At 43.4% G+C, this 70596-nt stretch overlaps 4 protein-coding genes across 10 annotated transcripts in view; 2 read left to right on the top strand and 2 right to left on the bottom strand.

Moving 5' to 3' along the window:
- Positions 1–7675, top strand: part of YES1 (YES proto-oncogene 1, Src family tyrosine kinase) — a 76442-nt gene extending 68767 nt beyond the window's left edge. For all 4 annotated transcript variants that reach the window (XM_034996140.1, XM_034996138.1, XM_034996139.1 and 1 more), the window contains exons 10-12: positions 7–160; positions 3506–3637; positions 4507–7675. In XM_034996140.1, coding sequence (XP_034852031.1) covers positions 7–160; positions 3506–3637; positions 4507–4715 — 495 coding nt within the window. In that variant the 3' untranslated portion in view covers positions 4716–7675. The remainder of the gene's footprint in view (positions 1–6; positions 161–3505; positions 3638–4506) is intronic.
- A 9398-nt stretch (positions 7676–17073) lies between these two features.
- On the top strand, positions 17074–45413 carry ENOSF1 (enolase superfamily member 1). Of its 4 annotated transcripts, none has more exons than XM_034996256.1 (16): positions 17075–17313; positions 23251–23359; positions 27412–27527; positions 29323–29409; positions 29796–29822; positions 31945–32017; positions 32134–32172; positions 32549–32628; positions 33418–33452; positions 36032–36119; positions 37828–37962; positions 40321–40362; positions 41128–41257; positions 41485–41584; positions 44342–44423; positions 45023–45413. In XM_034996256.1, exons 1-16 carry the CDS (start codon positions 17230–17232, stop codon positions 45122–45124), a joined length of 1329 nt encoding a protein of 442 aa, XP_034852147.1. In that variant the 5' UTR covers positions 17075–17229; the 3' UTR covers positions 45125–45413. The 4 variants fall into 4 exon arrangements, with proteins under 4 accessions (XP_034852148.1, XP_034852147.1, XP_034852146.1 ...); XM_034996255.1 differs by having other exon boundaries at positions 17076–17313; positions 32546–32628; XM_034996257.1 differs by lacking the exon at positions 41485–41584 and having other exon boundaries at positions 17074–17313; positions 32546–32628.
- A 516-nt stretch (positions 45414–45929) lies between these two features.
- Positions 45930–55998, bottom strand: TYMS (thymidylate synthetase). The gene is made up of 7 exons (XM_034996260.1): positions 55689–55998; positions 53841–53914; positions 50812–50986; positions 49251–49352; positions 48284–48459; positions 47822–47893; positions 45930–46530 (listed from the first exon to the last, which is right to left on the bottom strand). Exons 1-7 carry the CDS (start codon positions 55906–55908, stop codon positions 46393–46395), a joined length of 957 nt encoding a protein of 318 aa, XP_034852151.1. The 5' UTR covers positions 55909–55998; the 3' UTR covers positions 45930–46392.
- Positions 55999–62878: 6880 nt separating this feature from the next.
- The window catches only part of CLUL1 (clusterin like 1), a 21406-nt gene continuing 13688 nt past the window's right edge, over positions 62879–70596 (bottom strand). Inside the window, exons 5-6 of the mRNA XM_034996286.1 lie at positions 70536–70596; positions 62879–63144 (exon numbers count right to left, since the gene is read on the bottom strand). The exon at positions 70536–70596 is cut by the window's right edge and continues 77 nt beyond it. Coding sequence (XP_034852177.1) covers positions 62879–63144; positions 70536–70596 — 327 coding nt within the window. The remainder of the gene's footprint in view (positions 63145–70535) is intronic.

Below are 70596 nucleotides of genomic sequence, written 5' to 3'. Positions count from 1 at the left end.
TTCAAGATTGCTGATGGTATGGCATATATTGAAAGAATGAATTATATTCACCGAGATCTTCGGGCTGCTAATATTCTTGTAGGAGAAAATCTTGTGTGCAAAATAGCAGATTTTGGTTTAGCAAGGTTAATTGAAGACAATGAATATACAGCAAGACAAGGTAAAATTACTTTTAGTAAATGCAAGCGTAACCTAATGCTCAATGGATTTTCTTACCATTCTTTTGAGTATTCAGGGTTTTGCAGAATAAGAATCGCTCTAGGTCTGTTCAGAAGAGTCACAGAAACATCTTATTCATCATGTATATACATGATGCCATGACTTTATGATACTTATTTCCCTCAAGGAGGAACTTGACTTTGTGTTTTTTTTGTGTTATAAATATAGCAAGCAGTACACTCCTCTTTTTTTTTTTTACTATTTTTGTCATGCCAACAAATAAGCATTTTTAAATTCCTTTTGTTACAAACTTCAGAACCATCCAGATTTTACTACACTAAGGATCAGAAAAGGTATTTTTGAAGTTAATAAATTGAGTAATGGCATACAATTTTATAAAGGACTTGAAAACCATCTTTACACCAGATTTATAATTCTTCAAATTTATAATTGTGATAAATAAAGATGTTTGGAAGATTGACACTATACAGAGGGAAGGGAACTTGTGGAAATTAATATAAGGTTGATTCTTCTGTTTGATGTCTGTTTTTGCAAACTTTAATTCAGTACATACTTACTGAACATACATATATACAATATATGCATATGGAAAGAGTATGAGTTTTTGAATCCCATTTCCATCTTATTACCCAGAGACCTCAACCAAGTTATCTAAATTTTTTGACTGTGCCTCAGTCTCCTTACTTACAAAGACTAGATGGTAATATCTCCTCTTAAAGATTGTTGTGAAACTTCAGTGAAATAAAATATTGTGCCTGACATTACCTAACATAATAGATAGTAAATATTGAGCTTATATTTTAATAGGTGAAATATATGTATATGTATGTATATAACTATAAAGCAAATTATTGTGTAATTGATGTCAAAAGAGTATATGAAAAGTACTGTGGGAAAGAGGAAAGAACAGGAAGGACTTCACAGAGGGGATGGCTCAGAGAGCAGGGCTTTGGAGAAGAGTAACTTTTTTTTTTTTTTTTTTTTAAGATTTATCTGAGAGAGCGAGCACGCAGGGGGAAGGGGCAGAGGGAGAGGGGGAGAGAGAATCCGAAGCAGACTGTTGTGGGCCCCCCCCCCCCCAGCTGAGCACAGAGCCCCACGCAGGGCTCAATCTCAGGGCCCTGAGATCATGACCCAAGCAAAATCAAGTGTCAGATCTTAACCGACAGCCACCCAGGCACCCTGAAAGAGAGTAACTTTGATAGGCAGAGATTGAGTAGGTTCCAAAACAAATCATGACATAGGTTGTCGATCCTGCTTGAAAATCTTCACTTTCCACACCTACGAAGAAAGAGGCCTTTAAAGAAAAAAAAAAAAAGATGCCTTGGCATGCCCGTCCCCTACTCTCTAGTGCTGGCTTACCTTTAACAAATGTTTGTGCTAGGCATGAGGGCACGGCTAGGAGAGCTTGGTTTCTGCTGTCGAGGAGCTCATTGACTAATGTCTAAGACTGAATTGTAAACAAACTATTTCAATACAGTCTAGTAAGCCCAGCATAAAGATTAGTAAAGATTTAGTTAGTAGGCCAAAAAAATTTTTTTCTCAGCTATCAACTGTTATCATCATTTCATAAAAGAAAGCATTTTAATACTATCCAAGTAGGAAGGACATAATCTCAGGATAAAGGATATACCTATAAATTAATAAGAAATATAAATTAATAATACCTATAAATTAATAAAAATTGTGAATTGATATGTGATCCTTTTTCTCTCTCTCTCTTTTTTTTTTCCGTAGCAGACTGTGACTTTTTGTCAGTGACCACATTAGTACACAAACCACTGGGAACTGTTGCCTTAAACTAGGTTCTCAACCAGGGGTGATGTTGTTCCCTCAGGGGACATTTGGCAATGTTTGGAGACAGTTTTGGTTGTTACAGCTGGGACAGCTACTGACATCTAGTGGGTAGAGGCCAGGTATACTGGTAAACATCCTATGATGTACAAACTGGCCCCCCACCAAAGAATTATCCAGCCCCAAATGCCAGTCATGCCAGGTTAAGAAACCCCCTTTAACACAAGGCTTTCTTTTCAGCCTCTGTACTTTTGTATAGTTCCCTCCAGCTGAATATCTTCCTGTTCTTCTATAATCCTTAACTTTAAAAATTCTAACCATTCTTGAAAGTTTAACTTAGCTGCTACATTTTATTTTGTTTGATTTATTTTATTTGAGAGGGAGAGAGGGCGAGAAGGAGCAGAGGGAGAAGGAGAGAGAATCTTAAGCAGGCCCCACAGTGGGCCTGGAGCCTGAGATCATGACCTGAGCCAAAATCAAGAGTCGAACTTTTAACTGACTGAGCCACCTGGGTGCCTCTAGCTGCTGCTTTTTTTTTTTAAGATTTTATTTATTTATTTGACAGAGAGAGACACAGTGAGAGAAGAGCACAGGCAGGGGGAGTGGAGGGGGGAGAGGCAGGCTTCCCACCGAGCGGGGAGCCCGATGCAGGGCTCGATCCCAGAACGCTGGGATCATGACCTTAGCCGAAGGCAGGCGCTTAACGACTGAGGCACCCAGGCGCCCCTAGCTGCTGCTTTTTAAATGAAAGTTTTTGTGACTGCTTGTGAAAATTGATCTGCTTTTCTGAATATCTAAAGAACTATTTTATAACATTGTATATATACATAAGTATATAAGACACCTATAATCTTATTTTCACTCTAAATGTCTAAGCTTCACAAAGGCTGTGTTTTTATGTCTCCCATAATGATTAGCAAACGTCTTGTGCATAGGAAGCATACACTAAATATTTGAGTAAATAGAGGCTTTTAAAATTCGAATCCAACAGAATGGGCCCTCATCAACCAACAGTTAGCTATAGCTGCTAGGTGTTAGACTTCCTTAAACGTTATAGAGCCTATAATCATGTTTTTAGTTGCTTATTAGAGTTTCTACCTCTGGTTTTTTTTGTTTGTTTGGTTGTGTTTTTTTGTTGTTTCTGTTTTTTAAGTAGGCTTCACGCCCAGTGTGGAGCACAGTATGGGGCCTAAACTGATGACCCCAAGATCAAGACCTCAGCTGAGATCAAGAGTTGGATGCTCAACCGACTGAGCCACCCAGGCGCCCCTCTACCTCTATTCTTGAATAGTTTTCTGTCCCCACCAACATTTCTTTTTCTTATGTCATTGATTTATGAGGAAGAAATGTGATTTATTTTAATATAAATTTTAAATTTTAAAGAATTTTTCCCATGTATCTTGTACTTTTGAAGAATCTGACATTGATGACACAATAAAGGTATTGACAAAAGATTAGCCCTGCTTACAGCATATTTACAAAAATAGATTTTTAAAAACAATTTACTTAAGCAGGATTATCATTGTTTTAGGTGCAAAGTTTCCAATCAAATGGACAGCTCCCGAGGCTGCACTATATGGTCGATTTACGATAAAGTCTGATGTATGGTCATTTGGAATTCTGCAGACAGAGCTGGTAACAAAGGGCAGAGTGCCATATCCAGGTAAGCTGGCATTTCATTTTAGCTCTTGGTTATTCCAAGAGCCTTAACTAGAGTTTAGTAAGAGCAAAAAATGCGAGGGGGAGAAAGGCTTTTATTCTTCTCTTTTCTCCCTTCCGTCCGCTTTTCTCCCTCTCATTATTTTGGCATTTGAGAATCATGGTTCTTGAGATGGGGCAAACACATGAGGTGTGACCCAATTCACCTCAGCTTTCTCAGTTAGGACATTTTCCAAATGGGCCTTTAATCTCTATTATTCTCTGAGGTAATAAACATATCTTAAATATCCTGGATCATCTCCCCAACAACCCCCCCCCCCATAATTGAAGGTATGCTTAGCCTAGCGTAACACAGGGTGAGCTACTAATGAAAGCAGGAGTACAAAGGAATACAAGAAAGGAATTGTATTTAATAACTTGAAGAAAGGCAAACAGGAAGCTGTTTCAGGGAAGTGCATCGATATAGTTACCAGGACCAAAACTTTCTTCTGAACTTGTTTGGAAGTTCTTTCAGACATTATCTTGCCACTGTCCCTCATTAACCCAAATTTGGTCCTTGTTAATATCAGAAAGTATCAGTCCTTCAAAGTAGTACTCTACATTCTCATTAATCAAATGGGGTTGGTTTTTGAAGGCATTAGTGTTAAAAGTAAGGTTTTAGGTGGAATGAAAAAAAATTAGACCTGTTGAAACAGATGAGCATTTTCTAAGCTCTTGATATACTTGACATTTAAAATTTATTTTTTTGTTGAAAGAATCCTTTCACTAAATAAACTTACTATACCTTGAATCATTTAGTGGCTAGGGGGTTTGTTCTGTTTTGCTAGTGATGTTTGGGATCACTCTTCCTAATATTTGGATCTTGTATGTTAGGTATGGTAAACCGTGAAGTGCTAGAACAGGTGGAACGAGGATACAGGATGCCTTGCCCTCAGGGCTGCCCAGAATCCCTACATGAATTGATGAATCTTTGTTGGAAGAAGGACCCTGATGAAAGACCAACATTTGAATATATTCAGTCCTTCTTGGAAGACTACTTCACTGCTACAGAGCCACAGTACCAGCCAGGAGAAAATTTATAATCCAAGTAGCCTTTTATATGCACAAATCTGCCAAAATGTAAAGAACTTGTGTAGACTTCCTTATTTTACATACAGGAATCAAAAGAAGAAAGTCTTCTTCACTCTGCATGTTTTTAATGGTAAACTGGAATTCCAGATATGGTTGCACAAACCACTTTTTTTTTTTTCCAAGTGTTAAACTCTAAAATACCAATGATGAATTTTCCAACTTATTTCAGGGTCCAAAGAAAGTATAGTTATGATATTGATTACAGTGTGAGTGATAGCATGACAATGAAAAGCAACAAGGCTACTTCGTTATAAATCACTTCCTTTCTTTTATTCCCCAAACTCAAGAGTTGTTAAGAGAAAATTGTGTATCATTATAGACAAAACTTGGGAGATAAAAAGTTACACCATAATAAAATCTAAAGTTAAGGAACTTTATGGGACCAAACAATTCCATTCCAGTTTTTAAAGATTTTTTCCATTCATTGTTCTCTCAAGTTTTTTTCTAAGTTGAACAGTTAATATGCAATCTTATTAATATCTACCTTCTTTTGCATGGAAATGCACCAGGTTTTTAGAAGCAAAAAGGAATATAAACAGCATCTAAAACCTGATTAAATGTTAGATGACAGTAGTGACATTTGAAAGTATAATGCACTATGTTAATACTCATACTCATGGAACTGGAAAGTAGACGAAATTTTTCACTTTGATCATTTTCTGAATAGCTCAGTTTAGAATAATGAAGGTAACTAGAAAGTGAGGTAATCTTTTATAAGGCATTGATTTTTTTTTTTTAAGGCACTATATAATTGAAGTTGTACTGTCCAATCCAAGGGAAAAATCTTTTAATCTTCAGATAGCATGAAAAAATAAGACCCAGTATTTAAACAGTCCTTTTTAAAAAATAGACTGGTACTGTGAGATATTTCTAGTATGTACTTACGGTGATGGGTGCCACAAATATAAAATATCACTAGATCAGGGACTCGAATGCACTTTTGCTCTTCCTGAATATAGACTGACAGAGAGGAAAATATTTAAAGGAAATAATGAGAAAAGAAAATGTGAAAATTTTATAGGTAGAGGGATGGAATGTTTTGCTTAATGTTCATGTTAAGGAGTGACAAAATGGCTTTGCTGGCACTCACAGCTCCTCACTTAACTGTTTTCTGAGATTTTAAGAGTTACAAGGTATGACTAAAACTAATCTTAATATAAACACTAAATGAGCGTTACAGCCTCAAACAGCTGAGTTAAGGCTTCCCACTAATTCCAGTGATAACAGCTTTTATGCAAAACATTTTTAGAACTCCAGTTTTCAAATCTGTGTTGAAATCTGCATTAACTTTTTAAATATACTTAATGGTAATCATTTTTTCCCTTTTTAGAATTTAGTTGACTTGGGGAGGAAAATTTAGTGAGAATAACAGCAGCACTGGAAGGGGTGGGGGGGACAGGTTTTTTGCCCAAAGTGTAGAAGTGAAACTCAAAAGTTTTATGTCCGACTCAAAAAGAAATTCCAAAATATGAATTTAAATAGTTGGTTTAAGTGTAGCAAAGGAACTGAATCTGACAAATGTCTGGTATTTATGTCTTAAAATATTCTCCTTTATAATAAGTCACACTTTTAAAGCAATACATTACGTTCCCATATTTTTCCTGATCAACATTTATTCAAGAAAAGTGGTTGAATCTAAGTAAGATCAGTGAGCTTTGTTGTGTACTTGCCCTGTTCACAACCCCTAACCCCAAGTTCCACTGTAACCTTGAAAACCAACAGCCCCTGTAATTATAATTTTTAACTACCATCACTTATCTGATTTCATCATTAAGTTTAAAAATCTGTGCCATAGTAACTATGTTGAAATTCAGACAATTTAAAAATGTGACAAATGAGCTTCATGTAAGTTGGTAATAGTTCTGGTACTAAAAGTTGTTGAGGTTTCTAATGTTTACCAAACCTGTTTAGTATTGAATCTCTCTTCCAAGAGGGTCTTCCTAAGACTGCTGTCATCATTTACCCTGAACATCTACAACCTGGGACATCAGATTTTTAAAGGGCTTTATGTGAACTATGATATTATAATTTTTCTAAGCATTTTAAAAAGGATAACAAAATTATGTACTAATTGTGTTCAGAAAAATAAGTCAGGAAAAGTTGATGGTATTCATTAGGTTTTAACTAAATGGAGCAGTTCCTTATATCAATTGTATAGTAAGGAAATAAAACACTAATTTAATGTGTATTCAGTTTAAATGATTATGTATTTTTAAATTGCCAAGAGAAATAACTTTGTACATTTGAAGATTTTTTTCCCAGCAGCTTTTCATCTTCAGTGTCTTAATGTGGAATTTAACCCTCACCAGAAAAGGAAGTTGGCAAAAACAACCTTTCTAGCACAAACACTTTTTTTTTAATGAATAATGGTAGCCTAAAACTTAATATTTTTATAAGGTATCATAATATTGTTTTGTGGATAATTGAAATAAAAATTCTCATTGAATGCACCCATTTATCTTTTCAGCCACTATTCATATTTTCTCATCAATTTTTTTAAAAATTGGTATTGATAGCATATTCTGAATTTGTTCTTCCATTAGGAAAGAAGTGTTCAGTTACGACTCTTGAGCAGAGTTAAATCAATTCTTTATTAAATTCAGATCATTATTGAACTCATTCTATGTGTTTAATGTCCCATGTCAGGTGAGTGACATTTTTACAAGTTGTCTTTTTTTTTTTTTTTTTAATTATACCAGCAACTGCAGTTAATGTATTGTACAACAAAACCTAGGTAATTTGAGTGAAGCTATTCACAGTGAATATGTGTGAAGGATATAAAATGACCACTTTTGACCATAAGGGACTTAATTTTCTAAAAATGAAAAATATGTGAACCTTACTTCTGTGTGTATTTTACTCTTCTATTATAGGTATAATGAAAATAAAATTTTACTAAATTATGAATGGCCAATCTAAAGCATTTATTTTTAATAAGGTAATATCATTATCTTTTACTATTATCTAAAATAATTAGCTTTGTTTTTCCCTAATGATTTCAGAGCAGTACATTTAACCAACAAAAACATCATTTAGTAAACATTTGTTTAATATTTTTATATAGTGTAGTAATAGTTCCTCAGTTTAAGAATGTTTTTCTAGTTTGCGGTTTGCCTTTTAATTTTGCATGTAATTTTTTCTCATTTAAGTTGTACATTTATATGTTGTAAAACCTCCTTTATTATACTTAAAAAGTCTTTTGCATACCAAGATTAAATGTTCATCTTCTCTATTATATTTTATGCTTTCCTTTTTTATATTTCTCTTTAAGTTATCTTTTAAGTTATCTAGGTACAAAATGTGACTTAAGGGTCTAGCATAATTTTGTCCCGTATAGTTAATTTTCCCAGCACCATTTATTGGTTAATCCATTCCCATCCCATTAGTTTGGGTTCTTTATTATGCACATACCTACATATCTGCTTTGTTCAATTAACTTGCCATTCTTCCATCAGAATAACACTTTTAATTGCTAATCACTTGATAATGCAATTTTTTAAAAGATTTATTTATTTATTTATTTGACAGAGAGAGAGAGATAGCGAGAGCAGGAACACAAGCAGGGGGAGTGGGAGAGGGAGAAGCAGGCTTCCTGCCAAGCAGGGAGCCCAATGTGGGGCTTGATCCCAGGACCCTGGGATCATGACCTGAGCGGAAGGCTGACGCTTAACGACTGAGCCACCAGGCGCCCCTTGATAATGCATTTTAATAATTGAACAAGTTATCTTTGCTGTTCCTTTTTTGGGCAAATTCTTGATGAAGTTTAGACTTTATTTTTCATATTCCCCAAAAATTCAAGTGACATTTAGGATTACATTATGCTTATAATTTGATAAGAATTAACATCTTTCAAATTAGTCTTCCTAGCCTGTTTATGCAAATCTTCATTTACATCTCTTAGTAAAGTTCTTCTCTAAGACTTTTTTCTCTGTGGAGTTGGAAGCTGAGTCTCATCTCATCTCATTATACTGCTCTAAAGATGCCACCCAAGTCACTTCTGGAGACCAGGTCCCCACTTTGTTACAAAGAAACCAACTTGTAGAGATGAGGAAGATTGTGCCCCAGGAGCATTTGTTTCCCTAAAATCAGTTTTTCTCTACCCCTTCCTCCAGTTTTTCCTTTTTTTGTTTAAATGACATCACATTGAGTTTCTGTCACCAGCAACTGCAGTCCTGATTAATTAACATTCAAATTGTCAATACAGAAAGGAATACTTATTAAAATAAGCAACACATGCTTCGCATCATCTGTTGGCCCCTCCACATCCACTCTGCTGAAGGCCAGCCTGTACTCATCACTGGGTTCCCTTACTTTGGATTCCTGTTGGGGTAAGCCAGTGAGGAGCTCTAGGAGAAGATGGGAGGAAACCTCAAAGGTCAAGGTATTTATTTCCCTATTTCCTCCTTTTGAGGTTGGGTTGCCTGTGTCCTTCAACCAAAGTTTCCTTTCAATACACCTTTTTTCTCTTTGGGGAGTGATAACAGCTCTCATCCCTTATCTTTTCTGTTTTAGGAGTAGGGGCTTCTAATTTTGGTTACTGCATTAATCCTGTGATTCTCCTATCCTGCCTGCCCTTTTGTAAATATCTTTGATTCATCTTAATTTGAGTGTACTGTTTCCAGCTGGGACCCTAACTGATGTTCCTCATACTACTAATAACTGTATCAGTAGAAAATACCAAACTTAAATTATTACATCAAAGTGACAGTTGATACAAAATAGTAACATTTTTGGTAACAGTAGCAACATACAATATTAAGTGTAAAATTACTGTAAGACTTTATTAACTGGAAAGAACATACTAAATTTTTAAATTGAGGTACAATTAACATACAACATGTTTCAGATGTACACTATAATGATTTAGTATTTGTATATATTTTGAAATGATCACAATAAGTCTAGTAATGTCTGTCACCATATGTAGTTACAGAATTTTTTTTTCTTCTGATCAGAACTTTGAAGATCTCTCTTAGCAACTCTCAAATATGCAACATGGTATTTTTAACTATAGTTGCCAAGCTGTACATTACATCCTGATGACTTACTTATTTTATAACTGGAAGTTTGTATCTTTTGACTCTCTTCACCTATTTCCAACCCCATCTCTGTCAGCCACCAGTCTGTTCTCTGTATCTGTGAGCTTGGTTTATTTATTTGCTTTTTGGGTTCCACATATAAGTGAGATCACACAGTCTTTCTCTTTCTCTGACTTATTTCACTTAGCATAATGCCCTCAAGGCCCATTCAGGTAGCCTCAACTGGAAAAATTTCTTTCATTCCTTTTTATGAGAGAATAGCATTCCATTTTATATACACATTTTATCCATTCATCCATCAGTGGACACTTACGTTGTTCACATTTTGGTTATTCTAAATGCTGCAATGGAGATGCATAGACTTTTTTGTGTTAATGCTTTTATTTTCTTCAGATAAATACCCAGAAGTGTAATTGCTGGGTCATATGGTAGTTCTGTTTTTAATTTTTTGAGGAACCTCCATACTGTTTTCCATAGTGGCTGCAGCAATGTACATTCCCACCAATAGTGTATAAGGTTTCCCTTTTCTCCACATCCTTGCCAACACTTGTTACTTCTTGTCTTGTTGATAATAGCTATTTTATCAGGTGTGAAGTGATGTCTCATTGTGCTTTCATTTGCCATTTCCCTGATGATTAGTGATGCTGGGCATCTTTTCATGTGCTTTTCTTTGGAGAAAATGACTGTTCAGATCTACCCCTTTTTAAATGGATTATTTGTGGGGTTTTTGTTTTGTTATTAAGTTGTAGGATTTCTTTATATGTTTTGGATATTAATCCCTTATCAGATATATGACTTGCAAATATTTTCCATTCAGTAGGTTGCCTTTTCATTTTGTTGATCATTCCTTCTTGAATGAGCTTTGGTGTTTGTTCATAATCTTCCCTTATTATCTTTTTAATGTTTATTGGATCCGTATGGATACTTCCAGTTTTATTCCTGATCTTGGTAATTTGTGTCTTCCTCTTTTTTCTCATTAGTCTAGCCTGTGGTTTATCAGTTGTAGTGATTTTTCTTAAAGAATCAGCATATTCATTGATTTGTTCTACTTTGTGTGCATGCACATGAGTGTGTTCTATTTCATTGATTTCTGATCTTTACTAATCCATCCTTCTGTTTTATTTGCTTTGTTATTTTTGTGGTGTAGTTCCTGTTCTTTTTCTAGTTTTTTGTTTTGTTTTGTTTAAGATTTTATTTATTTATTTGACAGAGAGATAGACAGCACAAGTAGGCAGAGTGGCAGGCAGAAGGAGAGGGAGAAGGGATCATGACCTGAGCCGAAGGCAGCCGCTTAGCTGACTGAGCCACCCAGGCGCCCCCTTTTTCTAGTTTTTTTAAGATGGAAGCTTAGGTCATTGATTTCACATATTTCATCTTTTCTGATCTGAGCATTTAATGCAGTAAATTTTCCTTTAAATACTGCCTTAACTGCATCCCACATATTTTGATATGTTGTGTTTTTATCCATAATTCAGTTCAAGATATTTCCTAATTTTCCCTTCTGAGTTCTTTTTTGACCCATGTGGTATTTATGCTGTTTAATTGTTAAGTATTTGGGGATTTTCCAGATTTTTTTTTTCCTCTCTTTTTTCCCCAAGATTTTATTTATTTATTTGACAGAGCGAGGTATCGAGAGAGAGCACAAGCAGGGGTAGGGGGAGGGAGAAGCAGGCTCCCCGCTGAGCAAGGAGCCTGATGCAGTGCTCGATCCCAGAAACCTGGGATCATGACCTGAGCCAAAGACAGATGCTTAAACCAACTGAGCCACCCAGGTGCCCCCAGATATTTTTCTTCTTTATGTTTATTTGTATAATTTCAACCTTCTTAAATGTATTAACTATATTAAAATTCTGTTTTGTGGCCCAGAATATTCTACCTTGATGAATGTTCTATGAGTACTTGAAAGTATTATGCATCTTGCTTTTGTTAGCTGTAGTTTTCAGCAAGTGTCAGTTTGGTCAAGTTGATTGTGTAGCTTAATCTTCTATATTTATATTGCTTTTCTGCCTATTTTCTATCAGTTACTGAGAGGAATGTTAGAATCCTCAACTATAATGGTAGATTTTTCCGTTTTTCCTTTTAATTCGGTCTTTTTATGTATTATGTAGCTCTTATTAGGTGCATATACATTAGGATTGTTGTGCTTCATGATAAATTGACCATTTTATCATCATTAAATGTCTCCATTAACCCTAGGAATATTCCTTTGGCTAAAACCAAATTTCCATCTGGTATCATTTCCCTTCTCAAGAGCTTCTTTTAATATTTCTAGGGGCACAGATCTGATAGCACTGCATTTAAAAGTTTTTGTTTGACTTCCTTTTTGAAATATGTTTTAGCTCAGTTAAGAATTCTTGGTTGACGATTTTCTGTAGTACTTTACAGAAGTCTCTTCACTCTCTTCTAACTTGCATTATTTCTGACAAAAAGTCTGTTGTCCTCAACTTTATTCTTCTATATGTAAAGGGTCTTTTCTCCCCCTCTGTATTTTAAAAATATAGGCTCTTTATTCTTGGTTTTTAGCAATTTATTTATGATACGTCTTTGCACAACTTTCTTAAAGATTATTCTACTTGGGGTTCTTTGAGATTCTTGATTCAGTGGGTTTACAGTTTTATCAAAGTTGGAAAATTTGAGGCTGTTATTTTTCAACTTGTTTTTCTTCTGGGACTTCAGTTACATGTATGTCAGGCCATTTAATATTGTATCACAGGTCATGGATGCTTTGTCCTTTTCTTTTTTCTGTTTAATCTTTGTGCTTCATTTTGGATAGTTTCTTTTGCTTTGTCTTCATATTCACTAATCTTTTCTTTGGAGTGTCTATTCTGCTTTCAATCCCATACGGTGTATGTTTTTTATCTCAGAAATTCTAGCTTTCATTTTTTTTCTCATTCATACCTCTCTTCATTATGCTTACATTTTCCTCTACCATCTTGAAGGTTTTTATCTGGATATTAGGACTATTGGGTCTGTTTCTATTGAACTTTCTCCTGTATGTGACTATATGTTTCTACTTTTATATATGCCCAGTAATTTTGGTTGGGTGCTAAACAATGTAAATTACAGTTTTGGGTTGCTGAAATTTTTAAAAAATTCTTTTAAATAACGAATTTTGATTTCATGCACATTTTCTTTTTTTTTTTTTTTAAGATTTTTTATTTATTTATCTGAGAGAGAGAATGGGAGACAGAGAGCATGAGAGGGGGAGGATCAGAGGGAGAAGCAGACTCCCTGCTGAGCAGGGAGTCCGATGTGGGACTCGATCCCGGGACTCCAGGATCATGACCTGAGCCGAAGGCAGTTGCTTAACCAACTGAGCCACCCAGGCGCCCTCATGCATATTTTCTACTCTGGCTGGTGGGGACAACCTCTAGGGATTGTTTTGTCTGTTCTTTACTTGGATTCAGTTGAATCCTTTCAAGGTATACATTAAAGCTCTGTTAGGTCCAAAGCAATCTTTAATCTTAGAAGATTTGATCTCTACCCTGCTGAGGATTCTACCTAATATTCCATGTATTATTACCAAATCTTTACTATCAGGGACAGGTACTATTCCTAACCCTGTGCAACTGCCAGTAATTTTTTTTTTAAAGATTTTATTTATTTGAGAGAGAGAGCAAGTGCATGTGTGCGCAAGAGAGAGCAAGCATGAGTGGGGGAGGGCAAAAGGAGAGGGAGAGGCAGACTCCCTGCTGAGCACAGAGCCTGATGCAATTCGGGGCTTGATCCCAGGACCCTGAGATCATGACCTGAGCCAAAGGCAGACACTTAACCGACTGAGCCACCCACACACCCCACCCCCACTGCCAATAATTTTCTTGCCTGTTCTTTCTAGTGGCTCTTAAATTTGAGTAGTTTTCTCTCATTCATGTGCCTATCAGTATTCAACCAAAGTTTAGAAGGGGTCCTTCTGTTCTCTCCCTCTCAGACTATAGCCACATTGGCCTCCACTAATATAAATAAACACTGATTTTTGTCTCCTCAACTCAGTAACACTACAGGCTCTGTTTGTCCCTCCCACCCCCTTTGTGCTGTAGCCTGTAGACAGTGAGTTGGGACAATTGCAGGGTTTTTTGTTTCCTTCTCTCCGGTTAGTCTTGTTCTCCCTATGGTCCATTGTCTGAAGTCCTTTCAAATATTTGAGCTGGTTTTCTGGCTAAGATGGTAGTATAAATCCTGTCCTTTTTACTTTATTTTTCCTAGAAATAACAGAGCTATTAATTATAGTGATTTTTTTTTTTTAGGGTCATTAATTAGAGGGCAACATTTGGAATGTCTGGGTAGGCCTGTCCTGGTATAATAAGCTGATAACAATACTAACAGTTTTCCATAGTTCACAGTTTGCCTTGGGAGAGTCCTAGATGGAATCTGGGGGCTGGTGAGAAAAGCAAGCAGATCCTAAAGTAAACCCTGATCACCACAAGGGCAACAGAAAATGGAGTAGTTTATTCTGAAATTTACCCCTGGGATCCAACTCTGAAAACTCAGAAGGGACACAGGCCTCCTCACCTAGAAGAAAACCTGCTGACATACCTGTGCTGCCACGTGTCCCCCTCTTCCACAACCACCAGACACAGGTCTTCAAGGCCTAGCTTCACAGAAAGGCAAAATGTGATTCTCAATAAATGTTAACGGACATATGAGAAAAAAATAATGGGCATATGAAGACTAATGTGAAGAAAACCACCGTAAAGGAAAAGAAATCAACAACCAAAACTAACACCTAAAGAACCAAACTTAATGGAGGCAACTAATGAAAACTGTTTTGAGAAGGTGTGGCATCCATTTTTTTCCAACAGGGGTGAAGGTACACTAGTCTCCTCATCTGTTGTTTTGCTTTCCCTGATTTTAGTCACCTGTGGCTAGCCTGCTGCCCAGCAGCAGATGATCTTCCTGATGAATCCTCAGAAGGTCAGTAGCCTAACACACTGCGAAAATGCCTAGTGTTCACCTCATGTCATCATGTAGACATTTTATCTCAGAGCATCACAGGAAGGGTGAGTACAGTACAAAAAGATTTTTTTGAGAGACCACATTCACTTTTCTTTGTATACTGATATAATTCTATTTTATTATTGTTAATCTTACTGTGCCTAACTTATAAATTAAATTTTATCATATGTATGTATGTATAAAAAAACATAGTATATCTAAGGTTTGGTACTAAGTGTGGTTTCAGTCATCCACTGAGTGGGGGGAAGTCTTGGAATGTGTCCCCTGCTGATAAGAGGGGACAACCGTACTATGAAAAGAAAATTTGGAAATTCAAAACAGATGGAAAAAAATCCAACACCAAAGGAAAAAGAATTGGAGTAAAAGAAGAAACACAGTTGGAGATCAAATCTGAGTTTGATTATTAAGCCAAAGAACATATCCAGGATTCAGTACAAAAGAACAGAGTCAAAAAGTTTTTTTTTTTCCAGGGGTGGATAATAGATTCAGAAGATCAGTTATCAACCCAATTAAGCTCCAGATGAAGAAAACAGAAGAATGAAGAGGAAGAACTAATGAAAGAAATACAGATGGGGGCGCCTGGGTGGCTCAGTTGGTTAAGCGACTGCCTTCGGCTCAGGTCACGATCCTGGAGTCCCGGGATCGAGTCCCGCATCGGGCTCCCTGCTCAGCGGGGAGTCTGCTTCTCCCTCTGACCCTCCTCCCTCTCATGCTCTCTCTTTCATTCTCTCTCTCTCAAATAAATAAATAAAATCTTAAAAAAAAAAAAATACAGAAAGATTTTCCAGAGGAATATATTGCTTCTGGTTGAAAGGATCCCTCAGTTGTAGAACAGAATTAATTTTTAAATTAATCCTAAACACAAATAGTGACATTTTAAAGCCATTAGGAGAAAATCCAAACTTTTTCTTGAGGGTATTAAAACCCCACCCAGCTTATTCTTTAAAGAACGGGATATTAGGGACACCTGGGTGGTTCGGCTGAGCATCCAACTCGATTTCAGCTCAGGTCATGATCTGAGGGCTGTGATATGGAGCCCCATGTCCAGCTCCACGCCCAAGGTGTAGCTTGCTTAAGATTCTCCCTCCCCCTGCCCTTCCGGCACTCCTCTTCCTCTCAAAAAAAAAAAAAGAATGGGACTTAACACTATATTAATTTGAACTAAGACTTTTATATAATAAAACCAGCATTCAAATCCAAAAGAAAAGGGCATCTTCAGAATACAAAGTACGCAGAATTTATTAACCAGGCCACAGATCCATTCTGAAAAAGTGAATTGAGCATATATTCCAGCCACACACAAAAGTGGGTAGAGCAGGGCAAGGAAAAAGGCTATTTCACATTAACATTTGAATTTCAGACTTCTCTTGGAAAATGAGAACATAAAGCAATCCAGGGCTCTAGTTCCCACTGGACCACTATAAGCTGCAGCTAACTGGCTGCTTTCAAAGAGTAAAGGCCCTTAACTGCAGTCCCAGTGGCCTATTGCTTCGCTTAAACGTTAAGCCTAAGGAGTTCATCCAGCAGGGTTATATGCATCCTTAAGGAGCAGAGGTGTCCTGGGCATCCCTGAAAATATCCCTGCCAGACCCACATAAACACAAATCGATAGAATAACGTCTGTAGCAGTGCTTCCCAAACATTTATTCTTCAAAGCATGCCCCAAAAGTAGGAACTAAAATGGTGTGTGCTGTACTTTAAAGCAAAGGATCAATGTGCCTTCTAATCCATAGCTTTCACCAAGTTCCCTCTTAAACAGTCCCTGCAGTCCAGAGGACAGAGCCCAGGATTTGCAGCCGGAACACTCTGCCACTTACCTAACTAGCTGTGTAGCCTCGAGCCAGTCACTTAATCTCTCTCAATCTCATTTCTACACCACCTTGCAGAGCTGGACGGATAAGAGGTAATGTATTTAAACCACGCCGCCTCAGAAGGGGTGTAATAAAGGGTGACTTGATTCTTAATTTATCGGGTAACAAACGGGCTGAGGTCACTTAGACACCTAGGATTTTCTAACGTCTCCCCAGGCTGCGCCGGCATTAACTTGGGTCAAGAGTGGAGCCCGTAGCCCAACTGTGCTATTGGGCGACCGAACTTTGTTCAGACCCCGCTCCTTCCTCTTGGACGCCGCGCCGGGGAAAGTCCCTTCTCGAGTTTCCCGTCCGGGCGGGGCACGGTCTTGCCAAAACGCTGACGCAGCGCGGGACACCCCTCCCCCCCCAGTCCCGGGTCCTCCGCGACCCGCAGCGAATCCGCGTGAGGGCCGTGCGGGCCAGCACGGGGTTGCAGACGCGGCGGGAAGCGCCAGAGCGTCCAGGGGAGCCGGGATCCTGGCCTGCCACTCGGTCCGGTCAAGTTCTGGTGCGCGGCCGCGCGGCCAATCAGCGCCTGCGGGGCCGGGCTCCGCCCCTTCCGCGGCGCACAGTGTCCGTAGCCGAATTGGCGGCTCGGGAAGCTCCGGGTGCGCGGCGACATGGTGCGCGGCAGGATCTGCAGACTCTTGGTGCGCGACGTGCGCTTCCCCACATCGCTGGGGGGCCACGGCTCCGACGCCATGGTAAGCGCTGAGCGACAGCCGGGTGCCTCTCCCCGCGGACGTCCAGGCCCATGTATGCGCAGGGAGCCCAGCGGGTCGCGGAGGTTCCCCACTTTGGCACCGTTGCTTTTGCAAAGGGGGAGGCCGGGAGGGGAAAGGGAATAAAAGTAACCCGAAACTCTCCACAACTCCTGGGCTTTTTTTTTCTTTCCTTATTTTTTATTTGTTGACGTTTTATACTTCTGTTGTTACATTTATGATTCGCATTTTGCTGGAAATGGTAGAATGCGTAATAAGCAACAACAGCGTAATGCTCTTGTTGGATCCCCACCCACGAAACCCTAGAACACATACTTCTTCTGCACTGAAACCTTGGTGGGGTTCGTGGTGGTGGGCCTGGGTGTTTTGGGTTATGATCCTGCCTCCTCCACAGCTTGCTGTGTGACCTAGAGAAGACGCCAACCTCTCTGGGCATCTTGGGCCCATCTATGAAATGGAGTCACACTCTGGCTGGGAAAGCAGACAAACAAGCTCGTAGTAATTCTGGGGCATGTGCGGGGGGCTGTCATGAAATTACCTGAAAACACTGTTAGAAGGGATTTACACTGTTGAGAGTTATGCAAATACCAGTCTTTGGAGATGTTGTAAAGGCACAGCCTTCTACTTAAATACTGAAGGGCGTGTTTGCTTATTGATAGTGTTTGGAGGGACACTCTCCATCCCTACCATGGTCTAGTGCAGTGGTTCCCAAATATAGGAAGGAGTTCTATACTGGGTCTCCCCGAGGGCTGACACCTACTGGATTCTCATTGCCCTCAGTCCACAGAGGAGAAAAATAAAATTGCCTGGGTCTGTAGGAATGCAGGGAAGTGAGAAACATCCATGTTAGGATGATGGTTACCTGTTATCTGTGTGGAGGGAGGGGAATGAGTACCAGAGGACTCTAATTCGCCCTCTAATGTTGTGCTTCCTAAGTGGGTGGAGGGCACGCTGATACCATTACATTACCTATGCTGTTTGTGAACTTGAAATATTTTTTTAGAAATAGGTCTCTCGTAAAAAAAAAAAAAAAAAAAAAAAAATGCTAACTAGGGCGCCTGAGTGGCTCAGTCGTTAAGCATCTGCCTTCGGCTCAGGTCATGATCCCAGGGTCCTGGGATCGAGCCCCGCATCGGGCTCCCTGCTCAGCGGGAAGCCTGCTTCTCCCTCTCCCACTCCCCCTGCTTGTGTTCCCTCTCTCGCTGTCTCTCTCTCTCTCAAAAAAAATGAAATACATAAATCTTTAAAAAAAAATGCTGACTAAACAAAGTTATTACGTTTAAATGTCCTTTATTCTGAGATTGTTACTCCCGCTTTTTAAAATCTTTGTGTTCCTTCTTATATTATGTTAAATGACTTAAAAAAAAAAAAAACCACCCAGTTGGCAATCCTTTGTGGATCTCCAAAGAAGTGTTTGAAATTTCATTGGCTTGTAAAATTCAAACACTTGAACTAATGCAACCACTTTGCCCCTCTGATGTGTAGCAGCTGTGGGTTAAACCGCTCACTCTCTTAAGCTTTGGTTTTCCTTTTTTTTTCCATTTTTAAATTTTAAATTCAGTTAATTAACATATAATGTATTATTGGTTTCAGAGGTCAAGGTCAGTGACTCATCAGTTGCATATAGCACCCAGTGTTCATTACATGTGCCCTCCTTAATGTCCATCAGCCAGTTACCACTTCCCCCACCCCCTGCCCTTCAGCAACCCTCAGTTTATTTCCTGTGATTAAGAGTCTTATGGTGGGGCACCTGGGTGGCTCAGTCGTTAAGTGTCTGCCTTTGGCTCATGTCATGATTGGTCCTGGGATGGAGCCCCGCATCCGGCTCCTTGATCTGCGGGAAGCCTGCTTCTCCCTCTCCCATTCCCCCTGCTTGTGTTCCCTCTCTTGCTGTGTCTCTGTCAAATAAATAAATAAAATCTTAAAAAAAAAAAAGTCTCTTATGGTTTGTCTCCCTCTCTGGTTTCATATGTTTTATTTTTTTCCTCTCTGCCCCTATGATCCTATGTTTTGTTTCTTAAATTACACACATCAGTGAGATCATATGCTAATTCTTTCCCTGATTGACTTATTTCGCTTAGCATAATAGCCTCTAGTTCTATCTACTTTATCCATTCATCTGTCGATGGACATCACGGCTCTTTCCAAGGTCTCAGTTTTCTTATCGGTGACATAGGTATAATAATATCTGCTTCATGTAATAAATGAGATGCCCATCAGGTGCCTAAATACAGAGAAAGCCATCAAAAAGTATTGTCTAATTACTATTTACATATGAGGAAACTGAAGTAGAAGGGCCTCTGGCCTAGATTTTTCTCTGCTTTGAATTTGTTAAGTGTTAAAGTAGCCCGGTTTTAAGTAGAATAATTTTAAGAAATGGAATTTGTCTCTGGGCCTAAGTTGTTTATGACCTCAGGGTCAAGAGAAGTTCTCTGATACCTGTATTGCAAACTCATAAATACTTAAGTATTTATCTTCCAGAGATATGGGGTGTGTTGTGTGCTGATTCTCATGTGCCTTCTTAATAGAATGTGCTACTTTGCAGTTCTGGGAGGTATTGCTTCCCAAACCCTCATGACATGCTGAACTCAGCAATTCAGCTCTGTTCAGCACTTAGAAGCAGAGGAGGCTTCCTGATCAGAAGCAGGATATTTTCATGAAGGAGCCCTGAGACTGCCCCCAAATCTGTTAAAAGTAAAGGATTCAGCTGTGATTTTTTTATCGGCCTTTTAGGAAACATGGAGCACTCAGACCTGTACTTATAAATTGCTTGCTTGTTGAGGCACTCATCAAGGTTCCAGAGAGCTCCAGGGCTGTCGGCTCTTAGCCCAGCTCCAGCTGACACCCTCCCCTTACCACCACCACTTCCCAGCCAGTCATACTTTCCCTCTCCTTTCCCCATTGTCTGCTGAGCTCCCAGGAGTGGCTGTGCTCCCAGACCACTCTCTCCTCTGGCTCCCATTCCCGCACCCCCAGCAGTTAGAAAACTGCCCACTGCATCACGGAGAAGACTGAAGACAAATGCACCGTGGGCCCCATCTCCACCCATCAGCCTCCAAACTAACCCTCTCATCTTTCCCTTTATTCTGTGAGTCCTATCCTCCCAGACAAATCTGTGTCCCCATCCCCACCCTTCTTGACTGACGAGGCCCCCATTCTCATCCCCTCCATCTCCAGTATTTTCTTCCTCAGTCTCTTTTCCCAGTGGTTCCTTTTCTATCCCATAGAGACAGGGATTCCCACTTTGGAATCACCTTTCCTTGACCCTAACATCTCTCTTCTTCCTTCTGTGTCTGCTCCTTCCCCACCAAAGACTAAATTACTGGTTCATCCCTGTTGCCTCCAACCTTTACGCTTACTTCCTCCTTCATCTGAAATCTTCTGTCTCCTTCCTTCTCTTGGGATTGACTGTTTTTTCTGCTTCCAGGGTCCTTTCTCCGGGGCTGCGGGTCATGTTGTCAGCTGCCTCCTGCCATCACTTCTACACCCTGACTTCGGCTGCTTCCTTACTGGCCTCCTTCTTCCCTCTGCAGGGCTCAGGCCCCAAGGGCCCTCCTGTCTCACGGTTTGCTCCCAGTAAGACCCCGTCTGTGTGTACAGCTTCAGTCCTCACTGGAAAGCTCCCCATCCTCAACCAACCAGCTCAGATTCTATTTTCATCATAAAGTCTCCTCCAGCTTCAAATGCATCCCACTCATAGTGCTCTCTGCCTGGCTTCCATAGTTTGTATCTCTCCCAGAGACTTACCATGTCCTGCCTCTTGCTATTAGAGTTTCTATAACCATGGCTTCTAAACTATAACTTTCTCTCTTTTTTTTAAAGATTTTATTTATTTATTTGAGAGAGAGAGCATGAGAGAGGGGGGAGGTCAGAGGGAGAAGCAGGCTTCCTGCTCAGGGACTCGATCCTGGGACTCCAGGATCATGGCCTGAGCCGAAGGCAGTCACTTAACCAGCTGAGCCACCCAGGCTCCCATAACTTTCTCTTTATTTATTTATTTATTTATTTATTTATTTATTTATTTATTTATTAATATTTTATTTATTTGACAGAGACACCGAGAGGGAACACAAGCAGGGGGAGCGGGAGAGGGAGAAGCAGGCTTCCTGCTGAGCAGAGAGCCCGATACGGAGCTTGATCCCAAGACCCTGGGATCATGACCTGAGCCAAAGGCAGACGCTTAACTACTGAGCCACCCCGGTGCCCCACTTTCTCTTTTTTTAAAGATTTTATTTATTTGAGAGAAAGAGAGCATGAGCAGGAGGAACAGCAGAGAGAGAAGGACAAGCTCCCCACTGAGCAGGGAGCCCGATGCAGGGCCTGATTTCAGGACCCGGGATCATGACCTGAGCTAAAGGCAGATGCCCAACCGACTGAGCCACCCAGGCTCCCCTAAACTCTAACTTTCTTAAGGGCAGACGTGTCTGTGCCCCCTCAGCAACCTGCACAACCTCTGATATGCAGCTGGTGCCCAGCAACCCTTCACACCGAATGCTCTCCACTAGGCTTTGATACCAGACAAAGGCCTTCTGTGTGCCTCCTCCCCTTCCCTGAGCACAGGGATTTAAATTCTGCTTTAAACTCGGTTTCCGGGGCGCCTGGGTGCCTCAGTCGGTTGAGGATCTGCCTTCGGCTCAGGTCATGATCCTGGGGTTCTGGGATAGAACCTCACATGGGGCTCCCTGCTCAGCGGAGAGTCTGCTTCTCTCCCTCTGCCCCTCCCCACCCCCAGCTCATGCTGTCTCTCTCTCACCTGCTCTCTCTCAAATAAATATAATCTTTAAAAAAATAAACTCGGTTTCCTATCTGTCAGATAGGGATAATAGCACCTACTTTATAATATTGTTGTAAGGATTAAATTAAATCAAGTAGCTTTTAAAATAGTTTTTCAGAGCAACAAATACTGTGTAGTAATAATAGTAACAATAAAAACATCAATTGTCACTGCCCTATGCAAAAAGACATCAATAGTTGCATCCTACATTCCTTATTGATGCATTCAGATCTTCTGCCTGGCTTTTGGGGGTCTCCATTATCTGCCCCCACACCACCTATCCAGTCTTGTCTTCATTCACTTGCCACCCTGGTGGCCCAGGGGCCTTTCACTTCTGTCTCACAAGGCTCGGGGTTTCCTATGGCTCTCCCTTGCCCCTGCCTTCACTTGTCTCCTTGCCCATCCTAGTGTCTCGGTCCCCTGCTTCCTCTTTCCTTGCTCCCTTGCTCTTCCTGGGGACTTCTCACACAGTAGTTCTCACCTGCTTCTCCCTACTGAGGGGAAATTTCTGGAGACAGACTGGTTTTTTCACTTCTGCATCCCTCATCCCCCATATCAGCAGGTAGTGTTGAGTTTCATCATAGTCGGTCAGTAAACACTTACCAAAATACCATTTGATAGTAGCAAGTTTTAAAAAAGAACAAAACAAAAAGCGGGCTAATTTGTCCTTAAGTTTTAATTCTTTGTTTCCGCCCAGCGATCTCTGAACCAGCGCCATTGTCTTTTTAGCCCTGCTACAGACTGCAGTGAAGATAAGTCCAGTTTTCTGTGAGGCTTTCTGAAGGCTTGGCTGCTTCCATTTGAGGCTGCTTGTGAATACAGCTCTGTTCAGAGAGCTGGCAGAGGTAGCTTAGGCAAAAACTCCTGGATTAAAATCTGAGCTGATCATCAGAGGAGGCCTAATGGCAAACTGGCACTGAAAATGTATGCATTGCCCTTGTTGAAATGATATGAATCTGTCAGGGGGACTTTCCCTTTGTCCATTCAGAACTCCTCCATTTTGGGGGGGCACACCAAGGCTTGCATCAGACTCGAGCTCCTCTTGAACGTTCCCTGTTGCGTTTTCTAGTCTTACGTGATGTACTGAGGGGTACCTTTGGGTTTCTCATGTTTGCCTTGTGGGGCGGGGTGCGTTTCTCCTGCAGCACACAGACCCTGACTACTCGGCTGCCTATGTCGTCTTAGAGACCGATGCGGAAGACGGGCTCAAGGGGTACGGGCTTACCTTCACTCTGGGAAAAGGCACGGAAGTTGGTGAGTTGAACATTCTCGTTAAGGTTCCGGAATGCTTCGTTTTCACTTAGATTCCAGTTGTGACCTTACTTTTCTCTGTATTTACGCTGTTCAGGGTGAGTAAAGACAATGTTTCGTGGTTTGTTATTTGTTTCATGGGGAGAAATGAAAAGGCGGCAGAACTCGGCCCTTCTCCTTGCAGGGGTCAATGGACTGCGGGCATATCCGTGAATCTCGGCCTGTTTCTCTGCCTGAGCTAGGCGGGCGGCTGAGGGACATGACAGGGACAGATGGGCACTTGTGTGGCAAGGCTTATTGGGATGTGCACAGCGAGCCACTTGCTCTGCAAAGTACTGCACAGCGAGTGGTTTCAGGCCCACTGCTCCTCACGGTGGAAGGGCCTCTGGCTGCCCTGTTTCAGAGCTGGTATCTGGGCAAAGCAGGTTGTTCACTGAGCTATGAGTACAGTTCTCTCAGAATTGGAGAGAGCTCAGTGGGGGTCTTGAGGCCCCTCATTTTTTAGATAAGGAGACTGAGGCCCAGATGGCTGCTCAGCTAGCCACTCCCTGAAGTGCTTTCTTTCTACAACATTTTTAAAAAAGATTTTATTTATTTATTTGAGAGAAAGAGAGAGAACATAGAGGGAAAAGCAGGCTCCCCGCTGAGCAGAGAGCCTGATGTGGGGCTAAATCCCAGGACCCTGAGATCATGACCTAAGCCGAAGGCAGAAGCTTAACCGACTAAGCCACCCAGGCACCCCTCTTTCCACATTTAAATACAAATTATTTGTTTGATTTTTGTTTTGAAATACTTAATCCATGTACAAGGTACAAAATTCAAGAAGTACAAAAGGTGACCTTTGCCAGATCAATTTCTATGGATCATTAGGGTCTGAAGCCAAATGATGACAGTTGAGGTGTGAGGATCTAAGAAGGAAGGAAACAGATTCTCTAAATTTGGTGGTGATGCAGTAGAACCTCTCCCATGATATTTGCACTGTCAGCTCTCCCTAAGATGTAAAATAGAAGTCTTGCCCCACTGAAAGATTTTAATATTGTCAAGCAGATGAAAGGTGAGTGTGCACACGCACGCACGTGTGTGTGTGTGCATATGTGTGTGTGTGAGGACAAGGGAACCTTTCTTGCACTTTAAGTGGATGCGAGGTGGCCACTATTCCACTCTTCACAGGGCTGGCCTTCAGTCGTGCCCTCAGCCAGTTCTGTAAGAGACTTCCCTTGAGCGCTCCCATGTGTCAGGCACTGGAGAGATCATTTTAGTGAGATAGAGAAAGGGGACAGAATCCTGCATACACGGAGAAGGAATGCACAAACTTCTCAGGGACACAGCCATAGGAGAAAAGATCATGCAGTGTGAGAAGGACAGTTCTTTAAAAGCTGGTACAAGTTACACAGAAGTTTAGTTCATTGTCCAGGAGGGTCTTGGGCAGCTTCAGAACAGAGGTGAGCCTGTGAGATTAGTCTTGAAGATTATTCCTTGAAGCTAGGAATTTGCCAGGTAGCGGGAGGAGACTCGGCAACTATTCCCTGTCTCCCTCTCCATTAAGTCAACCATTTGCTGTTAATGTTTTCCATAAGGCAGTGCCCGCTGACCACGACAGGTTTGTGAGCCGTGTGTCAGCTTCTCCTGCAACTTTGTCTCTGGTGTAAGTTGAGTACTTTATGAAGCCGCCTTCTCCATTCTGCAGACCATATAAGGCGGTCCCCAAGTGTTGCGTAACACTCAGCAAGCTTACAAAATATGTTATGGGAACGGCCATTGGAACCACTCTGTTAATAGCTGAGACTTTGAACTTTGCTGACTCCGGCTCGAGGTGGAGGGACCCTGTGTGCTCACTGAGACACAAGATAGGAGATAGGAGGCTCCTCTCCCTGGTTGCTGAGCTCTGTGCTTTGGGGCCTTCGCTGACCTGTCCCTCCTCCACTCCCATCCCCCAGCCGTCCTGATGGGCATCTCGGCCAGGCGTAAATCAATTTCCATCTCTCTACGCCTTTAATAAACGGCTCTTTTGCGGTGATGTAGTCCGCTTCTGCCTTTTGTCGACCACAACATGACAGAACCCGTTTTAACTTTAACCTTGCTCCATATTTCAGGTAATTTACCACGGTCTCACTGAATGTGTTACATGGCATTCACATTAACATTGAAAAAAATTCCATTAGCTCATCACAGTTCTGTGCCTTTGTCAGCCTACTTACCTGGTAGTTCATTCTTTTATGATCGGAAAAAAAAAAATTAAGAAATAGTGGTTTCCTCATTACTGTGAAGGCAGTGCTAGTATGTGTGTGTGAGAAACGGAGGGAGGGTTTTAGTTATTTTTTTAATAGATAGAATAAACCAATATAGTTTTTTTTTTTTTTAATAGAGGAAAAAAAGATGAAGAAAGAAGAATTTCTAAAGAGACAAAAAGAGCTGTAAGGGTTCACACCAGCCCTCGGGCTCAGGCACCCATGGTCATTCATAGGCTTTATGGACATGTCCTTCCTGGGCCAGGGGATCCCTAGGAGTTAGTCAGCAAGGCACTGCCTTCAATGGCCAGTTTTTTCCAGATGAAATCTCCCACCCATGGCAGCAAAGCAAACCTGAAGTAGACTGTCCCATACAGTGGATGACCACCAGTACCCAAATTTCTGTCAAATGCACGAAATTTTAGTTAGTTTCTTGCAGTGCCCTCCTTTTGAGCAAGGACAATCTACATACTCTAGATGAATATATTAGTGCTGCGTCTCTGGGAAGCTGTAAAAGAGGAGGTCATCCTCAACTTGTGTTAAATGCGTTTGCCATGTGGGGCAAGCCGGAGGAGTGCTTCATCAGTGATTTCTGGCCACCATCTCATCAACGAGATGGAGGTTTTACTAGATAATAGTGTACCTCTCTGTGACTTGCTGACAGACTCTTCAGAGGTCTTTAATCTATGAGCACCAACCATTAAGGCGTGAGGAGGATTCTGTCTTCTCGCGGTTCTAGGGAATACATGTCTGAACTGGAATGATTCTATATCCCATTAACAAAAGCCCTAGAGAACATGGAATGGTTGGTCCAGCCCTAATGCTGTATTTAACAGCAAGTGTGCAATCATCTGAGTGCTCTCCACATAGAGGCCAGTCACGTCCTGACAGCATGTTTCATATACTGAAACGGTCTTTCTCTTAGGATCTGGCCGACTCTCCAGCTGTCCTACGAAATGGTCTGAGTCATATCGCAGAAATGGCAACACCAAACAAGTTTATCAAAAATTTTTGTAACAAATTAATTGCTTTGGGGCTAATCAGATGACTTGATTTGATTATTTTGGCCATTGATGTATAGACTGTTTTTCTAGAATGACTAAAAGGTAGAAGGGTCTCTCCCATTCAATTTGTTACTTATTCTTCATCTGAAATAACACAATAAAGCCTTCAGTAGAATACCAAAAACAAAAAACAAAAAAAACAGTGGTCATGCTGAACCAAATTAAGTTTAACTTTCAAATTACTTAAGAGTAGTATATCATAAGTAAGTCAATAGGAAGAAATGTAATATTTAAGAAAAGTATTTTCATGTACTTTAACATTTTACATGTATTAGGCTTATTGCAAATTCATTTCATCTTTGTGTGTTATGTTGTGAATTCAAGATATTTTCTATGCTTGACAATAATTAGAAGTTCTTTTTTTTTTGGTGATAAGTCAGGGTCTTCTTACTCCTTAGGAACAACGAACTAGCAGGGTTTGGTTTTGAAACTGCCTGTACACTTTCCAAAGTGAACAAGAAAATAGATTGGGAGTATGGCTTAAACTTTTGTCTTGATGGCTCTGTTTCTCGCACGGCAACCATTCAAAATATGTTTGCTCTACTCAAATGAAGCTCCATGTATGGATTAACAGCTCTTCCATATGTATGATATTACTTACGACAAACACAGAAGATATATTTGGGACAGTTTTTAAAAACATGTACCTTTTGTATTTGAAGTTTCTTTCATAAAACGCCCACATTAGTTTGTGGTGTTTTCATGTCTTAATTTATTGACTTCATACCAAAACATACACAAGAATTGAATCCTTACTTAATAGTTGTCTGTGCTGTGAATGCCCTCGCCCACCATGTGCTTAACAAGGACCTCAGGGACATCGTCGGTGACTTCAGAGGCTTCTACAGGCAGCTCACAAGCGACGGGCAGCTCAGATGGGTAAGGGGCCAATTTTATAAAATGCTTCTATGAGTAATGTTACTAAGGTCTAAGATGTCCTTTGATGGCAACAAATGTGAAAACAGAAACAGGCTTACAATTCTAAGGTCAAACATGGTATTGAGATAAATTAGGGCTTGAACGATTTAGACAGTATTTGGAGGTAATTGATTTCTTTCTGTAAGACTTGAATCTGGACATATTTGGATCCTGAGACCCTACGGACTTCATCTCTACTCCTACTCCTTGAATGGAAGAAGTGTTCTAGACCCTCTAGAAGATTAGGTACCGAATCGGCAGCCTTTCTGGGGGACAGAGTATGTGGGTAGTATTGGAGTTGGGGGAGGAAGTTATTAAAGCCAGAAACATAAGAGAAGAGCCAAGTTAAGAAGATAGAGACCAGAGTACTTTTATGTGTAAAAGTCTATATTTTGAACCCTAAGTTCAAGGCATGAAAAGAGTGAGGCTCTAGAGAAAGGATTCTGTCCCACTAAGGTCAGTCCAATAACTGGGTCTTTGCCCTTGTCTTCTGACAGCAGCTCTGTGTTTTGCTACTTCTCAGGCTCTCATCCAGTCATGGAGAAAGGCACAAGGGAAGGCACTTGCCATCTTGCCTTGGATTTCATTTTGAACTTCCTGCAAAGCACGTTGAATTTGCTTTTCAAGGCATTCCCTTGAAGAAACTCCCACTGGCCAAATCTGGGACAATTCAAGGATCAAAATAAATACGTTAGTAATGACTTGTAACTCATGGAAAAACATAAGAATCCATGGGTCGGTCCATTTAAGGTAGTGAACAAGCAACCAGGAAAAGCTTGTCATTATAATAGAGTAAAAACTTAATGTAAAAAGAATGATAATGTTAGACAATCACCGTATTGCAAATATTGTAGCCATAACTGATTGAGGCAAGATTCATCAATGCATGCCCAATCTCTGTACTTAGAAAAGGAAAATGGTAACCTCACAGTGCAGCAGTGCTGGACCCTGCCTTACCTAAGGGCTGGAAGATCATACCCCTATTAAAAAACCAAAATGACATTATTGTCTGCTTAGAACTTGTGCCAAAAAATTATGACCTGAATCCCAATTATGAAGGAACCACAGACCAACCCAAACTGGGGACACGGTTACAAGTCCACTAGCCTGTGTGCTTTAAAAATGTCAACACATAAAATCTTTAAAAAAAAAAAAGGGCACCTGGGTGGCTCAGTTGGTTAAAAATGTCAACACATCTTTAAAAAAAATTAGAAAAATTGTTCCAGATAAAAAGAGACTAAAGAGTCAGAACAAATGCAATATGTTAATAAAATAAAGTACATTATTGAGATAATTGGCAGAATTTGAGTATGGACTGTCTTTTAGGCAGTAGTATTCTATCAATGTCCTATTCCCCAAATTTGATCATTGTACTACTGCAGTTATGTGAGAGAATATTCTTGTTTTTAGGACCTACACAGAAGTTTTTAGGGTTCGAGAGGCATGATATCTGCAACTTAAATGGTTCAGTAAAATCAATTTTATTTATATTATATATGTTCTATTTGTATATGTATATGTGTGTGTATATATAAGTACATACATATACATAGAGGTGGGGGGAATATACAAGAGTTTTTTGTGCTGTTCTTGCAATTTTTCCATAGGTTAGAAACTATTAAAAAAAAAAAAAAAAAACTTAACCTCTACATGACCTTTTACTGATGCCTTTTAAGTCCTGAAATGTGTCCCTGGCTAGGAGACCTAAATCTCTTTCATTTCTAAGACGTGCTGGTGTGTTTTGCTTCCTAACCAGATCGGTCCTGAGAAAGGTGTTGTGCATCTGGCTACCGCGGCCCTTCTCAACGCTGTGTGGGACCTGTGGGCCAAGCAGGAGGGAAAGGTAACTCATCAGAGGAGCACTTGGGGGGCTCTGTGGAATAATCCGACGCATGGCAGAGGGATGAACACTTCCTCTATGAGCAGCCTTCTGATGACAAAAGACATACACAGCAGGCCTCCAAAAGAAATATAGAGAATTGTTTGATTCTTTTTCTCCCTGGAAGTAGTTAGGAAACTAAAGGAGTCAGTTATAAAGGGCTGAGAAAGAAATGGGAGGGCAGCAAAGGTGAGGGGTTAGGAGGCAGCGTTAGAGACCCTGGCACGCAGGTGGACCAGAGGACAGGTGTTTGAGAATGGGAGTTGGCATTTACTTTCAGGAAAAAATGGGTACTTTACACATGTTTTACTATTCTTTTCTTTCTTTCTTTTTTTTTTTCTTTTTTCAAGCCTCTGTGGAAGTTACTTGTTGACATGGTAAGTAAATTCTTTAACATTATAACGTTAAATAATTATGATAACGTAACATAAATGAGATGGACTTCACAGATTACTTGCCTTTTGATAATCGGTAAATATATTCAGGATTGTCTCTGGATCACTATAGTGATGATAAAGCAAACACCCACTAACCCCTAGTATTTCTTTTCTGATATTTGAAGTAACAGCTGGCTGTGCTCACATAGGCAGAGTGGTCCAAGGAAAGCACTGAGTTTAGGTCCTGCCTCCCCCCACTGTGGAGTTTCCATGTGTAATGCAAATTCTCTGAGCCTCTGTTTCCTAACTATGAAAAGGGGATAGTCGTCACTTCTCTGAGAACCTCATAGAATTGTTTAAAGACCAAATGATAAAAGTGCTTCCTGAAGAGCAAGACTTTATTAGTAAGATATTATTATCTTATACAATACATAAGATATTATTATTAAGATATCATCTGGTCACTTTGAATTTAAAAGAAAGTGATGGATCAGACTGTGGTGGTCTCCACTGTCTGATTCTGGAAGGGAAGGAGCCAAATGCTGAAGATAGGCACCTCGATGTTTCCTTTTTTCCTTGACCTGTTTATGGCAGGGTCGAGCACCTGGCAGCTGAGGAGGAAAAAAGTCTGGACAAGTTAAGGGGAGTGAACTTCAGACCGAGGCAGACCTGGTTTTGAATCTGGGCTCCACCACTTACTGGCAGGTTGACCTTGGGCATGTCACTTAACCTCTGAGCATTAGCTGGCCTCAGGGTGATGTCTTGCATGGTGGTTGCTAAAACTCTGGTGGTCAACTAATGAAGGCGCTGTTATTATTTGGCATCACAATTCAGGAAACACGAAGAACACCATGGCCTTGAAGACTGTAGGTGGGCAGACATTGCCTCTTCTCTGGGAGAAAATAAAAAGAGGCGGGCTCTCACACCATCTGTCTGACATAGTTGCTGGCGGCGTGGGGCCCCATCCAAAGGGGAAGGACATGAGCTGCCTTTAGGCTCAAGGTCAGCCTTTCAGAGGGGTGTAGGAGGTGGCTTCCAAAACTGACTGGTTTGAGGGCCTCTAGAGAAGATGCCTGTGACTTCATTCTTTTGGATCCTATTTCCTGATTCAGTAGCAGCCAATAGTCTTGAAAGGGGCAGAATCTCAGCATTGAAAGAGCTTTTACATTTTTTTTAAAGATTTTATTTATTTTTGAGAGAGAGCGTGTGCACATGAGCACGAGCAGGGGTGGGGGCAGAGGGAGAAGCAGACCCCCCGCTGAGCTGAGCAGGGAGCCAGTTGCAGCACTCGATCCCAGGACCCTGGGATCATGACCTGAGCTGAAGGCAGACGGTTAACCGACCAAGCCACCCGGGTGCCCAGCTTTTACGATTTTTAACAGACCAGTGGAGTACTGTTGGTCACAGTACAACGTGAGTGGGAGTGAAGCTACTGGTTGCTTCCCAGCTATTAGACTGGGATGGGAGGGGTCTCAGCCAGAGGCCCAGCCGAAGATGTCCGCCTTGCCAGCGTGGCCAGAGCAGTGAACCAGGGGCAGGAAGAGTGGGGGAGAGAACAGCCAGTGATGGTCCAGGGCCAGGCTGTGCGCTGTGTCGCTCATGGTGAATCCGTTCTGTTCCTGTCGGTGAAGTGAATTGTCCCAATTTGACGAGAGGATGGCCCACGGTCAGGCTGCTAATAAACGGTGGGCACAGGGTTGACCCTGGAGGGCCCGGCTCTGAGACCAGCCTTCTTTCCTCTCCCACTGAGCTGCTCCAGGATCATGGTGAGCCCTGAAGTGTGGAGAAATGACCTATATGTAGAGGGACGCCAGGCGCTCATCTCACCACTTAACTCGTGCTGAGTGCTTGCCTCCTGCCCGGTCCTCCTTCCAGGAGCCGTGTTAGTTGAGCTGGTGGAGCCTAGGTGTTGGGGAGGGGAGGGGTTGCCATACGAGGGCCTGAGGCTGTCTTGGGGAGGTGGCACCGACCTTCTCAAGAGCTCTGTACCAAGGAATGACAGAACCAAACAATTTAACACAAATCCTGAAGGCCCTTTCCCAGAAAGGGTAAGTCCATCCTTAGAGACATAAGCTGCTTGTGAATTGATCTGGGCCTTTCCCCTCTCCTGTTACGCTGCCAGGACCCCAGGACGCTCTTATCCTGCATCGATTTCAGGTACATCACAGACGTCCTGACAGAGGAGGAAGCCTATGGTGAGTCATACTCGAGTAACGGAACTGGAAGTTTTCTAGTACCTGCTGATGTGTAAATAATGTAGTAGCATGCTGTGTTGTCTGAAAAAGTGATGGTGCTTCTTATTTTTTTCCAGAAATACTGCAGAAAGGTCAAGTTGGTAAAAAAGAGAGAGGTGGGTGGTGAGGAAATTTCCTTCATTGTTTTTGCTTTCATTGTCCTTTTGAGGGTCCCTGTCCTCTTGGGGTTTGCATCATCTTCCCAAATGTCCCGTACCCAGCAGCCAGGCCCTCTGACAAAGGGTTGCATCTGGATGAAGCAGCTCCCTGGGTGTGACAAATAGGAATACCTGGGCTAGTTTGACATCCTCGGTAATTGCATGATTGTGAATGTGGCCAGAGGCTGGGCTTGGGGCTGGGTGCACATGAAAGGCAGGGTCAGAAGGAGAACAGGCTGGATCCTCCAAGGGAGCAGCTTAGCTAAAGGCAGTTGTAATTCTGAAGGCGCCTGGAAAGCACAAAATGTTGACAAGCATTGTGTTTCCCCAGAAGGGCAAATGCTAATGCACGGCTACCCTGCCTACACCACGTCGTGCGCCTGGCTGGGGTACTCCGATGACACGCTGAAGCAGGTGGGCACTGGAACCCGGTTTTGTAGACAGGTTTTATATTCCTGGCTTTCTGGCATTTTCTTGTTAGCCTTTCTAAATCATTATGGATCCAAAGCCCCATCCTGAAAGTACTTACACCGGAGCGAAGTAAAGCCACTCACATTGTGGGTGTGAGACTCTGTGACCTAGCATGTCCCACCTCGGCTTCTGGAAGGTGACAGCCCGGGATTTGATTCCTAGGCAGAGGCAGCAGGGTCACATGGTACTGTGCTCACTGAACCATGCTGAGCCTCGGTTTCCTCCCTGTGAAGTGGGGAAATGATACGTACCTCGTGGGTGGTTTGGGGGACTCAGAATAATGCTGTGAGTTGTGTAAGGCCCGTAGCCCGGTGGCTGGCACACATCATGCCGTCAGAGCCTGGTTGATTTATGACTTTCCCACCACCCTTTACACAGCTGAAAGACTAGCTTCTGTTTGGTTCCCTTACATCCACGCGTTCTATGGATGCTGCAGAATATCCTGGCTTTAAGAAGGGGGACCTAAATGCTCCATTTCCCTTTTAGGAATGTTGTGAACAATTCAAGAAATTGTTCCCCTAGAGATGAGGAAAGAAAGTCATCCTACAAGTACAAGGAGTTATGCTCTGTTGGCTAAGGCGTTCCTGCTCTTAATTCACCAGCACGTGGTTGTTCCTCCGGTTCATGCGGCAGCCAGTGTTTGTGAAAGCACATCAGAGACAACTGGGGTTCTCATTAGACCAGAGAGAGCGTTTGGGTGTGTGATGGTGGCTGTGTCCCTTTCTCCCACAGCTCTGCACGGAGGCACTGAAGGACGGCTGGACCAGGTAACTTGTGTGTGTGATGATGCGCTTCACTCTCCCCGTCACGACAGGCTTGCCAGTGGAGAGGAGCCAGGAGCAAAAGGCACCAAGGAGGCCAGGATTCATCCAGAACAGTCTGACACGTAGGGACGCATGGGAGAAGTTTCAGCGTAGGCCAGGCTCTTCCTCCAAAGATGAGATGTGAGTCCTAGTGAGAATCCTAGAACATCAGACTTGAAACAGCTTGAAGATGGTCAATCTCAAGCACTAGTCTAGGATAGAAATCCACTCTTTACTACCAGTAAGAAGCACTGATTCCATGCTTGAAAACCTACAGAGGCAGCGAGCCTAACCGGTAAAAGGCACTTCTGCGTTGTTGAGGGCTGCACGCGTTAGAAAGAGCTTCCGTGTATCGAAACCTTCCCTTCCGGAGAAGTTCCAGTCACTGGTTCCAGTTTTCCACAGTCTCCAGGCGCCCCCTCACCCCCTCCAGTGGCAACCCTTCTCCTCTGCAGGCTGTTTCTCTCCAGACCAACCATTGGCTCTTCTCTCCTGTCTCTCTCCTATGTGAATATGGACCCCTGGACGTCCTAGGGTCTTCCTCTGGATGAATTGTGGTTGTTGGGGGCTCCCAAACCCGACACAGTGCAGGACACAGAGGGACCATCATCTCGTGATGGGGGGTCACCGTGAGTCTATCTGTGTAGCACACGGCGGGAAGTCCTGCCTGTGCTGGATCAGCCGGCTCTCCGCAGACTCTGGGCGTGGCCACGGGCCTCCTGCTGGGCAGGGGCGTCCGCATTCCCTGGGAGCTTGTCAGCAATGTAGACCCTCCACAGCCTCTTCCCAGACCTGCTGCGCAGGAATCTGCATTTTAACGAGATCCCATGGTAAAGGGTGATTTGTGTGCTTGCTAAAGTTTGAGAGGCACTGAATTTTTGTTGACTCCTCGGCGAAATAGAGTTGGGGAGTGAGACTTTGAAGGAGGCAGCCTGAAGCAGGGGAAAGGGGCTTGGGTTGTGTTGGATTTGGAATCAACCTCTTGCCTTTTCCCTTCGTCTCCTGCACGTACTTGCTGTGTGATCATGAGCAAATTGCTCAGCCTCTCCAGACCTCATTTTCTTTCTCTATAAAATGGGAATAATATTAATTCATGATTCTCCTTGCAATAAGATGTTTTTATCGGAAAAGGGCCAGCACAGCTGGGAGTCATAACAGGTGCTCAGTAAGCGTTGATACCCCTCCCCCCTCCACGTGCTCAGGAAAGGTGGGAACAGTTATACCCAGTGAGTCACAGAAGGCTGAGGAGCAATTTCAGAGGCCTCCCAGCACAGAAGCCTGGCATCTGGAAACTGGAGCTCCCATCTGGGACAGAAACGTCTTCTTGAGTGTGTTAGTGCTGAGTGGAAGAGAGAGAAGCAACGAGTGCCAGGCTGTGTGCTGCGAGCGGGGCTTTCTGTTGGCACAGAGCGTAGGCACCGAGGAAAGTAGGGGGAAAATGTGGAGCAGTCCCTGAGTGAGGGAGAGGAGACTGGCCTCGCCCACGGTGGTGCTGCCTCCCCCGCGAGGGGGTGACCACGCGCTCTCCAGACACCTGAAACCGCGGCTAGGGGTCGTGGGGAGGAGGTAGAGACCCGGCTCTGGAGACTATTTGGGCATCTGAACAGATGAAGGGAGCTCCCTGCAAGGGGTCAGCTCTAATATAAAGGAGACCTCTGCCGCTTCTCCTTCTGTGACCGAGTCACGTGAGTCCCCAGCCTCAGGCGCCTGCAGCCCGAGGCCCACCTCTCCTGAGCTTGTAAGGAGCCGCGCAGGTGGAGGTCTTTATCAGTCAGACTCTTTACATTCAGGGTGTGACGGGGCTGGCCCCTTGTCCCAGCCTCCTCTTCTCTTCAGTGCTGACTGGCTTTTTGTTCTTCGTTCCTTGTCACAGCGCAGCAAAAACTCAGTGTTGTTAAAGATGTGACTGCTCGGGGCACCTGGGTGGCTCAGTCAGTCAAGCGTCTGCCTTCGGCTCAGGTCATAGTCCCAGGGTCCTGGGATTGAGCCCCACATCGGGCTCCCTGCTCCGCGGGGAGCCTGCTTCTCCCTCTCCCACTCCCCCTGCTTGCGTTCCCTCTCTCACTGTGTCTCTGTCAAATAAATAAAATCTTAAGAAAAAAAAAAAGATCTGACTGCTCTCCTAGTTCCTTGACTTCGAGTCAGCAGGTGATGTGGCCTTGTTGCCCTAAGACATCGACTGGGTCATTTTTCAAGTGGCTTGTCTTTTTTTTTTTAATTAAAGACTTTTATTTATTTATTTGACAGCGAGGGAGGGAACACAAGCAGGGGGAGTGGTAGAGGGAGAAGCAGACTCCCCACTGAGCAGGGAGCCCCACATGGGGCTCCATCCCAGGACCCCAGGATCATGACCCGAGCCAAAGGCAGACACTTAACTACTCAGCCACCCAAGCGCCCCTCAAATGGCTTGTCTGAGACCAACGGGGAGAGAGGCAAGAGGTTACTAGAAGGCATCTATGAATTGTCGGCAAAGGCAGAGAACCCGCGTGTCTTCGCCATGTCAGGGGACAGCTCTCAACCCCCAAACCGCATTTCTTTTATAGGTTTAAGGTTAAAGTGGGTGCTGATCTCCAGGATGACATCCGCAGGTGCCGCCTCATCCGAAACATGATTGGACCTGAGAAGACGTTGGTAAATGTCCTCCCCTCCCATTGAGAAAGAGCAGCTTACATGAAGCCTGTGTCCTGGGCCAAATACAGCTCATCTCAAGCAAGGATTAAAGAACGTTGGGAATTTTTAAATTTTTTTTTAAGATTTTATTTATTTATTTGACAGAGAGAGACACAGCAAGAGAGGGAACACAAGCAGGGGGAGTGGGAGAGGGAGAAGCAGGCTTCCTGCAGAGCAGGGAGCCCGCCGATGCGGGACTCGATCCCAGGACCCCGGGATCATGACCTGAGCCAAAGGCAGATGCTCAACGACTGAGCCACCTGGGCCCTCCTCGTGGGGAATTTTAAAGCTGAATGTGCGAGGAGGCACAGCTGCGTGGTTTTGCAATGGGTGAACTCTTTAAAAAAAAAACTGAAGGAGCTGATAGTTTTAAATGTGTCTGCTCTGCAGAACTCCTTAAGTCAGATCCGGTTAGGGATTCCTTCTTGCTAGCACGGATGCACCTGAGCAAACAGGTACCCCCTTGGTGCCCTCGTGTGTCATTATTTAATTTCTCTTAACAAATATGTCCTGCCTGGTTCAGCAGGTAGGCCAGTCTCATGGAGCCAAGGTGGAAGAAATGCCAGACTTTTGCAGAAATAAATGTAAGGATCAGTCATTCCTCACTACATATTTTTATAAGATGATTCTTATTACATGTAAAATACTTTTACAAAGTCACAGTAAGATATTTTTATGCTTTTGGAGGCATGTTTCATAAGTTAACAGAAATAGGAGCTGAATCCTGACCTAGGATCAGAAATGCCACTATTTATATACAAGTTAACATGACTTTTGTCTTATGGGGCTGTCCTTACCCAAATAACTTGTGATACAAAGTGATTCTAGCTGTACTGTCCTCTGGTCCTCACAGTGGCCCCTGAGGGAACTCCTACCACTTAGCACTTTCTACTGGACACATCCATCCCCATGTCTGTCATCAAGCGTGATAATGTCAGGGGTGGAGAGGCCCTTTCTTGGTGTCTGCACACCCAGCACCTGGCTTCCAGAGAGCCAGGGCCTGGGAGTTAGAGGCCTAGCCCTGAACTTGTCATTTACGTGACTTACTGTTTTGGGTAAGTTCCTTAACTTCTCTGCATGCCAGCTTTCTTTTCTGTAAACTAGGTTAATATGAAATGCTTCATAGAGTTGTTCTAAATATTAAATGGGACAAAATCCATAAACTGCCTGGTTGAGTAGGTGCTTCATCAATGGTAGTTTGGGTTATGTATTATTGTGCCAGACTCATAGTTGGCAAGCATCAAAATGACTGGTGAACAAATTCAGAATTGATGAGGCCTGATTCGGAATGTGATAAAATAGTTTCCAGAACAATGGATACTGCAAGACAGATGCAATTGGGTGGCACCTTGATGCAGTTTGGGCCAGAGCTCCAGGGCCAGCGAGCACTTCTCCTGGGCCCAGCCCAGGGCACTTCCGGACATCCTGGTGGCCCTGTCAGAAGACGCATCTGGAGCCACAGTTCCAGTCTTGGCGGCTGCTCTTTGGCCACCTTCGTGCTGCCTGCATGCTGGTCCTCCACAGAGGACATGTCGGGCTCCCTCCAGAAGTCTTGCTCAGCTGTCGGGGGCACCAAGTGACAGCATTTCGTCCTTGAGAGCCATAGCCCTGCCACAGGTCAGCACCAGGCAGACCTCGTGGTGGAGGGTCTCTCTCTCTCTCCCTGCAGATGATGGATGCCAACCAGCGCTGGGATGTGCCCGAGGCGGTAGAGTGGATGTCAAAGCTGGCTGAGTTCAAGCCACTGTGGATTGAGGAGCCCACCTCCCCTGATGACATTCTGGGACACGCAGCCATTTCCGAGGTAGAAAAACTCCTCCTGCCCCTGCCGCTGTATATTTTTGTTGTTGTTTGGTTGGTTTTCTGGAGTGGCCGTGACAGATCCTAAAGCTCCTTTGCTTATTTCCTTTTACATTTCTATTTTAGAGACAGTAAACTGCTAAAAGTTGAAAGGCTGCCAGCAATCCAGAGATTAGTACTTTGTAAATACAGAAACCTGACTGATACTAAAATATTTTTTCACCCCGAATGAAACAAAAGTGTAGATTCCTCTGGTTGACCCCAAAGAAAAGGTTTGCTTAGCTAATGCCACGGTCAGGCCGCCCCCCGAGGAGGCTGCCTGGAGCCCTGGCGCCGGGGTGCCTCCCACACAGATCCACCCGGTCTCCCCACCTCTCGGGTTTAGGGAGACCCTGGGACAGGAGGGACAGGAGGGAGCTCCAGCCTGCCAGGAGCAGATTTCCCCCTGAGGTGACTGCATTGCTATACTCTCCCCTAATCTGAAAAGGGGAGGGACAGGAGGAAGACACAGGGGTGGGCTAGGGCAGTGGGGCGGGTCGCGGAGGTAAGACAAGAGCGGACCCTGAGCAAAGCTGCACGGCAGGGTGGGGGGGACAAGCAGGAGCCACAGGGTGACCGTGTCAGTTTAAACAGACCCGAAAACTTCTGAGAATCTGGTCAGAGGCCACGGTTTGACGAAGACTTTCACCTTGGGGTTCTTTGGGGGTAGCCACACCCTAGTGCTGCCCACCTGCCCACGCAGGGACCTGCAGCCCCCCACACACACCCCAGCCCGGAGAGTCTCATTGGAAGTTCTTCGGGGCTTCAGCCCTCTGAGGTTTTGTTTACGTGGGAAAGGCTGTCCCCTGAGGAGGTATCCTATGACGAGGGCACAGACAACCAGAGGCGGGGGGAAGCTGCAGAGTCAGCCAGCACAGGTGGGGCGGAGGAGATCCCCAGTGGAGGGCAGGTGCACGTCAGGCATTGTGGGAAAGACCGGTCCCTGGGCCCGGGTGATGGGTCCATCTGCGCAGAAGATGCCGCCCGACACAGTGAGTCACCATAGCGTCTTGAAGGAGAGAATGGGATCAAAGAAGATTTGACTGGAAAAAACATGTAAGATGGATTGAGATGCAGTACAGGGGAGTGTGGAACAGGCAGAAAGAAAGCGGAGTAGAGAGCAGAGCTAGGAGGCTTTCCCAGTAATCTAGGAGGGCGGGCGGGGAAGGGACAGGGCAGCTAGACTAGAGCAGGTTCAGGAAATATTTAAAAGGAAGAAATAGGAGTTGGTACCTATTAAGTGTCAGAAACATATGCTTTTTAAAATGGTAGAATGAATAAGTCAAATGGCTTTCTTCCTCTATTTTTTCCCACTCTGGTTTTTGTTTTGAGATAGAGAACGGCACTCATTTAAATTAGAGGTTTCTGGAAGCATAAACCAGGAAGGTAGAAGGTACCCCACTGACCGTCCACTCTAACTCCTCACCTGGGGACAAGGAGGCCGAGGCTTGGGTGGTCCATGACTCACCCACATCCACACAGAGGCAGGACAGGTAGCAGGATCGGGGGCACCTGGCTCCTAAATTAAGGGTTTTTCTGCAGGGAAGTTTCCCTATCTAGTGGTTCAGAAGCCTCCCCTGGCTCTGGAGTTCAGGCCTTGGTTCTACCCCTTTTTAGAGTTGTGATCTGGGAACGGTTACCAGCCCTGTGCCTGTTTCTCATTCCCCTGTGAGATGGGGATGATGGTGACTCCTGTCCTGATGGGCTGTGACAAGGAGTCATTTCAGGCAGGGTTTCACACGGCACCGGACAGGTAGTAGGAGCTCAGATAGTGTTAGCTTGCAGTGCCCTGGATATTATTCCCTAAACAACGGGAAGATAAGCTGCAGAGAAACCACAGGTGCCCGAGGCGATCCCAGTGGGGGCATGAGGGGAGCAGCCCAGAGCCTGGGGGTGGGGGGGGTGAGGTCGCTTCAGGTGGGAGGAAAGAGAGAGCAGTGCTATGTTCAGAAGACTCCAGCATTTGCCAGGTGAGGATTTCACCAGGTAAGGAACGAGCTCAGCCTGACCGGTAAAGTGGATCTAAGGCCGCTCGCTAAGCTTGAAGGGAGAGGGTTCTAGAACACCCACTGGAGGGGGGCGGTGGGGAGAATCTGCAGAGCTAGCAGGAAGGGAGCTAATGGCAGCATAGGAACAAGCCCCTCCTGTGTGCACACATAATCCCCTTGCCGACCTGCCATTCCCAAAACTCCACACAGCCCCCCAGCAGGGACGTTTCCTTCTTCAGCTCTAAGTGGTGAAACAACCGTAAATAGTCTTAAACATTAGGAGTTTCAGTTCAAAGACTCAGGAAAATAACATCAGGTTGCCTTATATTTTATAGGCACTGGTCCCATTAGGAATTGGCGTTGCCACCGGAGAACAGGTAAGTGACCTCTCCTTGGGGTCAGTACACACCGGCCACCCACTGGGGACACTGGCGTACGTCAGGCTCCATCACCTGTGTTATTCTGAGTGGGGAAGTTTTCTTAATCTCTGAACTTGGGATGTTTTACAGCACATCAGTAGAGTCTGGAGTCGGAGACAGTCAAAAGTTTTTGTCTCTTTACCTACAATTCATATGATGTAAGGCCTTGTATCTTTCCCAAAGTAATCAAAATTTACAAGGCAGCAGTTTAAAGTTGCTCCTGCAAGGGCATGAGACGCACTGTATGGTTTTAAGAAAGCCAGCTTCCAAATTGAATAAACGTTACTGCATTCACTCTCTGCTTATAAACGAAGCACCAATGCTTGCCAAAACCTGCGGCAGTCCACCCACGAGCAGAGCAGTGTGAAGGAACAGATTCTCAGTTTGCCCAGCAAAAGGAGTAGTGCTGGTTAGCCGTGGGTTTTTGGTCATCCAAGCCACCTGCTCACCGCCATCACCACATTCCACCCTGATGCTTTGCTTCGCCTCCCACTTGCCATCCGCTCCGACGGTTATTCCTTCATAGATGTCAAGCGGTGGGACTTTTGCGTGACTCACATCCTTCCACCAGCAGATTTAGGAAGCAGTGAGCAGTCAGGTCCCCAGCCTGTATTGTCAGGGTTTGCTTCGAATGCCAGGTGAGAGCAAAGGATAAATACAGCCTGGGCTTCCTGAAGGCCCAGGTTAACTCTTCTGCTGGTTTTATTTTAATTCTATTTCCAGTGCCACAATAGAGTGATATTTAAGCAACTCCTACAAGCGAAAGCCCTGCAGTTTCTCCAGATTGACAGCTGCAGGCTGGGAAGTGTCAATGAAAACCTCTCGGTGTTGCTGATGGCCAAAAAGTTTGAAAGTAAGGGCGCCCCAGGAGCCGCGCACCAAACCTCCATTTCCCCACCCACGCACACCGGCGGGTCCCTCTGGAGGGACTCTTTTCGGCCTGATCAGGGAATCTATTTTCATCCCTAGATCATAATGAATGATGTAATCACAGGCGGGCAATCACCTTAATCACCGCAGGTGCTCTCTCATCCACCCATCCCCACCCCTAGGCATTAAATAGAAATGTCTTTATTGTAGTTCCCGTTTGCCCTCATGCCGGTGGAGTTGGCCTCTGTGAATTGGTTCAGCACCTGATTATATTTGACTTCATCTCCATTTCTGCAAGCCTTAAGAACAGGTAATGTGGAGGGGCGCCTGGGTGGCTCAGATGGTTAAGCGTCTGCCTTCGGCTCAGGTCATGATCCCGGGGTCCTGGGATCGAGCCCCGCATCGGGCTCCTGGCCCGGCGGGGAGCCTGCTTCTCCCTCTCCCTCTCTCCCTGCTCATGCTCTCTATTAAAAAAAAAAAACAAAAACAAAAAAACCAGGTAATGTGGAGATAACTTCAGTAGCGTCCCTCAGTCAGGTCAGACTGTAAAATTCGGCTCTGGAGACCAGTGGCACCAAGAACTCTACTTTGCCATGTCCTATAACTCAAAGGCCAACTTGGTTTTGCTTCCACTTTTTCCCAGGGGGCCATTACACTGGAGCCCCAGCAGTGAGTAGATCTTTTTCTTTCAGAGGACTGGGTTTGTGGTAGCTGCCTTTGTTTTCTAAGTATGAGATGGTGTGTGGGTGGGGTGGAACCCCGGGGAAGCCAGAACTCCTTTTGTTTTTTTGTTTTTTTTTTAAGTAGGCTCCACACCTAGTATGGAGCCCAGCAGGGCTTGAACTCAGAACCCTGAGATCAAGAGCTGAGCTGAGATCAAGAGTCAGACACTTAACCGACTGAGCCACCCAGGCGCCCCCAGAACTCCTTCCATTCTAAAGCCTTGCTTTCATCATACTTATATTCTCTGCTTCTGTCCAATCTCCTGGTCCCAGCGCTGGAGTATTCTGTAATCTGGCCGCATCTAGTTCCACCTTATTTCTCAACATGTCCCAGGTGAACTTTAAGACAGTCTTCCAGTCATCTGCACACATATGGCTTTATTTTTAAGATTTATTTCAGAGAGAGCAAGTGGTGGGAGGGGCAGAGGGAGGAGGACAGAGAGAATGCTTGAGCAGACTCCCTGCTGAGCATAGAGCAGGATATGGGGCTCAATCCCAGGACCCTGAGATCATGACCTGAGCCAAAATCAAGAGCCGGCTGCTTAAGCGACTGAGCCACCCAGGCACCCCCACATATGGCTTTATTAACTCCTGGAGTTAAATGTGGTATCGCAGAAGGATCACTGGCCATGATCTTTATATGGCGGCAGCATAAATACGTACATGAGAATGGTCAACACCAAATGCGGGGCCGTGGGTGAGAAATGGGACCTATGAGGGTTGATGGGAGCCTCAATGATAACGGTTTTTCTCTTAAGATGAGGGTGAGTACATAGATGCTGCCTTTTATGTCTGAAATATTTTGTACAATAAAAAGTGAACATTCCTAGGTTATTCTGCTTTTGCTCCCTCATTTCAGTCCCGAAGGTGGGACTAAGGGGAGGTTCGGACCAACCTTGAAAGGTCCTGTCAGTCTTGAGGGCTGAGAAAAGGGCCAGGGCTGAGTGAGGTGCACTGTGACCACCCACAAGTGGGCGAGAGCACCTCCTGCCGCCCCCCTGTGCAGGAATGTTGCCCCCATGCGCGGGAATGTTGGTGTGTGAGCGGGGCAGCCGCCAGGCGCCGCTTACACCCCAGCTTTGTGACCGCGTGGGACACCCGTTCCTGCTCACTCTTCAAGGCCAGAACATCCTCTCCCATGGGGCTGGTTCTTCACCTGTGGCCTGTTCTTTGTAGATTATACATAGCGCATATTCTGGTCGATAACTTGGTATCTGTGTCCTCTGAAACCATGCAGCCCCGTCTTGCCAGTTCCTTTGGGAATGCCCGGCACTGGGCACCTGGGCTGCCTGTCCTAGCTGTTCATTAACCGATGACCAAAGTAAGGCAGCAGAGTTAGGTCACTTGCCCCAAGTCACAAAACTAGAAGGTGGCTGACCCAAATTTGAACAGATTGGTCTGATAGTAAAACCTGTGCTCTTTTTTCTAACTCGTGTGTGTAGCTAGATGGGATCTCACTGGGTGATTTTAATCTATTCATCTGACTTTTGGCTAAAGGCACCCAAATAATCCCAGATACTTATGGAGTCTAAATGGCTACCTTTGGGGGTCACAAAACTTTTACAGATCTTCCTTGGCCTAAGATAGCTTAACATTCCAATAAACCCACCATAGTATATTGAAATAGTAATATATTTATCAATATTGATAAATATTAATATATTGAAAATATATTTTTAAATGTTTAATACACCTAACCTACTGAACATACCTTAGCCCAGCCTACCTACCTTAAACATGCTCAGAACACCTATATTAGTCTGTACTTGAGCAAAATCATCTGACGTGAAGCCTATTTTATAATAAAATGCTGAATAGCTTATGTAGTTTATCATATACGGTACTGAGAGTGTAAAACTGAATGGTTGTATGGGTACCAACAGTTGTTAGTGTGTTGGTTGTTGACCCTAGTGATGGCGTGGTTGACTGGGGGCTGCTGCGGCCATAGGCCACAGGCCAGCATCACGAGAGAGGATCGTATCACACGCCACAAGCTGGGAAAAGATCCAGATTCAAACTTTGAAGTACAATTCTACTGAATGCATATGGCTTTTGCTTCATCACGGAATCAAAAAATCTTAAGTCAAACCACTGTGAGTCGGGGACCACCTGTAGAGTTACAAGACTTTTGGTACCCACCCACATGAGACTTCACCCAAGCCTCACACTGTTTTAGTTTACAGGGAGAGAACCTGAGGCAGAGGTTGAGAGATTTGCATAGAAACACACACCCGATTGAGTCCATCCTTTCTTCATTGGTGCTCACCCCTTGGCTCTAACAGTTAGTACCACATGAATGATCTAACATAAGACATTACTGCCCTAATCTGATTCCTTCCTCCTAGGATGTGTGAATATGTCAACCACCTGCATGAGCATTTCAGGTATCCTGTGGTCATCAAGAAAGCGTCCTACATGCCTCCTAAGGTGAGCTTGGCCAGAGGCCTCCCTGAGGAAGCAAGGAGCTTCCAGCCCCTGGTATACTTGTTCTTGTGAGTTAGACCCTAGGCCACAAAGCTGTCTCCTTAGAGCTTATTTTCAGTATCTAGAAATTACAAATGGCTCTTCAGTTAGCAATATCAAATTCCCAAAGCCTGAAGGTCAGGGGTTGAGGGTGAAATTGCCCTGACAAGCCTTCAGTAATGCCAGCCTTTCTTCCCAACACCAGCTGAGACCTTAAAATGTACACTTCTGTGCAAACCCCCCCCCCCCCCAAAAACCCCAAAACCAAACAAAAAGCAAACCTGGCACCACCTAGCAAATTAGTGAACTGAAACATTTAGACTGCAGTTGTGTTAATCTGGACCATTTATCTTCATCATGTTCAAGACACTGGGGCTCATTTTCACCAACAGAGGTTGAGTTGTCAAAGGAAGTGTGATTATTTAATCCTGAGACACAGCCAATAAAGTATATCCTTCCCCATTTCAAATAATCTAAAAACAGCATTTCTATGAACAGCAGAAATACATGTATGAGTTTTGTTCCAGGTGGTTATTAACTCTAAAATTTTTTGTCTTTGATAGGATGCTGGTTATTCAACAGAAATGAAGGAGGAATCTGTAAAGAAACACCAGTATCCACATGGGGAAGTCTGGAAAAAACTCCTTGCTGCTCAAGAGAATTAATGTTCAGCCCTAACACCCTTTCCTAAGTGAAAAGGCTTAACCATTTCTTCGGTGTGGTTTTACAAAAACGGGAAAGAAATCATTGTAGCAATCAAAACAAGTTCAGCTGAAAGTCCTGTTAACCTCAGGAATCAGCTCAGTCATTACTTGATTCTTTTAGCAAATAAACACACATTCTCCTAATTAATCCTTAAACAAATTTAGATTTAACTCCAAGTCCAGAAAGATGTTCTTACAAAATTTCTATCAAGTGCTGGTACCTGGACATTAAATTATACTTTGAAAATAAGCAGCAGGTTGCATAATTGTTGGAACAATGCCTTATTCTATCTAACGCTTGTTAAAAATTAGCAGAGTAAAAATAGTTCTGCAGTACTGTGGGGTATCTGGTGTACAACAAAGGTAAAAGGATTTCACGGATTAGCCCTGGAGTGGTTTAGCCTTTCTATTCTTGCTCAGTCTAAGTGTATTAGAGGATTCACACCATACTGAAACCATGGCAGCAGTAATGGGCAGGAAAATGGAATTTCATACATTATTTTTCCATAACCCTTAAGCCTTTATCCTCAATAATCCTTATGTGCTAATGATAAAATGGAGCCAGAATTAGACGAACCACAGAAAAATAGGGCAAAATACAGTTTAGTCACCATTTCCAAAATACACCAAACCTCTAATCAGTATCCAAACAAGAATAGAGCATGTTTATTTAGGAGGGTTCAGTTAAATCTATTTTAGGCAGGAAGTGAGCAGAATAGCAATATAGAATAAAAAATTAAAAAAAAACCCAGATGAATGCAGAACACAAATGCAGAACACACCTTTATTATAGCAATATATAAAGCAAATAACTTTAAATGTTCATAACCACAACTGTACATTATTATGAATGCTGGTGTTATTCAGCTTGCTCAAATTTGGGGAAGAGCTGACGTGTAATTCTTGAAATTCACGGACCTTCATAAAAATGTGGGGTTGAAATGCATGTAGACGTTTTAAGAGTATCCCAGTTTTTATTCTCCTGACTTTATTCCCAATCTCGGCATTTTCACACGTCCTCAGTGAGTTACCAAACTAAAGGCCTTTTGTTACTAAGAGAACAGGCAAGGTTATGTTTGCCAGTGGCAACATCTTTACAAGTTAATAAAAACTGTTGGTGGCCAAGAATTTTTGACCTAGTTCCCTCTTCCTCTAGGGCAAATGAGCTTTCACCTGGGCACTCAGTCCTACTGGCGGAATATCCTTCAAATACCTCCTTTAAAAGCACTTTAAAGAGCCATTTCCATTTTAATAGTTGGGTGAGGACTGTACCCCTCAATCTGAAAGTCTTCAGCCTTGAAGTCATCGATTGTCTCAACTTTTCGAAGGATTTTGAGCTTTGGGAAAGGCCTTGGTTCTCGCTGAAGCTAAAAACAATAGGAGAAAATTATCTTGCCATTATCTGTACAACCAGCTTTAATTCTGCTCCCTGTGAAACAAGTACACAGTATTTTATCGACAAAATATTTCACAGGAATGTAATAGTGCCAGACACCTGCCCCTGCTTAGGCAACAACACTCCTGGAAAGTAACTGACGGATTCTCTCCCACACGTGGAGACTGAAGGATCTTTTGTGGCATCCACCGCATCAGGAGCTGTGTGGCCTCTTGGTAAATTTATGAAGGACAGGACACAGCCTTTCACTTTTGTATCTGTAACTCCAGGTAGGCACTCCTGTATGGTTATCTGAGTCCCATAATCCCTATCTCAACTGTCCCTGGCAGAGGGTGAGGCAAGATGACATCTACTGACAACAGAGAGGGGTGCAAACCGGGGTTCCTGGCAGGAACAGATGGTGGCAATGGGGACGTGGACACAGGCTCCAACCTCACATAACTCTGTCCAGCATGAGCGGAGCAGACGACCAGAGAAGCAACTGCACAAACCCCGAAGTCGCCCTCTATACAAAAGCAGCCAAGCTCCCACAAAGGAGGAACTTTCAAAACCTGGATCTCATCTGAAGGGGCTAAAAGGGTTTGGTTCAATTCCCCCCCCCCCCCCCTTCGGCTCACTGAGCATTAGACACTCGTATTTTAATTGCCATTTCAAATCACTTGTTGGCTGGTGTAACTTGGGATTTGGACAGACTTTTGAAAGTTAATACCTATGTGTGGTATTTAACATGGTATGAAGGGAAAACATCACCATTTAAATTCTCGAACTAAAAATGAGTTGAAATGCTACCTTTGGGAAGGTTCCCAAACCCACAGGTCCGAATATGGGCTCTCCCTCTGTTGTACTGGCCTAGCATCTCACAGTAGCGGTCACAGGAAGTGCCCGTGGTGGCTGTCTGCCTTGTCCCCGCCCACCTGCCCACCGCCAGTCCCTGCAGTCGGAGCAGGGCATCTCAGCTCTGCCCCAGCAAGAGCAGAAGGTCTGTTACGTGACGGACGTTCTAGAAGGCAACCTCTTATCAAGAGAAGGTACCAGGGTGCCTCGGTGGCTCAGTTGGTTAAGCGACTGCCTTCGGCTCAGGTCATGATCCTGGAGTCCCGGGATCGAGTCCCGCATCGGGCTCCCTGCTCTGTAGTGAGTCTGCTTCTCCCTCTGACCCTCCCCCCTCTCATGCTCTCTCTCATTCTCTCTCTCAAATAAATAAAATCTTAAAGAAAAAAAAAAAAGAGAAGGTACCAAAGTGTGACAGATATCATTCTTACCTGCATTTTCAGTGGCTCAATGTGATTCAGGTAAATATGTGCATCTCCCAAAGTATGTACGAAGTCACCTGGCTAAATCCCATGGGAGCAAGCAAAATGGCAAATGTTTTAGTTTCAATTCCTTTCAGACACATCATTTGAAAGCACATTATGTAGACTATGCAGACATTCCAAGGCTTTTCAAAAAACAATTTCACCAGCGTAGCTTTTGAGAAAAGCTGATGTTCACAAAAGTTGTCTTGTCTTATAAATAACCCACAGAAACCTGTTTGCTTATCCAAACCGCAAAGACAAGAAAGCTCCCTGGGAGGCTGCCAGGTGAGCAGCTTCGTTTCTTACACAGATCACATTTTTGAACTAATCAGCCACTGACTTCTCTGCAATTAGTTTTTCCGCATTAAATAACCTAAGAGCTCAGTGCTTTAGGCTGGTAGCCACCGTTCCCTCCCAGGCGCAGCCCACCTTCAGGCCTGTGATGTGTGCGATCATGTAGGTGAGCAGGGCATAGCTGGCGATGTTGAAGGGCACACCCAGGCCCATGTCCCCCGACCTCTGGTACAGCTGACAGGACAGCTCGCCGTTCACCACGTAGAACTGGCAGAGGGCATGGCACGGAGGGAGGGCCATCAGAGGAAGATCTGAGGAGCCAGCACACAGGAAAATGAGGCGCGGGTGGTTTTAAAGAATGCAGCCGCACACAAGACAGGAGAGAAACAGAAGCCAACCCCTGCGGGGGAGAGCATGAGAACAGGCCACCGGGCCAGTGACTCCCATGAGCCACACCGCCCCCCAGGCCCAAAGCAGACCATTCCAATCCTGGGGATGGCACCAGGCCTACGGTGACCCATCCATTAACACGAGACGTCTGAGGATGCATTTTCACAGCTGAAGCCACACTCATCCAGCCGAAATTACCTGCACCGCCTTCGTGGCACCAGACTAGACGCAGGAGGACTTCATACATGCCCGGGGGCCACAGCAAACCGGCATCCTAGGCACACCCTCCTGTATTCAAAGTCTCTACTCGAAAAGCAAACATTCCACTCTGGGTAACATTTAGTACACCTTGGTAGAGTTTAATTTTACGATATAACCGTTAAAATGTTAACAGCCAGGTGGAGAAGATATGAAACTTCATCTGCCCCAATTTAAACTGTTAAAACCTTAGGTATATTTTTATAGGTAATTTAAAGCTCTCTGTGGAGTAAGAGAAGTATAAATACACACATTAAGATCATCTTCGTCCAACCCCATCATCTGAAGGTGAAAATGGGGCCAAGAGTGACTTGCCCAGAGTCACACCAGCCATGTGGCTGGGGGTGGTTCCCAGGGTCCAGCCTCCTATCGGTGGCCTCCACGCAAAGCCACTGGGCTTCCCTTTGTGCTAATGGTACAGTTTGGACACGAGAGTAACTGGGATGCTTCTCACCTTTTGGATTCCAGCCACACAGGATGATTCTTCTGTCATCGGGGTTGGTTTTGATTGTGTCAATCACCTTTTGCAGTTGGTCTACTCCTTGACCTGAATAATCTGTGGAATTGTCGAGAGAAGACACGCCCACATGTCAATCACAGCATCTCGTGAGATGGCCTTAGAGACCATCCATCGCTGTCCTACCACAGACCCTGTGGTCATGCTCCAGGATACCCAAGGCATTCTACAAACTCCTCTGCTCTCGTGGGTGATGATGAGTTCTATCCTCTGGAGCCATAACAAAGTTACTTTCCATTCTACAAAAGAGTCCTTTAAACATCTGATCTGTCATGGTGCCACCCCTCCCCTTCCTGTTGCAAACTTTCTCCAATCGAGCAGTTTCTTCCACTGGTCCCCAGGGGACTGTCTCTATACCCATCAACCATTCTCATCACACTCTGCTGCCATGGAAAGTACCAGCTCTTAAATAGAAGACCCATTCCACACACACTCCAACTAACAGAGGACGGTGGATTCCTTTCTATGGTCTAGATGCTATTCTCCCAACGCTTCCACCCAAAATTACAATTTAGCAGCCAAACACCTACTGATTTATAACTATCAAGAAACCACTATAACTCTCACACCACCTTATACTTTTCTCCCATTTCTGGTCTCTGGACTTTTAATTCCTTGCCTTCCTTCTGAAATGGAACTGGAAGCTGCGAAGTCTGAGAAGTGAGGAGCTTCACATCCCCTCCAGTTAAACCTCCACTTATTGGGGTCAGACTATGTTCTAGTCCAGTAGTTCTTAATTTTGGGGGGAAGAAAGTCCTGTCATGATCATAGCTTCAGAAAAAGTAATAGCAAAGATTAAAAAAGATGCACTGTGATAGTATGGTTCTATATTTTAGTTGTGGTGCTTATATAAATCTACAGGTGCTAAAATTATCAATGGTTTCAGTCTAGCCAGCAAGCTAGTACTTCCTATGTATGTGTGTTCACATGCATACACACACACACGCACACACATGCACACTGAGGAAGTAGGCATTTGCTTTTGCAACCCTTGACCTATGGACAGGCAGGACAGGAAGGTTCAAAGGATGGGGGCAAATGATGCCACCAAGTGACTGAGGAAGGTGGATGTCCAGGAATAAGAGGGTTCATCTTCTTCCACCCCAGGAGGGCAGGGAGAAGAGGGTAACCCAAGAACTGCTATCACATGAGCACCACCTAAAGTGTGCAGGGTGGCTCAGCCTTAAAAAGGGAGATCAAGCCACTGCAAGGCAATCCCCGGGCCTCTTCCTATGGCCAACACACAACCAACCGACCCACCATGTCACTACCTGCTAGTGAAATACGGTATGGAAAGTACCAAGCACCCAATAAATGCTAACAACCAAGAGTGTGATCTGACCTCTACCTGAATCTGAAACAGCCTCTCACAAGGTCAAAGTTATACATCAACTCCCCAGACGCTGGCTTCTTAGGCCCCCAACTTCACTTGAAACAATGGGGCCAACTTATGCTACAATGAGTGCTCAGGAAATCTGAGGCATTGCTGTTTTCTCACCTGAATCCTTATCTTTGTATTCTGCCCCAAAATGCCTCCACTGAAAGCCATAAACTGGGCCTAAATCCCCCTCTTCTCTGTTGGAGAATCCCAGGCTGTCCAAGAAGTCTCGAGACCCATTGGCATCCCAGATTTTCACTCCCTTTGAAGATAGTTCCTTAGCGTTTGTAGATCCCTGCAAGAGACAGGAGAGCAGAGCAGGCATCCAGGTGAAGAAGCTGACACCCCAGGAGCCTCCCACCAACTGTGCCTCGGGCCTGTGCTAACATACCTGTCCTGCACTCAGCATGTCCTACACGGCGTGTCCTGTCTTTAAGGGCCAGTCCCAGCCCAGACTTCTTGAGGGCCCCAAGACAGTCTCCTGGAATCACTTCCAGGACAGGTGATTCTTCCCCTCAACTCAATGTTCTAGATTGAACACCTCCAAGTCCTTTCATTATTCCCACCTAACAGTTTTGTGTTTTTTAACCAAAGGTGTTTTGTGTGTGTGATCCCCCAAAATGCATTTAATGTCTCGCCTGCAATCTGTTCAATGGATACACAGGTACCTATATCATGTATATGTATACAATGTACACATAGGATACCTGGTACATAGGATATTTCACTAACTGGCCTAATCAGTATCAGCTTTTCTTACAAATCAGTCACATTATCTCCTATGTGCCACTGTCAAGTTGTTCACCCCAACCTGTATTTGCCGTTAAGGTGGGGCTTTGTTTCTTTCCAAGTACAAGCTAATGTTTATTACTTATATGTCATCTCATTAGATTTGGCCCATATCATCCTAACGCGTGTCCTGATCGTGCATTTAGGGCAAAGACAGACCTCGGCGGCCTCTGTGTACGATGCGCTGTAATGGCGACAAGCTGTGCCACACACACCATGCCTGCCCTCCGTCCCCCTTCTCCTCTGACGGCTCCCTGCCCCCACCCACAGAAGCGCACAACGCATCCCCACACATCTGTGAGGGCCAGAAAACATAAGCAAAGTGCTCAGTGCTCGACAGATCCTAATCTCAGCACAGACCCCACGTCTCCATCTTGCCCACAGACGCCAGCTGCAGTGCGGGTTCACCCTGACTCCTCTATTTCATCCAGTCACCCAGGGAGCAAATCTATCAGAGGTGAGTCTGGCATGTTCCTGGTAAAGAGTACTTAGAATCCTGAACTCAAGCTAAATTAAGATAAAACCAGTGAATGCACTTTATTTCTGAGCATCTCGTTTCCTCCCTTCTGTTTTTGAGTTTGAACTATCTTTTTCACCTCCATAAGTCATTTTTCAATCTTTCCCATATTGCTGTTGCTGCTCTTTTTTTTTTTAAAGTAGGCTCCATGGGGGCACCTGGACAGCTCGGTTAAGTTAAGTATCTGCCTTTGGCTCAGGTCATGATCCCAGGGTCCTGGGATCTAGTCCCACATCGGGCTCCCCGCTCATCGGGGAGTCTGCTTGTCCCTCTCCTTCTGCCCCTGGCCCCTGCTCATGCTCTTTTTCTCAAATAAATAAAATCTTAAAAAAATAAATAAATAAAAAGTAGGCTCCATGCCCAGGTGGAGCTCAGCGCTGTGCTTGAATTCACAACCCTGAGATCAAGACCTGAGCTGAGATCATGAGTCGGATGCTTAACCCACTGAGCCGCACAGATGCTCCCTCCCAAACTGCTTTTTTTTTTTTTTAAAGATTTTATTTATTTATTTGACAGAGAGATAGCGAGAGCAGGAACACAAGCAGGGGGAGTGGGAGAAGGAGAAGCAGGCCTCCTGCCGAGCAGGGAGCCCAATGTGGAACTCGATCCCAGGACCCTGGGATCATGACCTGAGCCGAAGGCAGACGCTTAACGACTGAGCCACCCAGGAGCCCTCCCAAACTGCTTCTAATGCCTCCCCTTCATCCATTCGATTGGGCTCTGGCTGGTTTACAAACAGCCTCTTCTGAGGTTTCTGATGATGCACCTGGAACTAGGCGCTCACTGCCAGCTGACGTGGGACGACACAGAAGAAAACACCTCGAGAATACGGAAGTAAGGAAGACCGAACTGGATCCAAATCGAAATAAACTCTTTCTAAAATGCAATAAGAAGTCTTGGGTCTGGTTTGGCCCAAGACCAGACACGCCACACTGAGTGCTTTGCAGAAGGGATCCCAGCTTCTGCATGGCCCAGAACTGAGCCCATCTCCTCAGGTACCCTCTGAACAGCACTGGCGAGAATATCATTGGTCTGGACCAGGAGACTGAGCGAGAGGAAGCTGTCCATCATCACAGCACTTTAGCCTTTGCCAGAGGTGCCTACTTGGCTCTTTGGAAGAGGTATAGCTTGTTACTCAAGAGATCCTTCTAGCTTATACCAATATGAGAACATGGGTGGGATTTATAGTCAATGATCAATCTATGTTGAGCACCTATCATATGGCAGGCTGTGTTCTAGGCCCAGGGGATACAAACGTGAATAGGAAAAAACAAATTCTCTGCCCTCATGGAGCTTCTAATACATTTTACTTGTTTATTTGTTGTCTACCTTCCCTCCCTTGTATGGGGAAAGGGAGAGGGCAGACATTATGTATCAGCTGATGATGTTTCTCTATGGAGAAAACAAAGGAGGGTGGGAGAGGGGTGTGTGTGGGTGGGTGGGTGGGTGGAGGGTAATCACAGTCTTAGATCGAGAGGTTAGGGAAGGCTCATTCAGCAGGGACTTGAAGGAGGTGAGGGAGTGAGTCATGCTACATGTTGGGGAAGAAGGTTCCAGGGAACAGGACTAGCAAGCACCAGAACCCTGGGTGGGAATGTCCTGATGTACTCAAAGATCAGCAAGGAAGCCAGGTGGGTGGAATAGAGTGAGCGGAACTTCACTGAAGCCAGAGCTGGGACAGGGCCCCAGGTGAGTGGGATCTTACTGAGTGAAATTCGATCCACTAGGGCTGTAGGTGAGAAGTGACATGATCGGAGAAGTGACATGATCAGACTTTTAAAAGGATCTCCTGGTGCTGGGCTGAGAACAGACTGCTGATTTCCAACAGCAGCAGCTTCCTTACCTTGATAAACCACAGCAACTCCTCCAAAACACCCTTCCAGAATACACGTTTGGTTGTCAGCAGAGGAAATTCATCTGAAAAACAGTTTGCCCAATAATTTCAAGATGGGAAAATAGAACACATCACCCAGCTTTCTCTGTGGAGGAGGACTGCCTCCGGGACAAGGCCCTTGAGTAACCACAGGACCAACTAGAAAACTGTGACTCTGATCACATGGGTGCCCCAGAACAGGGTGGAGCTCCCAGGCTACAGTCCAAGTCAGTGACACAATTCAGACAGAGACTGCCCTCCTCAATCCCTTGACCACCACAGGAATTCCACCCACGTGGTGAGATGGGGCACTGGCCAGGCAGGGATGCCCATGTGGACAGGAAAAGGGCTACCATCCACTTCCCAGTTAGTGTGATTCCTTCACAGAGGTGTGAAGACAACACACAAAGTGTGCCTTAGGACAAAGGGTGAAGGCTCCCAGAGCTATTCCCTGATTGTCCTGCCAGGGAAAACTTGCTCAGGTCTGAGGGATAGTAGATATCACACTAACCAAAGCTAAGGGATAGTTCTGAATTATTTGCAAAGCAAATTAACCTCTATTATTTAAATGTACCAAAAATAGTACCCGTTTAAATACCTGATATGCATGACCTTATTGAATCCTCAAAACAACCTTCCTTTAGGCATCCTTAAGATCTCCATTTTACAGGCACCAGGAGGGAATATATGTTTGCATCAAGCAACAGAGAAGATCAAAATGTAAAAGCTTATCTCTAAATTCAGTACCTATTCAGTTCACCTTACCAGTAATATAGTTGATATTCATGTAACAAGGAGAGATTTTTCAAGCACCTTTTATCCGTACTGTCACTGAGCATGATTTCCTCTACTTTAAGCACACGAGGAAGCTGAAGACCAGAGAGGTAAATTGCCTACGGTCTAAGTAGATGGGCTGGAGTAAAAACGAGATCTGTGTGGAGCTGCACGAAGGTGGATCCCTGTCTACCCTGCAGCCTGGGTATCTTCCAGTCTCTAAAATGGGTGTGGGGTTGAGGGTCCTCCCCCTGCTCACCACAGTGAATCAGCTTTACTACTAGTGCGTCTCCCTACTCAAAACCACCCCCATACCTGTGTCCAGGATATTTGTCTCGTGCACCGCCCCCACACCCGTCTCTTTGTGCCCCGAAAGCCTGACTCTAACAACCGCCAAGAGAAACTTCTCCGGAGCCATCCTGTTTTAATGGAAAAGACGAATAAGAACTACTCCTCGGACTCTCGCGTTCCTGTTTCAAGGTTTAAGAGGAAAGGTGGTTCGTGCGGACCCGACGGAAAAATGGTCAGGAACCACAAGTTCTTGCCCAGCCTCTCCGTTCGCGCTCTCTCCTCCCGCCGCCGTTGGCCCGCCCTTATTCCTTCGCTCCAATTTTTAAACTTTGCCAAACCGAAGGACCAGAAGGGGGAGAGAAGAGGAGGAGCCAAAAGGGGGAACTTCTAGCCAAGTCCGTGGTCAAGCCCAGACAGAGCCTCTCACACTCTCTGGTATGAGCCAAACACTACCAGACCGTGGCCGCTCTGCGGCAGACAGCACCACCAGGTGAGCACAGGACCCGGACCCAAAGGACCTGGTTTCAGCTCCCACTTCTGTCACTCCTGTCCGCGTGCCGTTACGCAAATCATTTCTCTAACCCGAGCCTCTGTTTTGGCGTCTGCAAAGCGGGGCTAAGGAGCTCCCAGGATCGAGGTTAGGACCAAGGGTTGATGGCAAAGCCCAGCCATTCCCAGGCGCCGTCCCCGCCCAGCGGCCGCCCGGAGCCCACCCGGGCGCACGCGCCCTCGCCGGGGGCGCGCGGGGGTCACCTCTCAGGCTGTAGCGCGCCTGCATGCCGAACACTGAGAGCGTGCCCGTGCCGGTGCGGTCATCCTTCCGGACCCCGCAACGCAGGATATGTTCGATCTGCCCCAGGTACTGCAGCTCCCCGTGAGGTGGCGGCTGCGGCTCGGCGCCCGGTTTTTGCGCGGCGGGCGGCGACGGCGACGGCGACGGCGGGCGCTGCAGCTCGGAGCCGGGGGCGGGCATGGCGCGGGCACCGCTGCGGGCTCTGGGACGCGGAGGGCGGCTGGCGGCGGGCTAGGGGATGCGTGCCTTTCTGCGCGCCTCTTTTCCCGCCACCGCTGCGGGGCTCCGCCCCTTCCTGCCCGCTGACGTCGGCCCGCACGCGGCCCCCTGGCGTCCCAGGAGCGCGCAGAGCTATGGGCTGGGCAGGGCGAGTGCTCCGGGGAAGGCGCCAGACTTCCAGGGCTGCGGCGTTTGCAAGCCCGTTTTAAAAGCTAACAACCTAAGTCCTGGCTTTTGGTGCGTTGGCTGGAAGAGGCCGCTCCGGTTAGAAAGTTTCCGAGTCCACCGCGCCATTCAATACTGAGGGGAGCCTGGAACAGCCCCCACATGTTCGTGAAATCTAAAAACAAACAAAACCCTGTTATTTGAGGTATGTTTCCTACAACTAAGGGGGTCATGCTGTCAGGAGATGTGCATTTCCGTTTTCCCCCATCTTCAGTGAAGGCCGGTAGCGGGAGCGAGTCAAATAGGCAGCTTTTTTACTTGATTAATGACAGCCAGCCATTTTCAAGTTTTTAATACTAAAATTTTCACTTACTGTGAAATGTTTATAATGGAAACACTGGTGAGTAAGAACTATTTGATAATTAGTTTAAAATGTACTACGGGCGCCTGGCTGGCTCAGTCAGTAGACCATACAACTCTTGATCTGGGAGTTGTAGGTTAGAGCCCCGTGTTAGGTGTAGAGATTACTTAAAAATAAAATCTTTAAGGGGCGCCTGGGTGGCTCAGTTGGTTAAGCCTCCAGCTCTTGGTTTCAGCTCAGGTCACGATCTCCCGTTGTGAGATCAAGCCCTGTATTGGCTCTGAACTGAGCATGGAGCCTGCTTGAGATTCTCTCTTTCCTCTCCCTCTCTGTCCCCCTACTCTGGTTCAGATCGCATAAATCTTTCGCCTTTTACTCCCCCTTTCAAAAAACATATATATAAACAAAATCTTTAAAAAATAAAAAAAATGTACTAATACATGTACACGCAACAAGCAGCCTTTTGAATCAACAACTGTTTATTGAGCACATAGTAGATGTTCAATGTATTTCTTGTTGATAGGTCTGGGATTGTAAAGAATAAGATGTCAGCTCTGAATGAAATATATCAAACACTATTTCTTGCTGTTCAATAAAGTCAGTGTTTCTTTGTTTCTGGTTACCTGAAGTGAATTTGTGCAAGATTCTGGAACCTTTCTGCTAATATGCACCTCTCAACCTCAAGGTTAAAATTTTTGTAACACAAATTCTAGGAAGAGGTATCTTTCATCTGCAGCTCTGCCTAATCTCAGCAAAAACAATCTTGCATGCCTTTATGTGGTACAAAGCCTATAAATATTAAATCAATTCTCAAAGACAATTTACAAAATACCTGGCCATTTGGATTAATTGGAGGGAGAAAAATACTATGAACAGACTGAGGGAGTGTTTCAGGAAACATGTCACAAGCCTCATAGCTGGAAAGTCCATGTTCTTGCTGTTTGGTTGTATGAGTGCTTACAAGGCCAAAGTAAACTGAAATGCACGGGGTTACGGAACAGCAGATATTTTAAATCTACTTCATCCAACACACTACTAGCTGGCCTTTCCTAGGTCAGGATAGATTGATTTCCCCCTCCTGCAGCACATTCCCCACCTTACCCCATTCCAGTGTAATAATAGTTTTAAAGAGTCACCTGTCTCTGTTAGGAATGATGGCCCTCCAGTGTCGTGTTGTGTTGTGTTGTACTGTTTGGACAGGGTGGGTGGCACCAGATGCAGTGGGCATTCTTTTTGATGGGCATTTGGGAAGAGACGTGCTTGGTCAGAAAACTTGAACTCAGAAAACAGACTTTAGACAGGAATAGGGACTCACGTTGTCTGCTCTAGCTGGAGAGTGCTCCTGGGTATAAGAACCTAACATGCCATGTGGAAGCACAGTCCTGGGTGGGCCAGAAAATGCAGAGTTCTTTGCTGGGCAGGATTGTCCTGCATACTGCAGGGCTTTAGCATGCGTGTGGAAAGCCAGCTAAATGCAGGTATTCCTCCAACACCACCCCTACTGAAAAGTGTCCCCATAATATCCAAGCGTGGAGGATCCCAGCCTGAAAATATCTCAGATTTTCCAGTCTTCCATTCCAGTTGTTATTTTGAGCTGAGTTTAATTGTTATTTTTTTTTAAAGATTTTATTTATTTATTTGACAGAGAGAGAGAGAGCACAAGTAGGCAGAGAGGCAGGCAGAGGGAGAGGGAGAAGAAGCAGGCTCCCCGCTGAGCAGGGAGCCCGATGCGGGGCTCGATCCCAGGACCCTGGGATCATGACCTGAGCTGAAGGCAGCCGCTTAACCAACTGAGCCACCCAGGCGCCCCTTAATTGTTATTTTAAGCTGATTTTAATTGTTGCAGCCGAATGTCAGTTATCCCACAAGGAGAAGCTCAAGGTATAAGAGTAGCCCCCCCCCCCCACCCGTGTGGAGATTCCTCTTCCTCTGTGGTGCTGGGAGGATCTTGGTTTGATGATAATAGAGAAAGAATGGCCTTCCAGGGCTGCTCCATAAATGAATGATCCTCTCAGAGGAGCATTTCGTTTATTCATTCCTCCAAGAAGAATTTATATCCCAGTGCCTACTGCATGTCAACGGAGCAAGATAGACAATGTCCCTCTCACAGAAACTGATGTTCTAGCAGAGACAAACAATGCGTATGTTCCCAAACAAGACATCTGCAGATAGTGACAAGTGTCATAATGTCATGATGATTACATAACCCAGTAAAGGGCTACTGAAGGTACAGAGGAACTACTTTACTTATTTAATAAGTTTTTTTAGTTCTAATTTTAATTCCAGTATAATTAACATACCGTATCATATTAGTTTCAGGTTTACAATATAGTGATTCAACAATTCTGTGCATTACTCAGTGTAGTACAGAGGAACTACTATAGGTCCCATCACCAGGCAAGACCTCCCTGAGGGAAAAAACATTCCAGCCCCCAGTGCATCCATGCCAGCATGTTTCCTAGCACTTGCATCTATAAAAATAAAAAATAAAAAATAGGGGTAGTATGGATGCTGAATCCTATCTTATTCTAGGAAAGAATTTTATCAATGAATACATTAACTTATTAGGGGGAAAACCTCTTCCTTCTCATTAAGAGATCTATTTCTGTTAATTTTATATGTTTTTTTTTTAAAGATTTTATTTATTTGAAAGAGAGAGAATGAGAGAGAGAGCACATGAGAGGGGAGAGGGTCAGAGGAGAAGCAGACTCCCCGCTGAGCAGGGAGCCCGATGTGGGACTCAATCCCGGGACTCCAGGAACACAGCCTGAGCCGAAGGCAGTCGCTTAACCAACTGAGCCACCCAGGCACCCTAAAAATTTTATATGTTTAATGGTCATAGAAATTTATAATATATTTATGTTATTTTGATCAATATGTACAAATAATTACAGGCAATAACTCAATTGAGAATGGATATTTGATACCTAGATTTTTGTGTCTGGGGAGATTGTTAATTTTTAAAATCTAAAAATGCTAACATTTTATTGATCAATAAAAGATGCTTAAACATAGGGCACCTGGGTGGCTCAGTTGGTTAAGCGTCTGTCTTTGGCTCAGGTCAGGATCCCAAGCCAAGGGCCTTGAATCAAGCCCCACATCAGGGAGGCTGCTTCTCCCTCTGCCCCTCCCCACACTCGTTCTCTCTCTCTAGCTCTCTCTCTAATAAATAAAATCTTTTTTAAAAAGATGCTTAAGCATAAAAATATATTACATTAAGATAAAATTCTCTGATAAAAGGAGAATGAAAATCAGAATTTAAGGAGAAAATGGAAAGAAATAAGATATCTCACTGTTAAAGAAAAACTTGTTTGTATCTTTGTTTAAGTGGACGATGCTGGGTATCAAATTTCCACGATATTTAGATTCCATTGGGTACATTTTAAAGAAGGATGAAAACTATATTTTTAAATGCTAATATTTACAATACATGGGAAAATAAAATTTTGCTATTTGAAAGCTTATGTTGAAAAATCACATGCAAGAGCATATATAACTTTTTCAGATTCCTTTTAGGAAGTTTGAGAGCAAAAAATTAGGATATTATTGGTCTAAAGAAACCTTCTCCTTGGGGCACCTGGGTGGCTCAGTCAGTTAAGTGTCTGCCTTTGGCTCAGGTCATGATCCCAGGGTCCTGGAATCGAGTCCTGCATCGAGCCTCACATCAGGCTCCCTGATCAGTGGGGAGTCTGCTTTTGCCCCTCCCCCTGCTCTTGCTCTCTCTCTCTCAAATAAGTAAATAAGATCTTTTTTTTTTATTTTAAGATTTTATTTATTTATTTGACAGAGAGAGAACACAAGCAGGGGGAGCGGCAGGCAGAGGGAGAGGGAGAAGCAGACTCCCCGCTGAGCAGGGAGCCCCATGCGGGACTCGATCCCAGGATATTGTGATCACGACCTGAGCCGAAGGCAGACACTTAACTGACTGAGCCACTCAGGCGCCCCAGTAAATAAGATCTTTAAAAAAAAAAAAAGAAATCTTTTCTTTACACAACAAACTCTCAAGAATGATGGTCCAATTAGGTAAAGGAAAGCAGGAAATATTTTTGAGAGCCAACTCTGAGATACTTGAAAATAATATTATTTTATAATCAACACTACCATTTATTGATGCTTATCATTATGGATTATTTACTGTAGTTCTCACAACTACCCTATAATAAGACAAAAACTATTCCTTTTATTAGTTGAAGGTAAAGATACTGAGGTTTAGAGAGGTTAAGGGTCTCGCCTGAAGTCCCACACCTAGGAAATACAGCAGTGGGGGTTGGAATCCAGGTGATCCTGGGCGCGGAGGCTTTTCTAGGCCTTTCCACTTGCCACCCTGCACTCCCCGCCCCCGGCTCCTCACTCTGCAAGTTTTCCGTAGCTCATTGGCCATAAAATAGTCAGGTTCCCTTTCTAACTTATTTTTTGGCACCTTCTCTGGCAAATACATCACATATATGGTTGAATAGGCTGTATTTGTCTGAGACTTCTGCACATTAAGGAAGTTCTATCAATAGTGTCTTTTTTTTTTTATGGCCCTCAGTTTTGATAGGAGAGGCTTTATCTTCATTTGGAGTCAGTTATGTTCAACTGGCTGCCTCTGACCCCTCTTTTTCTGACAAGTCTTTCTGTCAAATAGAGTATCAAGACTGGGTAGAAAATGCTTTGATAGTTTTGAGTCCTCTCCCATTATATTCTTGTTCATAACTGGAAAGGCTGATTATAAGTATATTTCCAATGTAACCTTTAGTGACATATACTGGTAAATGACCCTCTGATTATTATATTGCATCAAGGTTCAAATTATGAGGTTAAGTTAGGGTCAGCCAAAGACATCATGTATTTTCCATAAAATATGTGTGGCCTTGTTCAGAGAGCCCTGTTGTGTCAATTTTAAAAAGAAACAATGAAGTGCACTCACGTTTATAACTGCATTATTTACAATGGCCCAGAGGTGGACACAACCCATCTCCCAGGTGTCCATGGATGGATGAGTGAATAAACAAAATTTAATACACACACATGCACAATGGAATAGTCTTTAACCTTAAAAAGAAATTCCAACACAAGCTACAAAATGGATGAAACTTAAGGACATTGTGCTAAGTAAAATAAACCAGTCACAAAAGGACAAGTGCTATACAATTCCACTTAGGTGAGGTGCTTAGAGGAGGCAGAAAGTAGGACAGTGCTCATGAGGGACCCGGGAGAAGAGAGAAATGGGGAGTCAGTGTTTAATGGGTATAGAGTTTAGTTTGGGGAAGATGAAAAAAGTTCTCATGATGGATGGGGGTGATGGCTACACAATAATGGGAATATATTTAATGCTACTGACTGTACACTTTAAAATGGTTATGATAATAGTTTATTATATATATTTTACCACAATAAAAAAAATCTATGCAGAAGTTATAGGTGTTTACGAAACAAAGGAATGAATTATAGATTTTTCAAAAAGTCAATTATTCTATTGTAAATTCAAAAGCAAATTGAAAGAAGTATCCTTTGTTAATTAGAAAGTGGCATGTTTGTAGTAGAAATGATGGAAAACAGACACTTTAGTGATTTTATATTTATTTAATATACAAGGAACTACTAATGTACCATAGAATTCAGTAATATGTACATGTGAATTTTTTAAAAAGGTATTTTACTTTAACTCAATCTGAATAGCTATTAAACTGCCATTCAACATAAAAAAATTAACAGTACTTCATAATATGTAACTGACATACTTTCCTGCTATTGCATTTATTACATTATCTTATACATTTGGGTTTTTCAGGTCTCAGAGAAACCTGAACAGGTCATTCTACTTGCCAGGTATAGGATGCATCCGGTCTTCTTACCTTTAAAAAAAAAAGCAGTAAAAATCAAAATATGGCCAGTTCTGCTTAGAGCTACAGGGATGTACTTAACTGATACAAGTAAACTTGAAGAAACCTGACCAATGTAATTTTTAGGAGAGAAGACTTCCAGGTGAAGCAATGAGTTCAAATGCTGACTGTGATACTTAGCAGCTGAGTAAGTTTGGGAACGTTCCGTAACCTTTCTAGGTCTCAGTTTTTTCCCCCTGAAAATGGAAATAATAGGATACCTTAAAATGGATGTCTGTAAAGCCATTAGTATAGCCTCCGCACCCAGGATCACCTGGATTCCAACCCCCACTGTTGTACTTCCTAATTTTTGCTCTCAAACTTCCTAAAAGGAATCTGAAAAAGTTATATGGCCATGTCTGGATTAGAAAGTATTTTGCATTTTAAATTGGTTTTCTTTATAGAGTTTCTTGTTTCTAAGGACCATGCACACATTATATCAAGTCAGGCTGAATACAGTCGTAATGGAAATATGAATATCCTCCCACAGCTTGTTTTCAAATGCAGATGTACTTAAGAAGTGAATTAATAGAAAAAAAAATCAATGTATGCACATATCATCTCCGTATCTGTTCTTGGGTCTCTCCATTACCTTTATGGAATTGGAGACGTTCTCAGTTCCTGGAGTCTGGTTTGCCAGTTCAGCCACCCAGCCAAATTCCTCTCTCATCTTCTCCATCAGATATGTGGTGTCCTCTAGGTGATGCTGGGTCATCTGGAGAACCTGGGCATACTGCTGATGGGAGATGTTGACCAATGCGAGGGCCTCATCTACTTTTGTGTGTAGTTCGGGTACATCAGGACAGTCTAGCAAAGAAGAAAGTCACATGGTAAAGGAAAATGCCCATGGAATTTGGAGTTGGGTGATGTGGGTTTAAATCCCAACCCTTAAGCTTTCTATTTCTATTTCCAGCCTTTGGACCTTCAGTGAGTTTTCAATTAGGTAAAATAGGCGTGAATGTAATAACACTGTGAACTGTCTGCTCACAGGGCAGGCACACACTGGAGATTTAGCAAATGTTCCTTTTTCTTTTCCTTCTTTCTGTAGTGTCTCTGAAGGGTCATTAGGGCCACTCACTGATTTTCTGATCAGGACACATGGGAGATTGTGCTTCCTGCCACTTTGAAGTTAGGTGTGGCCCTCTTCAAGGTGATGGGTCTTGCTTCTGGAGGAAGCATAAGGAACAATTAAGGATTTATCATGTTCCCTTTCCCCAGATGGCGGAACTAGGTTTGCTCCATGTACTAAGGCTGCATTGTCCTGAGTGAGAGGTGTAGCAGGACTTCCACTCAAACAGTAATTAACACAGCACAGAGTGAGAAATCAACCTTTGTGCTGACAAGACACTATGATTCTACAGCTCTGTGCTATATTGTACAGCAGCCCATCTGAACTGAATCAGGATTCTAGGAATTTACATAGCTATGCTGATGAGCAGCTTGATACTGTGGAAAGATTATCTAAAGACTATGGAAGTGTCTGTGTGTTAGGGCATGGAAGATCATAAGAGGTTGTTGTTGTGGAGAAAGACCACAGACTCTTTAAACTGTGTCTTTAACTGTTTACCAAAAAGCCATGCCTTCAGGAAGATAGGGGCAGGAGAGAATCCACCAACCAGAGCTGGTGACTACCTCATCTGAGGTCTTACACATCAGTTTATTGGTTTCTTTTTGATACTGAAGATATAACACAAGATTCCCTGGCATCTCATACATTTTCAGAAATTGTTTTGGGATCTTGAGGAGAAGGAGCCCCTTGTACTTATAAGTAAACAAATTTGGGGCACCTGGTGGCTTAGTCAGTTGAGCATTTGACTCAGTTTCAGATTAGGTCATGATCTCATGGGTTGTGGGCTCGAACCCCGCATCGGGCTCCTCAGTTGGTGGGGAGTCTGCTTGAAAGATTCTTTCTGCCCCTCCCCTGCTGATGCTCTCTCTCTCTCTCTCTAAAAATAAATAAATCTTTTAAAAAAATAAACAAATTTGCAGTAGCATACATTGGAAAAGTGATTCAAGATAACATTTTGAAAATGAAGGGAGTCACAGTCAACAAGATATAGTATACACTTGAGGGGCGTCTGGGTGGCTCAGTCAGTTAAGCATCCAACTCTTGATTTCAGCTCAGGTCATGATCTCAGGGTTGTGAGATTGAGCCTCATGTGGAGCCTGCTTAAGATCTCTCTCTTCCTCTTCCTTTGCCCCTCCCCACCAGTCTCTCTCTCCCTCTAAAAACAAACAAACAAAAAGATATGGTATATATTTGAGAGGAGATTCAGATATTCTTTTAAAACGTCTTCATTTGCAACTTCAGAGTTAACTTTTAGAATAGTAATATAAATATATATATTTTAATTATGGGGGGAAGAAGGTGGTGATTGCCTCATGATTTAGGCAAGCAGAATTCTACAAGGGATATTCATTTCTTCTTTTAAAGAGTACCACCCAGGAAAAAAGATTTTCATGGAACAAAGGTGAAACTTCATGGAAAATAGAATCACATGGGAAAGGAAAAAGTAAAACTATATTCACAGATGACGTGATCTTGTATATAGAAAGTCCTAAAGAATACATACACACAGAAAAATATAAAAACTAATAATAATTCAGAATACAAGATCAATATTGTATTTCTATAAAATATGAACAAACCAAAAATGAAATTATGAAAACAATTGCATTCACAATAGTATTAAAAAGAATGAATTGCTTATGAAAAATTTAAGTGGAAGATTTATACACTAAGCTAAAAAATATCTTTGAAAGAAATTAAAGAAGATTTAAATAAATGGAAAGATATGTTGATGGATTGGAAGACTTAATATTGTTAAGATGGCAATAGTCCACAAACTGATCTATAAATTTAATGCAATTCCTATCAAAATCCCTGCTGAATTTCCTCTCTGCAGAAATTGACAAGCTGATCCCAAAATTTATGTGGAAATGCATGCAAGGGACCCAGAATAGCCAAAACAATCTTGAAAACAACAGGGGTGCCTAGGTGGCTCAGCTGGTTAAGCATCTGCCTTAGGCTCAGGTCATGATCCCAGAGTACTGGGATCAAGCCCTGAATCGGGCTCCCTGCTAGGCAGGGAGTCTGCTTCTCCCTCTGCCCCTCACGCCACTTCTGCTCTCTCTCTCACTCTCTCTCTCAAATAAATAAAATCTTAAAAAAGAAGACAAAAACCAAAATTGGACCACTCACACTTCCCAAAACTCCCTACGAAGTACAATAGTCAAGACAGTGTGATATTGACATAGGATAGACATATGGGTCAATGAAATAGAATTGAGAGTCTAGAAATAAACCCTATATTTGCTGTTAATAGATTTTCAACAAAGGTGCCAAGATAATTCTATGAGGGAAAGGACAGTCTTTTCAAGAAGTGGAACTGAGACAACTGGATATCTACTGCAAAAGAAAGAAACTGGACTCCTACTTCACACCAATCAAAAATGAGCTCAAATGTATCAGAGACCTAAACACGTGGACTAAATATATAAGTCTTGTAGGTGAAACATAAGTGTAAATCTATGTGACCTTGGATGAGGCAATGGTTTCTTTTTTTTTTTTTTTTAAGACTTATTTATTTTAGAGAGAGAAAGAACGAGGGTGAGTGGAGGGAGGGGCAGAGGGAGGAGAGGGAGAGAATCTCAAGCAGACTCCCCACTGAGCACAGAGCCCCATGTGGGGCTTGATCTCATGACCCTGAGATCATAATCTGAGCTGAACTCAAGAGTTAGATGCTTAATTGACTGAGCCTCAGCAATGGCTTCTTAGACATGGCATCAAAATACAAAAAAGAAAAGAAGAAATAGATAAGTTAGACTTGGTTGAAATGAAAAAATTTCATACTTCTATGGGCATTATTCCAAAAGTGAAAAGACAGCACATGGGAATGGGAGAAAATATTTGTAGATAATATATCTGATAAGGGTTTAGTATTTAGAATATATAAAGAACTCTTACAACTCAATGATAAAGACAAATAACAAAATTAGAATATGGGCAGAGGATTTGAGTAGACATTTCTGCAAAGGAGATACACAAATGTTCACATGGTAGTAGATAGTTGTCCAACAGCAAGGAAGAAGTTCTGTTTTGTTTTAAGATTTTATTTATTTATTTATTTGACAGGGAGAGAGTGAATGAGAGAGAATGAATGGGGTGGGGAGGGACAGAAGCTGACTCTCTGCTGAGCAGGGAGTCCGCTGCTGCTGTGGGGCTGGATCCAGGACCCTGGGATCACCACCTGAGCCTAAGGCAGACGCTTCATGGACTGAGCCACCCAGATGCCCCAGAACAAGATTTAATTTACAAGCACATGTCAAGCCTGTACTTTGGTCACATTTGTCAATGCCTCATTCACTAAGGACAGACCCATGGCCAACCCCAGATTTATGTACTTGGAAAAATTTAGAAAAACATAAAAAATATAAAATAAATACAAAATATGAAACATCTCTTGATGGAAGAAACCACAAATTATTGTGATAATTTTGTTTTTATCTACTATTCATACCTTCCCTTCTGCCAGTTTATGCCTATTGTTCTTAAGTAATTGTTTATATACTCACATCACTTTCAGAAGGGATTTAGTTTAATTGATAATTATATGGTCTTTTTTTTTTTTTAAAGATTTTATTTATTTATTTGACAGACACAGTAAGAGAGGGAACACAAGCAGGGGGAGTGGGAGAGAGAGAAGCAGGCTTCCCGCCGAGCAGGGAGCCTGATGCGGGGCTCGATCCCAGGACCCTGGGATCATGACCTGAGCCGAAGGCAGACGCTTAATGACTGAGCCATCCAGGTGCCCCTGATAATTATATGGTCTTATATAACAAAATGGGCAGGAGACAGAAGTTCCTTGGTATAAATCCCATGTGCCTATCACTTATATTAAGAAATGAAATACTACCTAAACAGAGGAAGCCCCACCGTGCCCCTTCCACATCAAAACCCCTCTCTGTCCTCTCAAAGGGAAACTACTATTTTGAATTTGGGTGTATACCCAGTACTAGTAATTGATATGGGAGAAGAGGAAAAGATTCACAGTAAATCTGTTTAAAATCAGGACCAAAAATGTATGGTAACTAGTGGGAAAACAAAAAGATTTATGATGTCTTGGAAAATATTTATCAAATATAAGGTTTATTTATTATAAGATCTTACATCTATAATTATAGCTATGTGCTTCGTCTTTGAACAAGGAAAGAATCAAATGTTGATTGAAGAGGCAAAATTATTGTTTGGCAAAATGTAGAAGAGCTGTTTGTAATAGCAAAACATGGAAGCAACTTAAATAGACTGAAGGAGAATGGATAAATTGTGATATGCCTACACAGACTAACGGAGCAGTGAATTAATGAATTAGAACACATACTCATGTGGCTAAATCTCACAAACTATACTGTGACAAGCCAAGTTGCCAATGAATACATAAGCAATAATATTTTACATTGTTAAGAAGAATCATCCAAAATTTGGAAATAAGGCAAAAGAACAGCTGCATTGTTTAAGAGACCCACCTAAAGCCTCTTTGATTCTCTAGGGAAATGATCTTTTGTTGGGTTTACCACTTACTGGTGCTCAGGGCAAGATTCTATGTGCTTAGATGAACATGTTCAAAATTGAAAAGTTGCAAATGTTCTTTTGTCCAGTAGACATATAAATTATTTTGGTCGGATAGAAAACATCACTGCAAAACTTATGATTTTATTGCCTGTAAGAACAGTAACTAGTTTTATATTTAATTTTGCAATCTAACTTCCACGTTCTGTCTATCTTTGACTATAAATTCTTCAGTCTCTCCTGTATTCCTTTGCAACAGCTTTAACGCTTTGCGGATTCCCTCATTATATAGGATAAATTCATCTTGACCCGTGCTCATTTTATATTTGTATGAGTCATAGTTTTAAACTTAAAAATCATACTTTGACAATATAAAATGAAAAACATGCAAAATACTGTTATGTATGTTGTGTGTGTTATATATACATACACGTGATAACAGTATAAAGAAGAGCAAAGGAATAATAAACACTAAATTCAAAATAGCAGTTTCCTTTTGAGGGGCTGAAGAGGATATGATCTGGAAGGGACACAGAAGGGAATTCATCTATTTTGGTAATGTTTTATTTCTTTTTTTTTTTTTTAAGATTTTATTTATTTATTTGAGAGAGAGAGAATGAGAGAGCACATGAGAGGGGGAGGGTCAGAGGGAGAAGCAGACTCCCCGCCGAGCAGGGAGCCCGATGCGGGACTCGATCCTGGGACTCCAGGATCATGACCTGAGCCGAAGGCAGTCGCTTAACCAACTGAGCCACCCAGGTGCCCCCCCCCTTTTTTTTTAAAGATTTTATTTATTTATTTATTTGAGACAGAGAGAATGAGAGAGAGAGAGCACAGGAGAGGGGGAGAGTCAGAGGGAGAAGCAGGCTCCCTGCTGAGCAGGGAGCCTGATGCGGGACTCGATCCCGGGACTCCAGGATCATGACCTGAGCCGAAAGCAGTCGCTTAACCAACTGAGCCACCCAGGCGCCCAGTAATGTTTTATTTCTGAATCCAGTTTTAGGCACATGGGTTTTGTTCTTTTACCCTTTATACCGTTAAAACAAAATGGACGTTTATAATAAAAGTTTTAAGTTGTATGGGAGCACAATAGAGCCTCCTTTCTTTGATGTTTTATCTATGCAGCAATTCACATTGCATGTATTCTGTGTTATCCAATGTGTACTGTAGCTAACACTTTGTCTGATGTATATTGATTATCCAAGGCATTTGTACTATATTATCTGATTCCTTGCATAATTTTCCAGTTTTATTGAGCAATAACTGACATATATCACTAAGTTTAAGATGTACAGTACGATGGTCTGATTTACATATATTTTGAAATAATTATTGCAATAGGTTTAGTTAATATCCATCATGTCATATAGATACAACAGAAAGAAAACAAAATTTCTCCTTGTGATGAGAACTCCTAGGTTCTACCCTCCTACCAATTTTCCTGGATGTCACACTTCGGTTATAGCGAAAGTCATCCTGCCGTAGCTTACCTGCCTCGCACCTCTTTATTTTATAACTGGAAGCTTGGATTTCTTGACCACCTTCCTCCAATACCCTCTCCCCATCTTCTATATGATTTTATGACAGGCAGAGATTATTTGTCAAAGCTTTTAACTGGATGAAAGGAAGTTAATGATACATAGATGGGATGTTTGAGTGGGACTATTTTTGTAAGTGATCAGGGTGTTTGTGCATATTTTTCTGTTATAAAAACTTCTGTTTCTGCATGCAACCTTGTAACTGTGACTTAAAAAGCAAAAACTAAATAGCAAAAATCATTAGTATGGTAGACATTATATTTAATCTGCAAAACACCTATGTAAAATAGATCTATTATTTCCATTCTCCATGTGATGAAACAGAGGTGCAGAGTCACTGAATTAGCCATTCAGGAGAAATAACAAAAAGGTCCAACCTTCTTGCCTTTTAGCAACTCCTTCCTTCAGGGCTTTAGCGAGTTGAAAAGCAGAAGCGTAGGAATTGAAATCTCTTGGCTTTTGTAAGAAAATGTGTTGGTGGGTGGGGGTTGCTTTGGCGGATGGGAGGGGTAACTTTAGTTAGGGGAAGGGAAAGGAGATAAGGGGAGGGACGGAGGGAGGTGAGGGAGGGGCCGGGGAGGGAAGGATTTCTCACCATCTTGGCCAGGTCTGGGAGGCAAAAGGTTACGTGGTTTCTGAGGAGGAGCCACCTTACATATTTAAATACTAATTAGTAATTAACCCACCAATTGGAAAGAGTTAATGCCACTTTAAAAAAAAACAAACAAACACTCACTTGGCTAATAATTTGCTTATACAATGGGAGGATTGCTTCCATGGTGGGCTTTCTTTTTCCTTGCGGTAAGAAGGAAGGAGTGCCCTAATTTGCTCCTACCTTCTCTTTTGCATACATTAGTGGTTCTTGGTCTATAACCATAAAAAATGTCATAGGAGCAATGATGGAATTTTAAATAAGAGAAAAAGCAAGTGGCCTACTTTTGAATAATAAAAGTTTATAGACCTACACTGAACACCCCCAGATGGGAATAAGTATGCAAAAAAAGTGCTTGAATGAACCTATGATGCTTGTAAAAGAGAGATTTTGACCTCTAACCAGAATACTATTGAAAGCCTGGAAAATAATAATTTACCTTCCCACAGGTAGTCCTGACATTTTTGGCATCTGGCATGAAACTGGAAACATTCTGACAA

This window comes from Mirounga leonina, unplaced genomic scaffold (assembly GCF_011800145.1).
Source record: "Mirounga leonina isolate KUSES-001 unplaced genomic scaffold, KU_Mleo_1.0 Mir_93, whole genome shotgun sequence".
NCBI lineage: Eukaryota > Metazoa > Chordata > Mammalia > Carnivora > Phocidae > Mirounga > Mirounga leonina.
Note: the sequence above shows the minus strand (reverse complement) of the source record. Positions and strands in the feature narration are given on the sequence as shown.

What these genes read in the sequence shown, in the direction of transcription:
- ENOSF1 (XM_034996255.1), top strand. Translation starts at nt 17,230, where the DNA reads ATGGTGCGCGGCAGGATCTGCAGACTCTTGGTGCGCGACGTGCGCTTC. An exon ending in TTGGACCTGAGAAGACGTTG is followed by an intron (nt 36,120 to 37,827) that starts GTAAATGTCCTC and finishes CTCTCCCTGCAG; the next exon opens with ATGATGGATGCCAACCAGCG. An exon ending in TCTGCAAGCCTTAAGAACAG is followed by an intron (nt 41,585 to 44,341) that starts GTAATGTGGAGG and finishes CCTTCCTCCTAG; the next exon opens with GATGTGTGAATATGTCAACC.
- TYMS (XM_034996260.1), bottom strand. Translation starts at nt 55,908, where the DNA reads ATGCCCGCCCCCGGCTCCGAGCTGCAGCGCCCGCCGTCGCCGTCGCCG. An exon ending in ATACAAAGATAAGGATTCAG is followed by an intron (nt 49,353 to 50,811) that starts GTGAGAAAACAG and finishes ACAATTCCACAG; the next exon opens with ATTATTCAGGTCAAGGAGTA. An exon ending in GTGTGGCTGGAATCCAAAAG is followed by an intron (nt 48,460 to 49,250) that starts GTGAGAAGCATC and finishes CTGGCTCCTCAG; the next exon opens with ATCTTCCTCTGATGGCCCTC.